At 34.1% G+C, this 55,570-nt stretch overlaps 2 protein-coding genes across 2 annotated transcripts; both read right to left on the bottom strand.

Moving 5' to 3' along the window:
• Positions 1–5,188: 5,188 nt before the first annotated feature.
• Positions 5,189–49,168, bottom strand: LOC148947558 (uncharacterized). Its single transcript, XM_089095303.1, has 4 exons — positions 49,045–49,168; positions 24,299–24,477; positions 21,412–21,708; positions 5,189–13,801 (listed from the first exon to the last, which is right to left on the bottom strand). The coding sequence occupies exons 2-4, from the start codon at positions 24,470–24,472 to the stop codon at positions 11,570–11,572; spliced, it is 2,703 nt and encodes a 900-aa protein (XP_088951429.1). The 5' UTR covers positions 24,473–24,477; positions 49,045–49,168; the 3' UTR covers positions 5,189–11,569.
• On the bottom strand, positions 46,201–46,569 carry LOC148947559 (uncharacterized). The gene has a single exon (XM_089095934.1). It carries the CDS (start codon positions 46,567–46,569, stop codon positions 46,201–46,203), a length of 369 nt encoding a protein of 122 aa, XP_088952060.1.
• Positions 49,169–55,570: the final 6,402 nt, after the last annotated feature.

Raw genomic sequence — 55,570 nt, 5'->3', positions numbered from 1 at the left:
TTATTTCATCAAAGACATGCCAGCACTTGTAAACGATCCTTTCGAAATTCTGCAAAAAACATCGAAGCTCAAGGTAAAATTTGAATAAAATATTTTTAGGATATCAAGTATCCTTACTGAAAAACTACTGCATTAAAAATAAAAATAAAAAATTTATCATACGACCTAAATTATTTCGTCAGATACGCCAGCACTTATAGATGATCCTTTTGAAATTCTACTAACAGCATCGATGCTCAAGGTAAAAGTTTGAATCAAAATTTTTTAGGAGATCAAGTATCCTTACTGAAAAACTACTGCATTAAAAAAAAAAATTAAATTTATCATACGACCTAAATTATTTCATCAGATACACCAGCTCTTTTAAATTATCCTTTTGAAATTCTGCTAAAAACATCGATGCTCAAGGTAAAAATTGAATTTTTAAATGATTACTGCATTAAAAAAAAAAATATATATCTATAAAATTTTTAATCAAACATTTTTAGGACATCCGAGTGTCCTTATTGAATAACTACTTCATTAAAAAAAAAAAAATTAAAAATTAAATTTATCATACGACCTAAATTATTTCATCAGACACACCAGCACTTATAAACCATCCTTTTGAAATTCTGCTAAAAACATCGATGCTCAAGGTAAAAATTTGAATCAAACATTTTTAGAATATCGAGTGTCCTTATTGAATAACTACTGCATTAAAAAAAGAAAATTAAAAATTAAATTTATCATACGACCTAAATTATTTCATCAGACACACCAGCATTTATAAACCATCCTTTTGAAATTGTGCTAAAAACATCGATGCTCCAGGTAAAAATTTGAATAAAACATTTTTAGAATATCGAGTGTCCTTATTGAATAACTATTGCATTTAAAAAAGAAAATTAAAAATTAAATTTATCATACGACCTAAATTATTTCATCAGACACGCCAGCACATATAAACCATCCTTTTGAAATTGTGCTAAAAAAATCGATGCTCAAGGTAAAAATTTGAATCAAACATTTTTAGAATATCGAGTGTCCTAATTGAATAACTACTGCATTTAAAAAAGAAAATTAAAAATTAAATTTATCATACGACCTAAATTATTTCATCAGACACACCAGGACATATAAACCATCCTTTTGAAATTGTGCTAAAAACAACGATGCTCAAGGTAAAAATTTGAATCAAACATTTTTAGAATATCGAGTGTCCTTATTGAATAACTACTGCATTTAAAAAAGAAAATTAAAAATTAAATTTATAATACGACCTAAATTATTTCATCAGACACGCCGGCACATATAAACCATCCTTTTGAAATTGTGCTAAAAACATCGATGCTCAAGGTAAAAATTTGAATCAAACATTTTTAGAATATCGAGTGTCCTTATTGAATAACTACTGCATTTAAAAAAGAAAATTAAAAATTAAATTTATCATACGACCTAAATTATTTCATCAGACACACCAGCACTTATAAACCATCCTTTTGAAATTCTATTAAAAACATCGATGCTCAAGGTAAAAATTTGAATCAAACATTTTTAGAATATCGAGTGTCCTTATTGAATAACTACTGCATTTAAAAAAGAAAAATAAAAATTAAATTTATCATACGACCTAAATTATTTCATCAGACACACCAGCAATTATAAACCATCCTTTTGAAATTCTGCTAAAAACATCGATGCTCAAGGTAAAAATTTGAATCAAACATTTTTAGAATATCGAGTGTCCTTATTGAATAACTACTGCATTTAAAAAAGAAAATTGAAAATTAAATTTATCATACGACCTAAATTATTTCATCAGACACACCAGCATTTATAAACCATCCTTTTGAAATTCTGCTAAAAACATCGATGCTCAAGGTAAAAATTTGAATCAAACATTTTTAGAATATCGAGTGTCCTTATTGAATAACTACTGCATTAAAAAAAGAAAATTAAAAATTAAATTTATCATACGACCTAAATTATTTCATCAGACACACCAGCATTTATAAACCATCCTTTTGAAATTGTGCTAAAAACATCGATGCTCCAGGTAAAAATTTGAATAAAACATTTTTAGAATATCGAGTGTCCTTATTGAATAACTATTGCATTTAAAAAAGAAAATTAAAAATTAAATTTATCATACGACCTAAATTATTTCATCAGACACGCCAGCACATATAAACCATCCTTTTGAAATTGTGCTAAAAACATCGATGCTCAAGGTAAAAATTTGAATCAAACATTTTTAGAATATCGAGTGTCCTAATTGAATAACTACTGCATTTAAAAAAGAAAATTAAAAATTAAATTTATCATACGACCTAAATTATTTCATCAGACACACCAGCACATATAAACCATCCTTTTGAAATTGTGCTAAAAACAACGATGCTCAAGGTAAAAATTTGAATCAAACATTTTTAGAATATCGAGTGTCCTTATTGAATAACTACTGCATTTAAAAAAGAAAATTAAAAATTAAATTTATCATACGACCTAAATTATTTCATCAGACACGCCGGCACATATAAACCATCCTTTTGAAATTGTGCTAAAAACATCGATGCTCAAGGTAAAAATTTGAATCAAACATTTTTAGAATATCGAGTGTCCTTATTGAATAACTACTGCATTTAAAAAAGAAAATTAAAAATTAAATTTATCATACGACCTAAATTATTTCATCAGACACACCAGCACTTATAAACCATCCTTTTGAAATTCTATTAAAAACATCGATGCTCAAGGTAAAAATTTGAATCAAACATTTTTAGAATATCTAGTGTCCTTATTGAATAACTACTGCATTTAAAAAAGAAAATTAAAAATTAAATTTATCATACGACCTAAATTATTTCATCAGACACACCAGCATTTATAAACCATCCTTTTGAAATTCTGCTAAAAACATCGATGCTCAAGGTAAAAATTTGAATCAAACATTTTTAGAATATCGAGTGTCCTTTTTGAATAACTACTGCATTTAAAAAAGAAAATTAAAAATTAAATTTATCATACGACCTAAATTATTTCATCAGACACACCAGCATTTATAAACCATCCTTTTGAAATTCTGCTAAAAACATCGATGCTCAAGGTAAAAATTTGAATCAAACATTTTTAGAATATCGAGTGTCCTTAATGAATAACTACTGCATTTAAAAAAGAAAATTAAAAATTAAATTTATCATACGACCTAAATTATTTCATCAGACACACCAGCACTTATAAACCATCCTTTTGAAATTCTGCTAAAAACATCGATGCTCAAGGTAAAAATTTGAATCAAACATTTTTAGAATATCGAGTGTCCTTATTGAATAACTACTGCATTTAAAAAAGAAAATTAAAAATTAAATTTATCATACGACCTAAATTATTTCATCAGACACGCCGGCACATATAAACCATCCTTTTGAAATTGTGCTAAAAACATCGATGCTCAAGGTAAAAATTTGAATCAAACATTTTTAGAATATCGAGTGTCCTTTTTGAATAACTACTGCATTTAAAAAAGAAAATTAAAAATTAAATTTATCATACGACCTAAATTATTTCATCAGACACACCAGCATTTATAAACCATCCTTTTGAAATTCTGCTAAAAACATCGATGCTCAAGGTAAAAATTTGAATCAAACATTTTTAGAATATCGAGTGTCCTTATTGAATAACTACTGCATTTAAAAAAGAAAATTAAAAATTAAATTTATCATACGACCTTAAATTATTTCATCAGACACGCCAGCACATATAAACCATCCTTTTGAAATTGTGCTAAAAACATCGATGCTCAAGGTAAAAATTTGAATCAAACATTTTTAGAATATCGAGTGTCCTTATTGAATAACTACTGCATTTAAAAAAGAAAATAAAAAATTAAATTTATCATACGACCTAAATTATTTCATCAGACACACCAGCATTTATAAAGCATCCTTTTGAAATTCTGCTAAAAACATCGATGCTCAAGGTAAAAATTTGAATCAAACATTTTAAGAATATCGAGTGTCCTTATTGAATAACTACTGCATTTAAAAAAGAAAATTAAAAATTAAATTTATCATACGACCTAAATTATATCATCAGACACGCCAGCACATATAAACCATCCTTTTGAAATTCTGCTAAAAACATCGATGCTCAAGGTAAAAATTTTAATCAAACATTTTTAGAATATCGAGTGTCCTTAATGAATAACTACTGCATTTAAAAAAGAAAATTAAAAATTAAATTTATCATACGACCTAAATTATTTCATCAGACACACCAGCATTTATAAACCATACTTTTGAAATTCTGCTTAAAACATCGATGCTCAACGTAAAAATTTGAATCAAACATTTTTAGAATATCGAGTGTCCTTATTGAATAACTACTGCATTTAAAAAAGAAAATTAAAAATTAAATTTATCATACGACCTAAATTATTTCATCAGACACACCAGCATTTATAAACCATCCTTTTGAAATTCTGCCAAAAACATCGATGCTCTAGGTAAAAATTTGAATCAAACATTTTTAGAATATCGAGTGTCCTTATTGAATAACTACTGCATTTAAAAAAGAAATTTAAAAATTAAATTTATCATACGACCTAAATTATTTCATCAGACACACCATCACTTATAAACCATCCTTTTGAAATTCTGCTAAAAACATCGATGCTCAAGGTAAAAATTTGAATCAAACATTTTTAGAATATCGAGTGTCCTTATTGAATAACTACTGCATTTAAAAAAGAAAATTAAAAATTAAATTTATCATACGACCTAAATTATTTCATCAGACACGCCAGCACTTATAAACCATCCTTTTGAAATTGTGCTAAAAACATCGATGCTCAAGGTAAAAATTTGAATCAAACATTTTTAGAATATCGAGTGTCCTTATTGAATAACTACTGCATTTAAAAAAGAAAATTAAAAATTAAATTTATCATACGACCTAAATTATTTCATCAGACACGCCAGCACTTATAAACGATCCTTTTGAAATTCTACAAAAAATATCGATGCTCAAGGTAAAAATTTGAATCAAGCATTTTTAAGATTTCCTGTGTCCTTATTGAATAACTACTGCATTAAAAGAAAAACCAAAAAATTAAAAGGCCTGACATACCCTACCTAATTTAAAATGTAACGGGTATTTTGTCAAGTGGCAATCCTTGAAGATGGTCATGAATAGAGTGAACAAACAATTATGAAGATTTTTTTATTCAGAAAGAATGACACATTTATCAATAAAACATAAAAATGACTAATTGAATCTATTTCCACAAGACTGTCTATTATTCACAAGACAACTAATACTACACAAAATAACAGAAAACCTATAGATAAACTATTTTTTTTGCTTCAAGCTAAAAAAAAAACCTCAAAGTAAGAAGAATATAAGAACTAATATCATAGATATAGAGAATAATTTTTGAGCAGAAGCCGATGCCTAAGATGGTGGGGGGGGGGGTTTCTCATGGAGATTAAATCTTACAACATTTCGTGAAGAATAAAAAAAAAAATAAGATCAAACATAGTGTCAGCAGAAATTATCTTGCGTAATAAGGAGCGTAATTCAGGTACATACCTTATTTTGCAAAAAAAATAGCTATTTGTTCTATGATAGCGTGTCTTTCATATAATTCACCGGCTTTTGTGTTTTAATGAATCCCCTAGAAATAAATTTCCGAGTGTTTGCCAGTTTCGAAATATGTTCTCAAAACTTGATTGCCTAAAATCAAATTGTTCACTTTCGATGATAATTTAGTTTTAGTCAATGTAACCCAGTCCATTATTTTCATTTTTAAAGTAAGATTTTAGTGTTAGGGTACTCATTGCTCTACTTTGGTCGGTCACAAGAAAAATATTATCCAAAATAAAGGCCAAAAAATTGTCTTTAAATCGAACAAGAAATACAGTTTAGAAAGAACATAAGCAAGGGCATATCCAGGATTTTGTTGGGGGGGGGGGGGGTTTACAATTTTTTTTTTAAACTGGTCAAACCTTTGTTCAAATGCATTTTTGTTACAATTTTACGTCAGAAAAAATTTAAACGGGGGTTCAGACCCGGTAGCCCCCTCCCTCTTCTGGATACGGCCTTGAACATAAGCAAATCAATCCTGAAGTATTTTCCACCACAAGATAGGTCAATTTATATCAGAACACGAATTTCCTTTTCTTATTTTCTCCACTGTTTGTTTTATACAACTGCCGCTGCTATTAACTCGTGACAGCTCCAGTTGCCATTGGCCAAAGCACATACAACTGCTTCAATTTTTTGTCTATGTAGCCTACTCAAATAACGCATTTATTGAAGAAGAAGGTCTTGCAACAGACAAGTTTTAATCTTAATCCTAGTGTTTCTGGATGCGACTTTACTTGCCTTGTGACTTGGTTAATTTGGTCTCTGATGAGCTCAATTGTGATATACCAGAAAATGATACCAATCTGATATGAGAAACCCAACAACTTTCCGGTAAAAACAAGAAACACCAAGCCAAGTTGTTTTTCCAGTTGTGAAGTAGCTGCTGGATCATTCACACACAAACTCAAATCTAAAGATATTGAGTTCTGGATTGAGTTTTCAAGACAATCTTAGTGAGTTGAGTGGATGACTACTATACTGGGCAGATTGATTTTTACCAAGTTAAATCTGCAGAAGATTAAGTTTTACTGATCTGAATTACTACATTTATTTTTTCATTTTTTTGTGTGTTAAATTTTGCAGCATTAAGCTTCACCCAGTCAAGATTTGGGTGGAATGGATTTTTCTCGAGGTTGATTGCTGGGGTGTATATTACGGGAACCGTTGCAATATCTTAGCTAACACTTGAATTAGCACTTATTTCACGCGTTGATAAGGGTTTTCAGGTTTCGCTAAGAAGAAAATCTTTTTCACCCTAATACGTAATGATAATAATAGAAATAAAAAAAAGAACGCGGGAAGGTTTCAGCCAGTGAAAAAACGAATGACGTGTTTGGCAACGCCGTCTTCAGTAAAATAAGGTACAAAAAAAGAGATTTCGAAAAATCGAGAAAACTGAGATTGAGCAAATTCAATCCATAACCCAAGGAAAAGTTGCAAATAAAATTAAACCATGAACCGTGCCTAAAATATACACCATTTCTTCAATAAGATTATAGCGGCCGGTCTAAAATTCGGACAGAACAATGATGAATAAAAAAAAAAATAATAATACTTCGTGCACTCACACTATATTTTTTTTTTTATAAAAAAGGTAGAGTAATATTATCAAAACGTTTCTTCTTTTGTAGCCTTTCCACTTTCATATTCAACATCTTTAGCGTAAAATTGGTGATGATACAAGTAAAAAATACAACAAATCGTATAGTTCTGTGGTTAAAAAATCTGGAATATTTAAAATTGGAGAAAATGGGATATTTTTTCAAGGGAGAGGAATTTCGGGTGAATTTAGAAAAAGTATATTCTTGTCTGATCGTTCATACATTTTATGGTGCGTTAATCAACGCTAGGTCCTTAATATATCAACGTTGGGTCCAACGTTGGCTCCTGTGGTGTTTTTTTTGGGGGGAAGGAGAGATGTGATTATTTTTTAATTCTGATAATGTTAAAAAAGTAAGATACTGTTTTGTGTTGCCTGATTCCGCTTTTAATAAATTATTATATTTTAAAAAGAACACAGCGTCACCGTCATGTTCATCCCTTATGCACAAAATAATATTTCATTATATATATAAATATAATATATACAATAATATATGCAAATATAATAAATATAAAATTTCAGAATAAATCAGTAGGTCATTCGAAGCTATTTTTTAGTACGTATTAAACATATTACCCCCCCCCAAAAAAAAAAATTCAGTTGAAGAGCATCACCAAATAAATATCCATAAAAATTGTTTCGCTTTTCTATAATTGCGTAACCGTTCATAGCTGAAAATCTAGAACAAGAATATCACTGCACGATTACAAAAGGCCAGGCTATTAGCAACATGCGTCTAATAATTGTTAAATATTAACAAATTATAACAGTTTCTAAGATTAAATTTCGAGTGGCTGCCTTCCTCTATTAAATTACTGGCTATCTCATGCTTAAGGTTAGATTTTCCTAAATGGTTTACCCAATCTGTTCTTTTTTTTAGTCATAATTTGTCTTCCATTCCCTTATTTTTCATTTTTCTCTTCTGATAACAATTGAGAATGTTTGTTTATCTAACAGTAAAAATCAATTCAATATGCGCAGAAGACAAACGCAAAAAATACACGATTTTTCAGACAGAGTGTAAAAAAAGGTAAAGAATATGGCAGTGGACTTTACAGTCCCTACTTGCAGTGCAGATCTCCGTTTCATGGCCCTTAAGCCAGGAAGTACAATGGAGATTGGACCAGCCATCCTGTGCTATAACATACCCTTCCTGTTTACCTTCCCAGATTTCTCCAGGTACTCATTTAGAGCTGGGTGGACTCTGGCTGAGCTGACAGTCACGCCATTCACCCCCGCCCCAAACCAAGTAACCAGCGACACCAGGACTCGAACCCCTGTCATCACGGACAAAGAATTTCAGATCTAGCTTGCTAACCACTCCGCTAGGACGGCTCAGAGGTGCTACAATACCGGGCCAACGCGTGGAGGGAGCGGAGCAAGTAAGGCTATTTTATTTACGTATTTTATGTGCTTAGTAAATAAATAAATGAATGAGTCATTGCTACTATTCCCGACAGTAGAATGTAATTTAGTACACTTTTCAAAGCAAAAAAGCTGCCTGAAAAATCAATACTCTAGAGGCCAGTGTTCAAAAAGCGAATAAAAACTGCGAAAAAAATTTCGACAACTTTCAAATAAAAAAGTGACTCGTCTGAGAAAAAAAAATCTAACTGAAAAAATAAAGAGATATTTACTCCTATAGGGAGGCAGTGGGTAGGATTTGTTAGAGTTGGGGGGGGGGCTAAACAAAAAGGTTTAATATCCTATTCTTTAAAGGATGCTTGTAAACAATCCCCCCCTCCTCGATTTAGAGGAACCGAGCTATTATACGTATAGACACAACCAATTTCAACTAATATTGCAAATCAGAATTAGAATGATACTAGCAAGATTAAAAATTACCCAGATTTGGAATAAAAAGAAAAAAATATAACACAGCTGCATAACAGCAATTCATTTCAAATCTATAAGCTGCAACTCTATTATAATAAAGAAGAAAATGAGAAAATAATACAGTGACGGAGAGGTGAGGAGAGAAGGCATTCGTACACAAACGTTGATTCTACCGACGTCAAATTCAGCTGATCATATACTATAACAGAATTCAGGCTGTTTTCATATTACAGAATCAACTTATTCACCCATGAACATTTCTGTATAGCCAAAAGTAGTATTTCAGGCGGGATTGGGCAACATATCCCCGGGTATTTTGACAGTTTTTCGGACACCTCTCTCCACCTAGATAACAAAAATATGGCTTCCTCGAGGGATCATCTCGAATAATTTTCTGAATTTTCCATTGTAGAAAAATTAAGTAAAATAAATAGTTTTTGATAAAAATTTTGACAAGATACAACTTAGACTTAGTTGGACATTGGTATTTTACCCCTATTTAAAACAATCAGCCAGTTTATTCACTAACATCTACACAAACCCCTATAAAGCATGAAACGATGCATTTCATGTTAGCATTAGACTATGATTTCCGTTGGCAAAATGAACATATACACGCATACACGCAAAATGAACATATATTTTAAGCAAAGGTGAAATAAACATTTTCTACCATATTTTGTCAGCCGGAAACAAGAGAATCTTCCGAATTAATTAGAGTAAAAACACAATTTGACAGAGGTTGGCACGGGGCTTCTGCCCCTGCTTTGGCTAATATTGAAAAAACCGTTACATCGACCAAATGCTAATCCTCCTGTATACATTAAGCTATTAGATCAATTTATTATTTTTGAAAATATTTTCTTTGAATCAAATATGAATGAAAAATCATGGTTAAATTCTTCTTTTTTACAGCATATATGAATTCCCGGGCACCCGTTTTCAGTAATCTCTAAACTAGCATTTCCCAAAGAAATTAGAGATCCTGCTCCAAACAATTAACAACATTTTTATCCGACACTTACGGCTAAAGAAGCACACTTTTAATCGAACTTTCTTAACCCCCCTATAAAACGGTTCTTTTACACGTAGGAAACCCCCCCCCCCCTCTTATCCACAAATTCTTTTCAACTTTTAAGTAACAATTTCCTTTCTTCTTTTCCAAGGAAACGCCACAAAGAACTGTATTCTATGGCGATCCCGCGCGAAAACTCAAATTAAGTAATTGCTGCACAGAAAAAGTAGATCTCTTGGAAGTTTACTAAAATATTTTTTGCCACCTTTTCTCATTCCTAAAGCAATGAAAAGGACTAAATAAGCTTATTTGGATTGAACATGAGATATACATTCCCAAAGCCCTGCTACAGTATTGTCATCTCAAAATTTTATCATGTGCTCACCAGGCTCTACCACCCCCCTCTCCTCGTCCGTGGCACACATAAACCCCACGATCACCGATAATATCCAAAGATTTTCATATTTTTACTTATTCATTTGCCGGTTTAAGAAGTTCAACCCCTCCCCCAAAATTAAGTCCAAACACATTCTTACGAACGTGGTTTGGATTAGTGCTAAGAAAGGCTCACAATTTGCTTTGAACATGTCAGATTACTTATCTTCATTATAAAATTTTATTAATTAGCTTTGTAACTGGGTAGCATTGAGCTACCGAATTGGGTGAAACAGGGCAGTAATAAGGAGCTTCTTAATTGGGTAGCAGTGCAACGGACATGCTGCACGACAGACAATTTTATTGGTGACATTGTATTTGATTTCAGACTTTTTGAAAGTAGTAGTGCATTGTCGCTGTCATACTGTGAAAGCCGTATAGCCAGCCATTGACCAAAGAACAAAAAACTCTTCAAAACTTATAAACTAAATAGAGATATTAACATTCAAGGTACCATTAAAAATAACTAAAAAAGAAAGAAAAAATATAATACTTCTAAAAAAAAAAGACCAAAAGGGTCACAGGAAACTGCACACAAAAACTATACACAAATGTGCATAGTGTACTGTACGGTGCAATTTGTGTATTTGCATGTGTACACAAATACACAAAACCTGTTTGTGTTCTACCTTACACATGTCGATAAATACAAAAAGGAGAAAAAACGAAGCCATCTTATAGTGGGCAACGAACTAGACCAAACGCGAGCTAGGTAGCTGAAAGTCATTTCACTCTCACAAAAAAAAATTTTTAAATGAAATATATAGCATGGCCCTAACTGTTTCTTTACACACACAGAACCGAGCAAAATTAAAGTCGATGATGAACTAAACTAAAGATAAATCAGTGTGATGTTTTTTTCTTTGTTTTTAGGGTCACGAAGAGTCCCAAGACACCCAAAGCAGCAGAGATGAAATTTCTCTGGAATACGACAAAGAGACAAAATCATAAAAAATATCAGAAGGTTCTCCTTCCGTCTAGAGCAAATTCAGACAAATAGCATATAGGCCATATGTCCTAAAGGCCAAACTGAATAAATTCAAAATAGCCTATAATTGTTCATGACCATCCAAAACAACTTCAGTATCTGACAAAGGTTCTGGTTTGACAAAAACAGGTTCATCTCTATTCGGTAATTGGTTTGCCTCTTCTTCAATTGGCTCCTCCTCACTTGGAACTACCATGTCATTCTCGTCTGCTGCAGGAGTGTCAACATCATCCAAAGTGAGGCTGTTCATCTCCGTACTCTCCAAAAGCCCAAAACTGTCCTCAAAGTTGAGCGCACCATTATCTATCGGTTCCGATTTTATAGGTGACTCATTCACAGATACACTGCAAAAAGAGCTGCTCCTTGAGGAGCATTTTAATGTGTGCTTAGCAACCGTTTTCGTTATACATACCATGCCACAGATTTTACATCTGCAGGAACCGGAATCAACTATTTCAAAACGAGAGGCAAAACATATTTTTCGATGTATTTGCACAGCAGTCTTATCAGGGAAGAATTTACGACAGACACCACATATGGTTCTTTTCGTTTTTCCAAAACTTTTATTAAACTTTCGAGGGGGTGGTTTTCGCAACTTAAACCGTGGGGTAGACTGGGGAGCTTCAAAAATACCGTCACGTTTCAATGCCTCCTTATGGACGAGACATGACAAAGTATGGTTTCCGATTTCAGCTGATGCTACAATTTGTTCGCAAGAAAGACATTTATACGATTCAGATCCAGTATCTTCGAAGTATTTGTTAAGGCACGCGATGTAATGCTCAGAACGAGCCTCATCTGTTGAAAATCCCTTTCGACAAACTCCACATTTTTTTTCCTCAAAGAAATTCTTAGTTTCATTCTCGGGAAGACTATCATCAACAGACTCAATCGAAGGAGACTCACTCATCTGATCACTATATCCTTCATACAGAAAAGCTTTTGACTGCTTGCAAACGACGACATGGCCATAAAGATTCCTTGAATACATGATTACGCTGCCACACCTATTACATTGGAAGTGGCCAGCATCCGTCTTTAAGAAGAATTTCGGGAAGCATGTTTCTCTATGCTCTGCCAGTTCACTCTTTGTAAATGGATATTTGCATATTCCACATTTAACTCTGGAATCAGAGCTGAGGATCTTCAATCTTCTAGAGACGGACATAGGACTTGGGCTTGGAACGTGAATATCTACAGAAGAGTCACCATGCACAACTCCTGTTTTTTGAACAAAGCTATTTGAATCCAGACCAGGATGATGTTGCTCAAAGTGCCTCGACAAAAACGGAGTTGCTTTATTACACAAAGTACATAACGGCCAAAGTATACAACGAGTAACATGGTTTAAAATATTAACTGTCTTAATTGCCACCTGGTTATTACAAAGAGTGCATCTAGACAGATCTTCATCAATCACTTCAAAAAAGAGTATAGCAGAGCAACCGTTATCCACTTCTGGATTCAAGTGCTCAACAAACTGCTTACGATCCTGATACTCTATTTTGCATCCAGCACATACAATAGAAATCTTCTTACGTTCTCCATCACTTCTTTTCTTCTTAGCAAGAGGGGCCGTTCGTCCTGACCTCAAAGAGCAAATCCTATAATGAGGCGTCAAACCTTTCTTTGAAACAGCCGTATGACATGCAAGGCATTCATATTTACCCTCTGAGTCTTCCTTGAAAAACTTGAGAGGTGAACAACGAGACCTATGCCTTTTCAATTCACCCTGATTCAAAAACTTTTCATTACAAAACGCACAACGTAGCCTAAAGTGATTATTAAAACAAGCTCTCTTATGGGCGAAATACTCAATGCTTCCTTTAAAGTAACGCTTACAGAGGCTACAAATTCGTCCACTTTTAGGCATAGCTTGCCTAGCATCATCCGCACGGATACGGTGATTCCCAGCCATGTGTCTCAGAAGAACCTGACGTGTATAAAATTTCCTATTGCACACGTAGCACGTATGAGTAAGCATATAAGCAGGAATATGAAAAGCACGATAATGTTCATTTAGTGAATTGGCGTTAATAAATTTCTTCTGACACCCTGGACACGTGTCATCGTTGAAGAAATGATGTTTCTTTATCTGATGAGTCAAATGGTCCATGAAGGTTTCCAATTTTTCAGAACACTCCCGGCATTGGATTGGGTAAGTAAAACAGTTGGATTCTTGATGCAACTTCAGATTAAAAGGAACCTCCAAAGACTTATCACACACTTGGCATGGTACGGCTTGATTTTCAGTAATTTTAGTGCCAGATACCACATCAAGCATATTCAATTCCTAAAAAATAGAAGTATTTTAATGTAAAAAATAACAACACTAGTAGAAGTCATTAACAGTAACTGAAGCTAAAGTCATACAGCGATATGTACTTGGTGAGCTTAAAAGAGGTGTAGCGTTCTCAAAACCAAACTATGTTGATTTGGTTCGTATTTATTTTATTTACACTGGATATATTAAATACTGGATAAATTTTATTATATATACAATAACATATTTCATCCTTATTGGATGTAAATTTTATATGGACTTAAGAAAAATTATTTGACTATTAAAGATATAACAATTTTATTTGGATAATTATTCTTAATTTCAAAAAGCAAATGCACTAACAGAGCTCGAAGCATTGCTGTGCAATAGTTAAGAGGGGTGGAAGTCCTCCTAGAATTAAATGACTTTAACGATTTGAAGGCTAGCTGGCTGTTAAGCTCGTTTCCCTTACGCAAGTTTTGGAAGTTCCAACACGCGGAAAGAAAGTTCTGGACTCTATATTTACCAATATTGAGGACTTCCATAATTTCCCCAACACCCTCCTCGCCATTGGTATGAGTGACCACCTTACGGTAATGTGGAAGCTCAGCAGAAAACCCCCTGACAGGTACCAGGCAACAGTTAAGTACCGCCCACATTCTCAGGAACAACTATAGATATACCACGAGAGGTTCGCTAAAAAAAAAAAAAACTGGTCGACAGTCCTTACTCTGAAAAACGGAACCAAAATGACGCAAGAGGTCACTGCTCAGCTTTCCAATGAATATAAACTAACTTTTCCTGAAAGACAACACTTATTTGGCGAAAATATAAGCCATGGATCACAAAAGAGATTAAGGATCTCTTTAAATCTAGAAATGAGCCATATAAATCGGGGCATCACGATGGGGCTTAATAAATGTGCAATACCATATGTCTGAAAATAAAGAAACCTAAAAAAAAAAAAAAAAATGGTGCTGATGTCGTTAACAAGCTTTGGAATTACAACCCCTCTAGATTCCTTCAAAAGGTCCAGGAGATTACGGGACTCGATAATAGCTGACCGTCTATGACATTAATGGTAAACATCTAAACGCTGACCACATTAACACACATTTTTCAAATATATGTCGCACGCACTCACCTCTAGGTATTGGACCCACAGGAAGAGTAATTAACCTCTAGAAATTCCTAATGAGTTGATAGCTAATTGCTTTGGGGAGCTTGGTCCTATTTTGATCCTACTTCCAATCAATGTCTAATAGATGATATATTCCCTGACTGCTTCAAGACAGCTTATATAAACCCCATTCCTAAAGTAAAAACAAACCTCTCTCCCAATGATTTGCACCCGATTTCAAAAACCCAATGCCTCTACAAAGTGCTTGAGGGCTTTATTTTCGAGTACCTATATGAAGATATCGAAACTGATTTAGACCCTCTGCAATTTGGTTTCAGGTCTGAATATAATACATGCTTAATGCATAATACATTTTGTATGGCTTATTGACGAATCTGATGTTACAGCTCGAAAAAGAAGAGATATACACAGAAATCCTACTCAGCGACGTAGTGAAGGCGTTTTTTCAGCCTCCCACACCTTATAGCTACTAACCGAGCACATAAATGGGTGTTCGGCAGTTTCTTGTGAGAATGGTTGCAATTTTCCAAGCAATTTTGCTTGTTTATTTTCTTTAAGTAAGTAAAAACCCAGCTGGAACTTTGTTGGTATCTATATCACAGTTAATGTGTCGAAATAAAATCTATTGTTTATGGAGCAGTTGTGAAAATTGCAATAAATGTGACTTGGAGCAACTGGCTTGTGTTTTTTAAACATATCCCTTTTTTTAAATTGTTTTTTTGTTGATGTTGTCCTATTAGTTTTTAGTTTCCACATGGATTTTTATATTCATTGATTTTTAAAAGCATTTAAACTAGACAAAAAGGACAGATATACCTGCATGAGGAGGGAAAGGAGGTCCCTCCTGCACGAGGAGGGAAAAGTTTGCAGGAAAGATTAGCATTAGCTAATTTTTCAGTTCATGCTGAATTTCCATATAGAAAATGTGTATTTTTGTGTGATATTAGCTGCGTTCGTTTTCGTCGTTCTATGGAAATCCAATCCTCGGTTTTACAATTATGCCGTTCGTTTTCGCCGTTCTATGAAATGTTTCGCTTATAAGCCGTTCTTTGAAATGCTGTTCTTCGTTCTTAGTACCGTCGTTCTTAGAACGACGAACTGAGTCTCATACTCCGTTCAACAACTTTAGTTTTACTTTTGGGCGCCAAGTTTTAAAATAAAAAAAACATGACAGAAAACAAGTTTCATCTAAAAAATGGTAGTGATTTGTTTTTCGTATATGTGGCACAGTTTTGAGATCTTGAGAAAGTTCTGGAAGCATTTTTGGGATAAATTGCTTTCCAAACTTTCAAAAACTCCTTAGGGGTCACTTGGAAAAATCATGGGAGGAATTTCTAGATATCTTAGATTACAACTAATACTAAGAAACTCCAGCTAACCCCAGGTTTCAATACTTTTAGGAATATTTTCAATTGTTCAAACGTCTTAAGCTAAAAATTTAGAAAGGACATTTGGCTGATTAAGTGTTAGGCTAAGTGCCACAACTATGAGTATTGTCCATATTATGGAGTAAAAAATATTTTCTTAACATGTGTCCCTATGTGGAGTCCACTATCTAGGATTGCACCCCCATTTCAACTAATCTAATGTCTATGCCCATTCATAAGCATTCAAAAGCAAGAGTGCCCATTTGCACTCTATACAACGGTGCAACAGTCACTTTCCTCTAGTAACTCTATTGCTTGTTTTGCTACATTCACAAGTATATTTTCCATTTTTGTTGTGCTGGTTGATTGAAATTTTATCTGTGACTTTGAAATCTATCTGGCTGAGGAAAGCCCTTATAAGCCGTTTTTTCAGTTAAAACGAAGTTCTTAGAACGGCGAAATAAAACGCAATTTAAGAGTAAAACCGAGAAAATCTTTTTAGTACTAAGAACGACGAACGGTGAAAACGAACGCAGCTATTGTGTATAATGTATAGCTTTTAAAGTCATTAATTACTTATTGTAGTAATTAAGTAATAAGCAATAAATGATTATTTGCAATCAAAACCAACGTATTTCACTGACGCAGAATGAAGAATCAGAATTCCAAGGAGTACAGAGCGGAGCTCCTCAAGAGATAAAATTAGAACCTCTGATCTTTTTGATTGTTTTCAACCTGTACTAGCGCATATAAAAAGTCGCTGCAAGTTTACTGCTGACCTGTCAAGTAGATCATTCCGCACCTCAGCGAGCCTAGCAGAGGAAATCGCCACTTCACCAACATTTTCCCAGCTGAAGCATGCTTGAAGATCTAATGTTTTCGGTTAGTAGAGCACAGCCAGAATTTATGGATTAGCTTCCTCAAAACCACAATTCCGTTCTGAGAAGGCCTCGAACTTACAACTAAAGATGGAAAAAATCTTAGGAGTAATTTTCGAAAGCAACCTAAAATGGGATTCCCATAAACAGTTTATTCTCCAAAAAGCTTCCCCTTGTATAAATCTGTATGTATGTCTGATCATAAACCAAATATGCTTCTCCTGCTTGGCACCCAGCTCTACCTTCTATCCACGCCGAAAAGCTTGAAAATATTCAGAAGCGATTGGGCCAATTAACGCTTGACGCAAATTACACATCCTTTGGGGCCAGCCTGCAGACACTGAGGCTTCAGAAGTGTCTGAAAGGCGCCACCACCTTACAACGCGTTTAGGAAAAAATACCTAAACTTTGATGTCCGTCGCAAAACATTACCGGATTTTCAAGAATCAGTCGACCAAAAACACGCAAAGGAGTCATCATTTCGTCTTAGCAATCCCTTTGTACTCCACTCCGAAAGAAATCGAAACGGCATCATCCGTCTTTTGTTCTGTACTTTGCGAAGCACTGTAATGAAGAAATTCACAAAAATGCTGTATATTGAGCTTCTACACAGGAGTCACACAAATATCAGTCATAGTATCAATCCAGCCAAAACCGAATTTTTCATTTTAAACCGTCTCCGTCACCTTAAGCTTCAACCCTTCCACGTTCTTTATTAGCAAAAATTAAGGGAAAAAGATTTTTTCTGGATCGAAACTCTAGTATCTCGCTATTACCTACAGAGGTGATTTGAAAAAAGGGCTTCTCTAGGTTGATCAATTTTCAGTCCTCGTTTGAGTTACGCAAGATTGATAGCCATTAAGTTGGATTTTAGCAAACATATCTAAACTCGTTTGTTCTCAGCAGTTGCACCCCCTTCCACCCCCCGAAAAAACCCTGGCTACGGTCTTGCTACTGGAACTTCCATTGTATCTACGAAGCAGATTAGTTTAGATCAACGTGAAATACCACGCCGATGACCCTGTTTTTGTTGGTACCTGAACTAGAAAACACTGAATTAGAAAGCACCAAATCGTGTCCTTCGGGATGCCGTTGAAATTCCTCTTCAAGATTCGAATGATAATAATTGAAAATTGTTGTTGCATGTTTTTCTGCAGGATCTTTAAAAAATTTTTGAGTTTAATTTTTATTTCAGTGCTCCATTTTTTTCTTGTTTCGTAAGCACGTTTTCATTTGATAATTATTATTCTCCTTTTTTTTTCTTTGTGAGAAACAAAAACCGGGTTTTGAATGTGTCAGGAGGCAAGGTTTTGTTTCGAGATACTTTCAACGAACGTTAAAAAACAATAAATTAAGTTAGCAGAGCACAATGGCTTTGTTTTGGCGTCAACCAGTCAACGAACTAGAGTTGACATGTTTTCCCCTGATCTTTGCTGTTTTCTCCTAATTTTTATAGGGCTCTCCTTTCTGAGAAAGGAGAGGCTCTCCTTTCTCAGAAGCAAATTGTTCGATCACGTGATTAACGACTAGAAGGTTATTTGCACTAATTACTTCTTTAAGAGGTATCCAGGAGGATGTTACAACAAGACACAACACAATTAGAAGAGATTTGTTTCTAAACAAATATGTAGATTCACCGTGAAAAATATTATACTATGACCATTCGCCGGTGCCAAAATAGAACTTTCCCACTTAAAGCTTTTTTTTAAGCAGAGAAACGGTTAGCTGTATTTTGATTTTTTTCCACACATTTTTAGTCCCCTTCAAAAAGCAGTGGGATAGTGACACCCTTGCCAACAATTAAAAATCATCAACAATCTATCCTAAGCCCCCCTCCATACCCTCCTGAAATCCATGATCTATCGTGGCTTTTAGACTGTCAATATATCAGAATACATTTTTTTGGAAGAAAATTTGTAAATTTTCGGCGGTAATGTAAAACAGCAGCAGTGGATATTCGCAAGATCATGAGCATATTAAGAAACTACCCCCACTCCCCTTCTTCTTATATTTTCCGGAATTTATAAACGGATATTCAACTTGACCTCAAACTATTGTTAAGCGATAGACGTAATCATTTCAAACTATAAATGTTATTTTCCTCACATTTTCCATAGTCTTTTTAGTACTTAAAAAAAGCTTCTTATTGTTTGAATTAAACGAATATAGTGTTTCAGGAGTCGTTCTTAAAAAAAAATGGGACGGAATTCAAACTTTAGCGTAAAGAGCGAGCTGTTGAGAAAGAGCAATCCCCTCACATACCTAATAATTTCAGTTGATTTTAAGTTTTAATGTCACTCCTTACTTTCAGTTGAAAAAAACTTGTTTTTTATTTAATTTCTGATCGTTTTCGTATAATGCCAAGTTATTGGACTCCACCTCCGATGAGAAGTACCTCCTTCCCGTGAATATATTTTCAATACCGTTCAATCTTGGTGGAAAAGTACCCCAGACAAATAATCTTCACAACTTCTTGCGCAAAATTTAGTCGACAAAGAGAAAGCAGGACATGAGACGAATTTCGTATAGGAATTCTGGCAAATTCTCCCACTGTAAAATTTCCCTGAAAAATTCACTCCCTGAAGACTTCCCTCTCCATGGAAAATTCTACCAGCAAAAAATTCTTCCCCCCCCCATCCGAAAAAAGTATGCATACTCCCTAATAACAAATACTTTACGTAAACAATGGGCAAATTTTGTAACTTAAAGACCATTACCAAGGGCTGTGGGAGGTCATGATATCTCCAAAGGCATAGTTATTCGGCCTTTCAACCATGCTGAACAAAAAGGCTATCTCAAAATTTTGATCGGATGATTTTGAGAAAAAAGAGCATGGGAGGGGGTCTAGTTGCACTCCGATTTTTTGTGTCTTTTAAAAAGGACACTAGAACTTTTAATTTCCGTTCGAATGAACCCTCTCCCGATATTCTAGAACCACTGGGTCGACACGATCGCCACTGGGGAAAAAAATAAATAAATAAACACGCGCCCTTGATTTTTCTTCTGGCAATAAGTACAAAACTCCACATTTTTGCAGATAGGAGCATGAAACGTCTACAGTAGGATTTTCTGATACGCTGAATCTGATGGTGTGATTTTCATTAAGATTTAATGACTTCTAGGGGGTGTGTCTCCCTTTTTTCGAAAATAAGGCAAATTTTCTCAGGCTCGTAATCTTTAATGGGCAAGAGTAAACTTAACGAAACTTATATATTTGAAATCAGCATAAAATCAGATTCTTTTTGTATATCTAATGGTATCAAAATTCCGTTTTTTAAGAGTTTCGGTTACTATTCTCTTTTGTCATAGCCTATACCAACAGTTATTTAATATGTTACATTTCTTTCCAAAGCAATGTTGAACCAAATATACAGATAAAAGATCGGACCTCATAAAAAGAAGAAATTTATGATAATTCATATTCAATTATTATAATTACAAAATTATGAGAATTATTATTTTATAATTTTACAATAACATACTATTATTATAACATTATAAAAATTATAAAAAATAATCCTTAATAATTAATATTAATTAATAATTTAAATAACAAAATCATGTCTCCATTACTGAGTGAATAAAATCTTCGGAAAATTTTATTTAGTCAAAAAGATGATTACTTTGTCTATAAGCTCTCGGTGATGGCTTGATGTAAATGTCGTCAAAAATAATGATGTCTATACACTGATCTCTATCTTGACATATCTGAGAACAGTGTTTTATCCATTTATCGATATGTCTAATATATACCTCATTTTAACTGGTTTTCACCAAAAGAAAGAATATGAATTGTGACTGATGTGAAAGAATATAACTTGGAAGAATAAAAAGTGAAAGTAGCATAAAGAGTAGCAATATGAAGTATAAAATAGTGGAGAAGAGCAAAAAATAGAGTGAAAGAATAAGGATATGAAGTGTAAAATAGTTGAGAAGAACAAAATATGCAGTGAAAAAATAGGGTGAAAGTATGTGTGTGTGAAGAGTGTGAAAGAATAAGAATATGAAGTATGAAATAGTTGGGAAGAACAGAAAATAGTATGAAAGAGTAAGAATACAATGAAATGGTAGAGAAGGAAAAAAATAGTGTAAAAGAGTACGGATATGATGAAATGGTAGGGAAGGACAAAAAACAGTGTGAAAGAGAAAGAATACGAAGCGTGAAATAGTGGAGAACAAAAAAAGAGTGAAAGTATGGTGTGAAAGAATAAGAAAATGAAGCGTAAAATAGTGGAGATGAACAAAAAATAATACCTCTTCGACAACACCTTCCTTGTATCGAATCCTCAGCTTCTTGACTTTTCTATCATCCCTTGATTTTTTGGAGTTCAGCTCTCCTTCGAGATCCAGCTCTATTTTTTTTTCTGCTGGTAACTGTGATCCACGAAGACAAACCCCAAGCCTTTTCAATGCATCACCCACCTTCAAGCTTTGATCTTTTGTGGTTTCCACTTCCCCTTCATAAATAAATTTCATGATCAGCTGTAGCTCTGTGAAGGAGGTATCAGCAAGGACAATTGTGGTATCAATTGGTGCCACATTTAAAAGCTCCTAAAATGGAAATTTGAAATGAACCTCTCGTAGGATTTAAATTCAATTCGCTTTTTTTTCACGAAGAAATGCAACAATAAAATACAAAGGGTTGTATAAGTTTACGCTTGTTAGAGGGATATAAGACCAAATTAGAAAAAACTTTTAATAATAAAAATAAAAAAAAATTGTTGGGGTAAACCCTGTAAAAAAAAAAAAAACTTCTTTGTTAACCTCAGAAGATATAAACACAATGACATACGAGTAACTACATTCCGTTATTATCTACTTATTTCTGTATGGATGTATTTGTACATTATTTTAAGTGGATGAAAAATATGTTTTGTCCCGGGATTTTAGGTTCCCGGGATAATAACATTCCGTTATTATCTACTTATTTCTGTATGGATGTATTTGTACATTATTTTAAGTGGATGAAAAATATGTTTTGTCCCGGGATTTTAGGTGGCCTTTGGGGTCAAAAAAAGAACAAAGAGGATTCGCTTTCAACCAGGGTTTGCATACTAAAAAAAGAAAAAGAAAATAGTGATGGCGAACTGGAGCCAACCGAGCTAAAAGTAAACGAGACTGAAAAAAGGAGTCCAACAAAGAAAATCAGCCCTATTTTTGAAAAAAAGAGCAAAACAACCACACAAGGGTGAGTGATGATACTGAAAAATATGGCATCAAATTTAGCATATCCGAGAACACTGATAACAGAGATTTCGAGCTCCTATCGACAAAAATGTGAAATTTACGTTTTTTTCCGAAACAAGAGATCGCGGATGTGTATGTTTTTTTTTCCAGGGGTGATTGTATCGAACCAGTGATCCCAGCCAATCGAACAGACTCATTCCAATGGAAATCGAGGAAAAATTCTGCAGATATTGTTTCTATTTTATATTATCGAAAACTTTACATATAGCTCTTTAGTTTCAGAGGCAGTAATGCTGGTGACATATTCGTTCCTAAAAATGCACGGAGCTTATGCAGACATTTACGTATTTAAAAGATTCATTTACCTAAGTTCACGTGATTCCAAATATATAAAATTTATCACGGCTAAAATCACCCGTAAAAAAACTACGAGCCTGAGAAAATATTCCTGATTTTCAAAAAAGGGTGGAAACACCCCCAACAGAGAGAGCGATCTTGATGAAAATTAATCCACAGAATTCAGCACATCATAGGGCTCTATTGTTAATTTTTCAAGCCCCATTAAGAAAATTTTACTTTTTTTTCAAAAAGGAAGAACACGTATACATGTTTATGTGTTTGTTTTTACACGGATTATTGTATTGAACCAATAGTCCAATAAAATCGGGATACAACTCCTACGAAATGAAATTAAAAGTTCTAGTGCCTTTTAACCAAATAGACTGTGCCATAGTAGAGGCTTTTCCTCCCAGTTTCTTACACAAAACTACAATTTTGATCCAAAGACGACAAAGCTGCTACTGATTGAAAATTCTGAGCTAGCCAATCGATTTCAAATTATTGAAAATCTATGCATTGAGCTTCCTAGTTGCAAAGATAGTAATGCCGCATAGTGGCGCATTAGTCCATAACGAGTCATGCAGTTCATTTAATGTTAATATAGACACTTCTTTTAAAGCTTCACTTAACCAAGTTGACTCACTTGACGTTCGATAAAACTATGCAGAGCGATGTATAATTTCGCATCAGCTATTATAGAGGAGGACCAATGGGTCATAGCGTAGGTTGGCGGGGGGGGGGGGGTGGCTAATTAATCAAAAAGCGCATTTTTATACTGAAATTTTCTAACTTCCCAAGAGCATTCAGGTGAACATAGATTTGGGTCGGGAGGGGGGGGGTATACATTAATCTATAATCTTCGTTTATTTTGATTGAGCCTGAATATAGATGATACGGGGTGATAGCTCCCTTATAATTGCAGAAAAAAGTATTCTTTCCAAGATAAAAGATGACACTCATATGCTTACCGGCACACGAAGTGGAGAGGTGGAGTTGCATCTTGATTGTTGTTAGGGATTTTCCCGGGATGGAGCAGGCAAGTTTTACCAGAAACTTTTTTTTCTTGACATTTAATTGGAAATACTGAGTTTTGTGTTCATTCTTTATATATTAAACAGTTATGCAGACTTATTTACTACTGTAAGTAAGGTGCGACTTATGCTTATAATAGCCAGAAATTTAAAAAGTTTTGAAATACATGCAAGCAAATTTATCACTTCAAATATCTTTAGTAGTGAAGTTTTTGGGAAGAAACTTTGAGGTACAGAGATAAACTTTGACTTCTGGAGGTATATTGAAAATCAAATTATGACCTATCTACTGAATTTCGAGTTATATAGGTAATTTTATATAATTATATAGTTAGAGTTATATAGTTATATGGAAAATTTAATTTTCAAAATACTGTATGGTAGTCCTTACACCCTTTCTAAAATCTCAAAAATGTTAAGATTTTACAGAGGTAACATAAAACCGCAAAAATATTTTGAGTTGTATATTTTTTTTTTACTTAGATAGGTTTTTCCAAGGAGATTAAAAATAATTTGAGATATTCAGGATTTCGAGTTATCGAGAGTCAATTACTACTAACTGTGAAGTAAAAAAGTGGGAGTACCTTCAAGTAAGGGCTAACTGCCCCAAGGACCATTCTGTGAGCAGGAACCTTCCTTCCACAAGCAGCTATCCATGTATCAGCATATTTATCATTGTAATGAAACTGCTTCAACAAATTGCCAATGGTAGTGCTATGGTGTGTACATGACAGATTGAACATTTTGTATGCTTTCATAGGAGCTGAAAAATAAAATTATTAGACCAGATAGACTTTTTTTTAAGTTGCCTCCTTCATAAGAACAATTGCTGAATTGGCATTTTTCATAAAAAAGGGAGATAAAAATAAATCGAATATAAAGGTGATATATCAAACTAAGTCATATAATAAAAAAAAACTAATAACGAATATAATTAATAAAAAATACACAGGTATAAAAGCTAACTAAAAAGGTAGAATCTAAAACCTATAAATATAAGGAGCTAATACAAATACAATGCCCATTAAGGCATTACAAGGGTGGTTTTAAGAGAAGGACAGACGATGCACATGCCCTGGGTGGGGAAATTTCAGGGGCATAAAATGTCAAATAAATAATCTAACAGTTACAATCATTTCATAGTTTCCGAAATTACTCTATTCTATTTATTAAAATAGGGTAGAGGGCACAGTTGGCAGTAAGTACAAGCAAATTTAATCCAAAACTTTTATTTTTCCCATATCCTCATTACTATTCCTTGAAAGTAAAAGCAAGCAGACCAAATTTAATTAATTTTAATGCTTTTTGGTGGTAGTTTGTGTTCAAATTATGTTAATAAATGAAAATTTTGTTAAAATGTGGCCTTAAACTTTTTTGAAGACAGATGGGGGGGGGGGCAATAATCAAGATTTTTCCCCGGGCGCAAGAGAGGCCAGAGCCACCATGAGGCATTACTTAACAAACCATTCCATGTTTGAAGTTAATTTGTATTAAATTTGAAGTAAATACAAATTAAATTGCAATTCCTACCTGGAACACACTATGTAAATGGATAAGCCAGCCAGAAAGCACAACGGGGGGATGGGTGCAAGCCATCCTGTGCTTTCACACACCCTCCCTGCTTACCTTCCTCAGATTTCTCCAGGCACAAATCTAGAGCTGGGTCGACTCTGACTGAGCTAACAGAGTCACGCCACTGACCCCCGTCCTAAACCAAACAATTGGATACACTAGGATTCAAATCCTCGCCCTTTGGACAAGGGATTCCAAATCCAGCGCACCAATCACTCGACTAGGACGACATTAGGTTTAGGTATGTATCTATATGAGGTAAGCTATTCAGCCTAATTTCAGAGATATCCCATGAACCTTCAGCGAAATACTAGCTTATTTTTGGATTATCCTCCCACAGTTTACAGTGGGAGGATAATCCTCCCACAGTGAGTACATACACTTTCCAAAATTCAATCAAATCCTGTATTATGTATCTAACTGTAATTGAAGTTGTATTATGTATTTTTTTATTGCTTTATGGTTGTCAAAAAGTGAAAAATGAGTGAAAAGTGCAGTTGGAAGCCGAAAGGAGCCTGTTTAAAATTTAAAATGTTTTTTTTTTTCAGAAGAAGAAGAATATTATAAATTTTTACTTTATTTTAATTTTTTTTTTTTTTTTAGTAACATTGAATTAGTTTGGGAGTTAAAATTAAAAAGCCATTGGAATTAGCTAGGATTAAACGGGGTACTTTTTATTATACAACTTTTTATTAAATGTCTCATTATGCACAACCTTTTCCCTTTTTTTTAGAATTTAAATAATGTTTTGATATTTTATTGTTTTCTTTTTTCTTACATGTTTTATTACATTATTTTCTTACATATTTTATACTCCTTGATTTTGTGGGAAACAAATAAATAAAATTAATACTCAACTATACAGGTAGCTCCAGGACCATCAAGCTAATCAAAAACCTTATTAATACAATATGTTATGCAACTTTAGCTCTCCCAAAAGATGATGAAATGCCTGATGAAATATTCTAAAGTCCACGTATTTAACTTAACATAGGATCAAAGAGGAAGGTTGTCCTTCAACAGAATTGATCCACCCCACCAAACAAAATTGAAGAATCAGAGTAAGAAACTATTTGATAGTGTAGGATAACCTATTGCCCACATTACTTTTTAGCCGGTTTCTTAGCTACTGACTTTCTAGATGCCACTTTTTTGGCGGGAGCTTTCTTGAGAGAAAGAAACGGACATTGTTGTCGTCTTTGTAAAATGTACTCCACACATATTGTGTAAGCTTATATGTAGCAAGAAAGATAGAATTTATTCTCAGTTTAAAAATTGTATGTTAATATAAATGACCTTACAAAATCAAAAACATAAAAAAAAAAAAAATGATTGTCACCCATACACTTAAATCAAAACAAGTTCGACAATTTAATCTAATATGTTATGCAACTTTAGCTCTCCCAAAAGACGATGAAATACCAGCTGTTAGCCCACAGACAGTAGAAGGCATTATACTGACTGATACAACATCTACTTAGAAGAGAACATATTCCCCAATCCAGACATAATTGGAACATCCCTCAACCAAGAAAGAAGCAACAGAAAATATGTCTGACAACAGACAACTGAACAATGGAAGAAAACACATGATTGGAAAGAAGCAGCTTGCACTGCCAGAAAAAGATAATACAGCAGCAGAAAATTACCAAAAACTACCTAAGTGAAAAGATATCTTATTCTGTATGCTCCAGGGATAGGAATAGAATAGTCATATGCATCCAAAATTGAGAAAAAAAACGGTTTAATTTAAATAAAGCAGTGGAAAAAAACAGAAGATAAAAAAAAACAGCAACACAACTTTAAAGAATACAAAAAAAATCAAAATATTTTGACTCCATGTCTGGGAGCCTTTTTCAACAGACAATAAAAATAATTGAAGGAAAAGAAACATTTTTTTTAAAATTAGCTCAGCTAAAAAAAAAAGGATAGCCAAACAAAAAAAAAATTAAAAAATGGTTTCTTTTTTTATTTTTCTTTCTGTTCAAAAATGCTCTCTGACATAGAGTTGAAATATTTGGATTTTTTTTATTATTTAAAGTTTTGTTGTTGTTTTATTAGCCCTTTAGAAATCATGAAAGCTAAAAGACTAGATATGTACTACCGGACCAAATAAAAAAGTTTCCAGTCTAATGTTCTCAATCACCACTCAAAACAACAGACTCTCACAAACAGTCTGGACTGCTGAAAGAACACAAAGGCCCATTCTGCAGTTATTTGTACACCAAAAAACATGTATAAAAAAAAACTCAGCATACTTGAGATGTAGTGACAGCCAAATGTCAAGAGAATGCCCTAATATAGATAATGAAGAAATGGAAACTAGCAGAGCAAACATTTTTGCATAAATTGTGAAGGAAACCATTTTTTTCAGTAGGATTCATTTTTGGAAACTAGTAGGAAACATTTATGCATAAACTGTGAAGGAATTCCAACATTTCTTAGTATCTTCATTCTAATTACTCTTATATAATACTTGAAAGACAGATTATTGTCAAGAAGAATACCCAGGAACCAGACATACCAATCACTAGGTCTACTGAGAGAACCTGTGGAAAAATGATCTTTTGGTAGATGAACGCAAGTCTAACAAATTCACAGCAAAATATGTGTTCTGTTAGAATTTTAATTAATTCGTTAATTAAGGTTTTGAATTGGATTGGGAATTGAATGAGGTTGGAACACCAGTTTCCAGCATATTAAAGACTTCCCTATATTTTTGTATATCCTAATTATATGATCTTTTTAGCCAATCTTTGAAACTTTAGCATTACTAAAAATGTCCAGTTACAGTTCCAAAATGTATATGAGGTGGACTATAACAATAATAATAAAAATAATAATAATTTATTTACTACCCACTATAAAAAAGAAGTGGAGTACATCAAGAACAAAAAAAAAACAAAAAAGCAAACTCGCACACTTAACAATTGTTTCCATAAAACGAAGTAAATTATGGTGCACAGTAAGACCTTCAGATAACGACAGCTTTCCCGCAAGCACAGTCACTTTTTCCCGTAGATCAGGGAGGCCGAATCATGATATTAGATGCCAGTTCCGGAACCACGGAGGGAGGCACAAAAGGTACCGAGAAAATTTAAAATATTAAGTCCGGATAGATTTCAGATCTTTAGGCTTCAGAATTGGAAGAAAACCAGACAAAAAAAGAATAAAATGATCGCAAAATGAAGAATATAATTTCCCAAGCGCTTTTCTATTCTACCTCCCTCTATTTGCAACAATTTTTGAATATCCTATCTGATTTTTTTTTTTTTTTTTTGGATTAGAAAATGTCAGAGCCCGAAGTGTTTTGAGACTCATTAAGCCACCGAAGTGAAGACCAAGCCACCGAAAAGAAGAGACAAAGGGAATAGAGAAAAAACTACAGTTAAGAGGGAGACTCGCACTCGAATTAAATGAAGTATATTCGCATTTATCAACATTCAACATAAGCACAATCCGTCTGAACTGGTCTAAGATCCAGCTGACAGAATGTGAGAGCCCAGCCCCAGAACGACTGACAAGGAGAACATCGTCCGCATAAGCAAGATACGAGACATCAATTCCATCAGAAATGAAAATCGAAGGCAAAGATGTAAGGATAGGAGCAATACATAACTTAAAAATAGTTGGAGAAAGCACACCACCTTGACGGACCCCACGCCGAAGAAACATCTTGGAATCAGAAACTACTCCATTACATTTTACCCGAATAAAAGAGTTAGAATACCAGTACCGTAACAAGACAACAATAGAAAGGTTAATATTATTGGACAAAAGTGAATAGAGTGCATGGGAGTGGACTATACTATCGAAAGCTTTTGAATGATCAAGAGCAGAGATATAAAGAGGAGATTTATTATTAACAGATTACAACAAGAGGGAAGCTAGAAAACGATGGGCGTGCTGACATCCCAGCCTTTTTTGAAAGCCTAATTGGTTTTCACCAAAATTAACATTTTCTGAAATGAAAAGGAGAAGAATATATTCAAAAATTTTGCTAAGATTGCATGAAATAGTAATTGGTCGATAAGAACTACATTCTGGCAAAGTTTTTCCACGCTTCAAAACCGAGGTGACAGTGCCACAGAGAAAACTGTCGGGAACCTTAGAAGTAGACAAACATATCTGAAACAGTAGCTGAATGTGAGCTATCAAACTTGGGCAAACTACTTTTAGATGATAAGAAGAAATTCCGTCTTGATCAACAGAGCTAGATTGCATGTTCTTAATAGCTTGACCAATATCACCAGTAGACTATGGTAATACATTATTCTGAGAAATACAATTAGGCAAACACAACACAAGAAGATTACTAAAAAGCTTTTGCTTCAGATCAAAGACACCCAAGTATGAACTGCTATAGGACTTCCAGAAAACTCACTACTAAGCTTATCAGAGTTCAGAACATGAGACCACTCCTTCTTCTTCTATTTAACAGCAGTCGGGCTTATCAGTTGATACTATTTAGCCCTTTTCCTTTTGCTTCACTCTGTGGGCTACAGAGCTACTGGCTTGGTAGTCTCTTATTTATTAGATATTCTCAGATATCTTTCAGTCGATCTTTTGACTCAAGGAGTTCAAATATAAGATGATAGATATCGATTTCTGTGCTCTGTGTGCAGGTATAGTCGGATAGGCTCTTGGCTGATAGTAAGATTTTGTGGTGTTTGAAGCACTTTAACAGTTTACAATGCAAAGTATGCAATGCAGACGTCAGCATATTACATTCAAATAGGCAGTGGTCAATTGTTTCATTATTCATAATAAAATACCTGCAAAGAGGGGACAGGGGAACTGAACCACTTGAATTAGGAAAACTGATACGAGAATGCAGGAAAGTTTAGTCCAGTTGTTCCAGAACGAATTCTATGATAAATTTTAGAAAAATACTTATTGGGAAAGGGGGAAAGAGTAGGATTTTTCTTATTAAACATAATTGGCTGGTCAATATTTATAGCATTTTTTTATATTTCATCAACCTGATGATTACCACTTATACCAGAGTGGCTAGGAATATACTGAAGATAAGTTCTTATGCCACTTGAAGCAAGATTATCTATAATACTAAGACAATGATAACTGTCAATATCCACCTTATACTGTGGAGCTAAAGACAGCAACTCAAGGCTTGATAAAGAGTCAGAATAAACTATAATATTATTTGAATTAGCAATCAAGGGTTTATTTTTCATAAGGTGTTCTAATGCCATGATTATGGCATTTAACTCTGCAGACATTATAGATGCATTATTATACAATCTCTCACCCATTGCAATTTTCAGGTCAGGAAGGAAGGCACCACTTGCTACCTTTTCATTCATTTTGGACCCATCAACCAAGATTTGGAAATAGTTATTATAAGTAATTGTATTAACTTCAGCAAATTTTTTCTGGACATTAGTGCTGGGGGTTAGATCTTTAGTCCACTTTGAGAAATCAGTATTTATTATGGGGATTGACCAATTCAATGGAGGGGATTTGGGGGAAAATAGGTGCAATAGACTTTGCAAGTACAAGGAACTTCTTCTGGATATTGGCATACTCATCTGCAATGCCTTCATACATGTCGGGATTTTTCAAGCAATTCTGCGGGGTGTGTCAGCTATTTGCTTCAATTTTTGTAAGATATTTCATCAAGAGAAAGCTACGTCTCTCCCTTTTTGTTTTTAATCCACTCTCCATAAGCAGAAACTTGGTGCTTGTGGGTTTCCTAAGACCAAATATGAGACGTATTATATCGTTTTGTATTGTTTCAATTTTTTGCATCTGGGTCTTTGCACATGCACCATAGACGATGAGCCCATAGTCAATATGGGGTCTTATATGTGATTTGTAGAATTGGAGTAAGGTTTTCTCCTTACAGCCCCAGGGTGTGGAAAGAAGTCTTTTTAGTATAATTGTTTTTCTATAGCATTTTTTATTGTGTTTGAAATGTGGAGGTGGAAATTGAGTTTTTGGTTAAGCATGAGACCAAGGTAATGAATATGATTATCTCCTGGAATAGTTGTTCCATTTAGAGTTAGTCTTGCATTAACATGATTTCGCTTTCGGTGAAATTGGATTATTTTCAACTTGGTAGGTGCAATGGGTAAATCTGAATATTGAGAAAAATTTTCAAATTGGAATAGTGACTTTTGCAGCTTTGACTGTGCAATCTCAAAGGTGTTGCCGGATGACCATAGTACCAGATCATCAGCATATTGTAGATTCGTGTGGGGGAGGTTCATGTCCCAGCGATAGAGGACAAAAAGGAGGAAGCTCAGGACTGCACCCTGAGGAAGGCCTTTGGTTATTGTCTTTTGTGGTGAAGAGGCTGAACTTACACAAACAATGAAACTTCGCAATTCTATGAAAGATTTTATAAAAGATACTAGCTTGGGGGGGTAGTCCAAGGTTTGCAAGTTTAATCGAAAGGATTTGGTGGTTCACATTGTCATATGCCCCTTCAAAATCTAGGAAAACTGCAACTAGGACATTATTTTTTTAGAATGATTCATTTATTGCATTTGTTAACAATATGAAAGCATCTGTTGAGGAATGGTGTTTCCTGAAGCCAGTTTGAGTGTGATGGATCATATTATTTTTTTCAACAAACCAGAGGAGTCGGTAATAGATCATTTTCTCCATTATTTTCCCCATCACACGAGTAATCATTATGGACCTATAAGACTCAGGGTTATTTTTGGGTTTATTTTTCCTTAGGATTCGTAGGAGGGACGAACATTTCCAGATATTGATTATAACAATTTAGAAGTTCCTGTTTGTATGAAGGGGTGAGATTCTTTATCCATGTAGGGTGTATATTGTCATAGCTGCCGCTAGTCTTGGTCCTACTATCATGTATTGCATTATTCATTTCCTGGATTGAAAATGGACTGGTTATATACTTAGATCCTGGGCGAGGTTGGTATCTTGGGTTCATAGGAATTAGGGGTATTTTGCTACAATTATTTGATGTTAGCTTATTAACAAAAAGAGTGGCAAATAGCTTAGCTATTTCATTAGCATTGTCATAATGGGTATTATTATGTATAAGCTCATTCAGGAGTGGGTTGGGGGAAGTCTTTTTCCCACAGATGCGGCTTATTACTTTATGTATAATTGGCTCATGTGTTTCTCTGGAGATTATTTGCAAAATTATTCCAGTAGTTATATTTAGCATTTATTATGGTCCTTTTTAGATTAGATTCTGCTTGTAATTTTTTTAAATATGTAGTAGGTGATGTTTTTTTTAAGAATGTTATCCTAGCTGCCTTTTTTGTTCTCCATTTCTTTTGGCACTCATTTGTCCACCATGCTTTGGGAATATGTTCTGGGAAGGTTTTCCTGGGTGTTGTCCTTGGGATAGCATGATTAGCTGTATTTATTAGTAAAGATGCCAAAACTTCAGCATGTGTGTCAGCTGTTGCGTTTGAAATGCATGAATTTTGGGTGAAACTTGTAATTTCACCATTTAGCTAATTTTGGAACATAGGCCAATTTGCTTTAGTGTTGATATGTTTGGAGGTATGTGATAGGGTTTCAGCAGGTTCGTTTAGGGAGCAAACTATGGCAAAGTTGTCAGCATATAGACTATCAATTTTATTTATATAAATTTTGTTCAACATATTTAATGACACAATTTGTAGGTCAATTGTAGAGAAACTGCCACTTTTGGGGTTGAAATATGTATTCAGCTTTGGAGGGGTAGCAACAGCTAATTCATTACTATTTGAAATCATACGTTCGATGAACTTACCAGCTTTATTTGCTGGTTTATTCCCCCACAAAGGGCTGTGGGCATTAAAGTCTCCACAAATAATGATATTTTTCAATATATTAGAAGTATTTACATACCTGAAGAAATCCATGACATCTGTAGTTTGGCCATTAGGGTTATAAAAGCTTAATATGTAAGTTTTTGTATTATTCAGCCAAACACTGATACCAATTGCATCAACATCATTTACAAAATCTGGAAAGTAGATGCAACAGAATTTATATTATTTTTAACTATTAAGGCTACTCCACCTCCTTTTCTCTCTGATGATCTATCCTTTCTCAGGATAGTGTATCCCAGAGACTTAATTTGTTGATTTTGGGTTAAATGAATTTCCTGGAGCAATATTGATGGAATTATTATTCATAAAAGATATTAATTCATTTAACTTATTTTCTGTAAGTGATCTTACGATCCACTGGAGTATTGATATGTGTTGTGTTGTTGATTTACTTTTCATGTGACTGTGTATCAATGTTCAGCTTTGTTAATAGTAAAGCAAGATCTTTTTTTGCTTGAATGAGCATATGATTAGGGATGTCGATTTGCCAATTTAGCAATGATTTTTGTTTTCTGTTGTTGTAGTATATTCTTGGCCTGAACTGCATTGCTGTTTAGAATGAATAAGCATATATTTGGGGTTTGCATGTTTGGTTGTGCATCCAGTTTGTCAGCTAAGGGACTAATTCCTGGTAGTTTTTCTGGTTTGTTTCTCGTTGGGAGGGGGTGCCAGGCCGACCTCATCTCACTAGGCAAGGAGGCTTGTTGGCTTGGTGATTCTTTCTGATAGAGATGTGAGCTAGGGGACTTAAAGGATGGTGTTTTGTAAGGAGTACTTGATGCATTGGGAGTGTTTGACTTGGGAGTTTTATTTGATTTTAATATAGGTCTTATTTGGTGTGATTGGGCAGCATTTGCTTCCATAGCTGCAAAAGGGTATGGAATGGCGTTCTCTGTTGCTATTTGGAGTGTTAGTGCTCTTTTCCTATATGCAGGGCATTGTGATTTATTGGTGGATTCATGTGGGCCTTTACAATTGATTAATGTAGGCTGAGTGTTGTTGCAAGTTGTCAACTCTTTAGGATGGGATCCTTTACAATTACTACAGGCTAGGAGAATTTCATTGCATTTAATTGTTGTGTGTCCCAGTTTCAGACACTTCTGACACTGGATAGGCTTTGGCTTGTATTCCTTGTGCGGTTTGATTTGCCAAAATAGGAATAACTTTTCTGGGATATTAACTTTTTCCTTCAGTGTAAATAAGAAAAATCTGCATGTTTTTAATCCATTAGAGTTGGGTTTACCCAGTTAAGTGACATCTTCTACAGGGATTGCGTTACCAGCCCTATCTGAGAGCCCTTCTTGTAACTCCTGAATTGGTATTTCTAGGGGACCATTATATAAATACTATTTTTGTTGGGGATTGTTTTGGGTTCCATTTAGATGAATTAATTTGGGTATTCAGAAGAGATTTTAGATTAAGTATTATATCTGCTGATTTCTGATCTTGGACAGCTATTAACCAAGATCTATCACGGTGAATGTTACGAGAAAACATTGATTATAACATTTTGGACTTTCCAACTTTTTTTGAATTAATATGCCTTATTTTAAAGGAACCATTTGGAGTAATTTTGAAATATATTCCCCATCATCATAGCGCAGAAATTTTGAAAAAAGAGAGGGAAATAAGTCTTAGCGGGTACGTTTTTTTCCTTTGCTTGGATCTCATAAAAAGAACCACTTGAAATCCATTATCATCTATGGTGACATTAGCTCCAACACGGATCATTGTCCTATTCTCAAAATTTGAGCTTTCATGTGAGCTTTGTGATAGAGAGCTTGACCAGCCAAGATGGGGCAAAAATGGATCAATTTCATTAGTATTTAGGGTGGGATCCGGAGGGAGTTTTTTTAAGGGGGAGTTCTTTGCATTGCCTTTTGGAATAAGCTTTAAGCTAAACAGGAAAAAAGATAGTAATATGATACAAGACCGTCTGCGCTCTACTGTGGGGAAAACTTCACCATCCACAAAAGAAAACACCACAGTTTGGCCCTGAGGAGGATTTTGAGCACGATTGGTTCAGTACAACTGTTGATAAATCGAGACAATAATTCACAAGAAACTTATTTTTAAATTTCTTAAAATGTTCTCGACGCAGGAAAATCAAAACCAGATACCATAGACTGCCGTAAACGTTTTTATAAGCATGCTTGGTATTTTGCTTCAGATCGAAGACAACTCCTTGATTTGGCCGACGGCAAGACACCCATATTCGTAGCCAAAACTTAGCTTTATTCTTTACAACTTTTAATTCTGGGTCAAAACCCCATTCTGGTTTTCTAGTTTTAACTTTAATCTTTTCTAGAGGAACAGCAGTGGCCTCTGCTTGTTTTAAGCACCAAATTATTTTATCAAAATATTCATTTAGAGACTGCTTATCATTTGAGAAACAGTCAGTAACTTGAAGCAAATGGTAAGGCACTATTTAAAGAACTCAATAATGCGGACAACGTGGTAATATCAAGTGCAAAATTAGCGCTACTCCAGTTATTCCTATAAAACCACTTAGAACTTTGTGTAAATGGTCTAAATGTCTAAACTTTGTACAATGGAAAATGACTAGTAAAGCAGATAACGAAATCAGGAGATGGTCAATATCACGATCGTCTTCATGAACAAGAACAGTTGATACATTAAGCAGAAGCAGAAAAAGCATCAAGGACTATATCAGATTGAACTGACTGACTTATAATATCTTTGTTGAAGTCACCAACCACTATGTAATCACAACCAGTTGATACAACAGACGCAAGAATAGCCTTAAGATTTGCCGAGGCTTTCATATACGCATTTAAAGCGGAAATAGTTTTTTTTGTTACACAGGAGAAACACATTTATCAGCACAGTATTACCAAACGGAACCGCAAGGATGAATTTATCCCTGTGAAAACACACTGGAGAGCAAATTCAGGTTATTCTTAACAATGCACGCGAATCCTCTAGAACGTCTACCAAAAGTGACCTCAGCATTAGTTGTAAAAACGGAAGGATTACGACTTCTTTTTAACACATTAATACTAGTAGAAGTCAGGAGGTGTTCTTGAAGGCATACTATGTCAAACTGGTCACACAATTCATCAATCATATGCTCCTTTAAACGTGTACCATTTATATTAAGCAAAACAATCAAAACAGGCACAATCATTTCTTCTTGGCAATGATATCTCTCAGCACTTTGCATCTAAGACTAAAGGAGGCATGATTTTCACCACAATTGGCACATCTTGCATCAAGCTGGCAGAAAGAATGTCAGTTATTAGACTTCAAATTGAAAATAATGCCAGATTTCTGTTTATAGTTTATCAGGATTAACTAAAATCCTGAAACATGATTTCTGTTCTTTCCTTATATGATTCTCTTTATTTACAGCTTAATGTTTAACACTGCAAAAGGGCTAGTTTAGGCAGATGTGCACAGTATACAGCTTATATGATCACACTGCACACAATAATTATATTAAATTATCGTTTTGTGTTTCAGTTGGTGGAAACAAGGATAAACTGCATTGACAGGACTGAGGCAAAAGCCCAAGGTTTATCCTTGAAAACAGGACTTTTAATAGACTTCTCCACAAATCCTGAACTTGGCTACTGATTTCCAGAAGAATCACAAATTGTGGTGGAATTGAACTTGGAAATAGGCTTATCTTTAATTCCCACACTGACTACTCAGTTTTGCAGAAGACAGTAGCAGTTTTGTGGATTGTAGAGTTTTTTTGCCAGCCTTTTGGGAGAAAAATAAAATGCAAATCAACATTCATTGAAACTTTCCAATGCCTACAAGAGAACAAACCCAAGAGTCATATGAATAGCCAATGTTAAAAATGGACTGCATTGATAAATTGATTATTTCTTTGGCCCTATGAGTGTTTACCCCCCTCAAAAAAAAAAAAAAAAATGAAATCAGGAGTTGTATACTTCAAATCAGAGACTGGTAGTCCAGTTTCTGAAACAAGTAAAAGGACTGTAGGTTCAAATTAAAACCATGAGTCTCATGAAATTTTGCAGTTTAGATAAGAGACTGGCAATCAACATAATTTTGGTAAAAAAAAAAACAGGCCTGTTTTTCTTACTTTTTTCTGTCAGTTTGTTAAATTTTTATTTATATTTTAACGTATGCACAGTAAAGTGAATTTTATTATTAAAACTCAATATTTATGTTTTGCCTGATTATACCATAGGCTAGAAATAGCCTAGCCAGAAGTTCAACAGCAACAAGTGAATAAAAAATCAACTTCTCCAAGATAAGGTAAGACTATGTTTAGCCTAGTTACAATTTCTCTGTATCACAACTGTGTAAATCCATAGGCTAGTCTATGCTAGTTCAAATCATGTTTTCCACAGAGGTTGCAAAATGTGAAAGTAAGGAACAGGCCCACTTGGGTTTGATAATGATAGTGAAGAGAAATTGAAAAAGGTACTAGTTGAAGATAGAGGGCTGGATTCATTTATTGAGAAGAGCAAGGAAATGGCAAGGGAAGGGGATATAGCAGTTCTGTTGAATTTTTGATGGAAATTTTGTACAAGATAGAAAGTAAGGCTGTGCCTAGGAGAAAAAATGGTAGGAGTACTGGTTTGATAAATTTTTTTGACAAGGAATGTGAGGATAAGAAGAAAGAGGTTTTAGGAGCTTTCAGATTGCTTAAGGCTAGTAGTACAGTTGATCTTGAACAAAGCATCAGGTTTTTAGGGACAAGCATTAATCAATTAAGTTAATTTTGCTATTATTATTATGATGAGATGTTTTGTTTTGTGTATGTCACATTATTTGCACACCCAACCTTACAAGCTCTGCTCTCTGTTGGGGGTTAATGTTTTTGTGTATTTTTATGTAGTTTAAATAAAGTTTAAGCAAAGGGGATATAAAAGGCTACTTAAGTGAAAGAAGAGATAATTAGAAGAGGAAGAGAGCCAAAAAATACAGGAAAAGTTTAGCGTGAATGACGCAACAGAGTTCTGGAAGTTAGTTAGAAAATCAACGAAAATAAAAGGTCAACTGTTTCAATCCCTCACACCAATACCTGGTCAGAATAGTTAGAACAAAAACATGAAGAGATATACACCAAAGGGGACAAAGCGAGATCTGGTGAGGAGATGGATAGTTTAGAAGAGACAACCAATATTGAGTTGGATTCAGAGGATGCTAGACTACTGGATCCAGTTGGACAGGAAGAGATACAGCATGCCCTGAAAAGCATCAGAGAGAATTCAGCACTTGGCACTGACAGAGTACCAACTAAGCTGTTAAAATGGTCAAGAGCATGGATATTGCCAGCACTTGCATCAATATTCTCTGCAATTCTAATTACACCTCTGTGGCCACAAAACTGGCCAACATTGCTTATGATTCCATTATTCAAAAAATGGGAAAGAAACCTACACAAGAACTAAAGGGGGATAAGTCTACGAAGTTCTATGAGTAAGCTATTTTGCAGAATGCTGTATAAAAGGATGGATAAATGGTTGCATTGTAACGGAAAATTAATTGAATGTCAGGCAGGGTTTAGGGAAAATTACAGTATAATAGATCAAATTTTTTGCTTACAGGTTTTAGTTAGTAAATATACAAGATATGAGAACAATAGCCTATATATGGCGTTTTTGGACATTAGAGGAGCATTTGATGAAGTTTCAAGGAGTATGTTGAAAGAAGTGTTAGTGAAAATAGGATTGCCAATTAGGTTAATAAAAGTTATAATGAAAATGTATGAGGTGGTTAAAGTAGTAGTGAAGGTAGGTATTTCTTATTTTAGGCCAGTTTTGAGTAAAGTAGGCCTTAAACAGGATTTTCTATGTTTACTAATAATAATGAGGAGTATTTTAGAAATAAAAATGTCCCTATGTTAAATTTAATGTCACTGGAGCTGTTTTGTTTAGTATTGTTAAAGTTATATATATATATATATATATATATATATATATATATATATATATATATATATATATATATATATATATATATATATATATATATATATATATATATATATACATTATCAATATATTTGCAGATAACATAGTATTGCTTGCAAAATCGGCTCTAGATTTGCAAAAGATGTTGGAGGTATTAGATACTTATCTAAGGAGTAAAAAATTAGGTTTAAATATTGATAAATCAGTTATACTAGTTTTTGGAAAAGAAGAAAAAGAAAAGCATAAATTTTATTTTAAAGAGAAGAGATGAATAAAGTTAAACATTTTATTTATTTGGGATGTAATTTTACAAGAAGCTGGAGTGAGCAGGTACAAATGGCGAGTTGGAAGGGTCAGAAAGCTTCCTGGGCATTCCTGAAGAGCCTGATTAGGCTCTTTAGACGAAAGTAGAATTTTTTAGACGAACGTAGGTCCAATATTGAGTTATGGCGGGGAAGTTTGGGGTTTGAAAAAGGGAAAAAATAGAGTGAATATATTTAGGACATTTCAGGAGACTTTTAGAGCTAAGTGGGAAATTTAAATGTTTGGTGTTAAAGGGTGATCTAGGATTGTTTCCATTGAGGGTAAAAAGACAGGTTAGAATGATATGATACTGGGGTAAGGTGATTGGTTTACTGAATAATAGGTTAGTAAATGCAGTGTATCTGGAGGCATTGCAGGACAGAAAGAAAAGTTCATGGGCTTCCCAGGTAAAATCAATTTTAAATAGTTGTGGGTTATCAGGAGTTTGGAATGAAGGGATGGGGATAGGACTTGAAGTGGGAAATGCAGCAAATTAGTAAAGGGTGTGCTGGAGGATCAGGAGATTCAAAAATGGCAGTGTGAAGTTGCAGCCTCTGCATCCCTTGGCGTTTACTGGCAATGAAAGGAGGTCTTGGGATATGATATTTGTTTTAAATTTGGTTTAAATAGTGAAGAAATTAAGTAGTATAGATCAGGGAGGGGTAATTTTCTAGCACTTGGAGAAAGGAGAAAATATTTAGGGAAGATAAGAGTAATGGATGGTCCATACTCATGTCCTCTGTGTGGAGAAAATGGCAAGGATCTACTTCAAATCATGGCCCTTTGTTCTGAATTACAGGATTTAAGGAAGGAATTATTTTCTGGGAATGTGGGGACAAGTGAGTGGTTGGTTGCAATAATGGGATCTAAAGATAATAGGACAATAAGAAAGATTACAAAATATATAAAACTGGGAACGACACAGAGAGAGATTTTTGAAAGGAGGGGGGGGGCTTAGTGCTGAAATTAATGTTGAATGTGTGTAAGCTGTTTTTTGTTTGTTTGTTATTTTTTGTAGCAATGGCCCTTGTGCATGCTTTAGATCATTAAATATTTATCTATCTATCTATATATATCATAACTGTGAGATTTTGTATAATTATGTATGTTAGTTTAATGATATTATGTGCTGTATTATGTTTTTGTTTTGTAATTTAGCATTGTTAATGTTATGTACTATATTTTGTTATAAGCATTATTATCATGTGCTATTATTTTGTGTGATTTTTCATTCTTTTTGCCATGGCCCAAAGCAACTTTTATTGCAATAAATATCTATCTATTTATCTATCTTCGAAAATTTCATATGATGCTGGATTTAGAACACAATGAATTATGCTTCTACATAAAGATAAATGTAAATGTCAAAGGCATTCAAGAATAATGGTTGCCCTAGTGGGGACAACCTTGAGAAGGAAAAACCACACTCAATAGTAACAAAAAATTTAAAAACACATTTTATTTCTGAAATGGTCTAGTCTAATCATTTTATATTGTTTCTATGCTGAATTTTTTTTTATAACCTAAGCTATAAGACTGACTGAAGTTTAGGAATTAATATTTTTTCTTTTGTTCTCACTTTACTGTATTTCTTGCTTCAATGGTCCACCAGTAGACCACAAAGGTTTTGAAAGCAGACTAGCCTATAAAGTTAAATTCGGCATCAGTTGTTGAAGCCAACTTCATACCTGATTTTGCTTAAAATAAAGAATAGAAAATTTTCCATAATGAATCTTCAGACCCTCGCCTTTACAAAATTTTCAGGCTTGTAGGTTGATGGCAGGTTAATAGCTAATTTGTGATAGCCTAATCTAATAGCTTAAAGCTACAATACCCTAAAAGCTAGCAATAGCTAATTTCTTAGGCTATCATAACCTATAATTGCCTATAGGCTGCTCTGTCTAGATTTTATTATCCACTTAAATTATTTTAGGTTTTTTATTGAGCCTAAATATGTCTGGAATGCTATTTTGATTTTAACAAGAAGTAAATTGTAAAGAGAAAAACATAAGCCATTGTTGTGTTGAAGATAGGTATAATGAACAATTTATGGTTATAGAGTTTGTTTTTCCTCAGTATAGTGATCATAGCACAAAATGTAAATAGGATATTTTTGTAGTACACTCTATTGAAGTATGTTTTTGGCATACCAAATACATAATACTGACACCACTGAATCCAAAAGAAAGAGGATTTAAAGAAAAAAATCTAGGACAAAAATTATATGTGTGTAGTGTTTTAATTAGTTTTTGAACATGATAATTCTATAGTTATAGTGCTAGCCAGAAATCAGTGGTCATACCCTGATTGGGTATGGGTATGTAATCTTTTCTGATAACCTAAGCAAGACTGACTAAAATTTCGACAACATTTTTTTTGGATAATGTAAGCTAGACTGACTAAAAAAAATAATAAAATATCACTGTTAATATTTAAACTTTGAATAGTATCTTTGTATACTTTTAAAATAATAAAATATCACTGTAAATATTTAAACTTTGAATAGTAACTTTGAAAGGTAATAAAGTTGACCTATCTGTATTGGCAAGGCATCTTTACTGCAAGTATAAAATGTTACTGTTTGCAGGAATATGCATATTCTATAATGCTTTGTTTATGTTTAAATATTTAGCTTCAGAGTTACCACCATGTTTTTCAGGAATGTTTAGTCTTGCATCTATTAGTCATGATCATTTGACACTATCTTCACAGTTGGTGCAAAGACCAGCAAAGGTCACGTCTAGGTTTTCAATCCACCATGTTGTTCTGTTAATTTGGGAGAGTTTGCCAGAGGATTTGAGGAATGTTGGGGGTTTGTAGGAATTTCGTAAATTATTAAAGAATCGTTGTTTTGATGTGTATATTTTGGATGGATTATTCTGGGCCAGTTAAGTAAAGTTTTTGAGGAGGGTTTAGTTGCAGCTGAATATGATTATAAATATTATAATTTTGGTGGGGGCTGTTTGGAGGCTTTTGGGTTTGGTAAGTTGAGCTCTAATTATGATTTTTTTTTTTTTTTTTTTTTTTTGTTTTATTTATTTATTAGGAAGGTTTTCTCCTGCACAAGCTTGATTCAGGGAATTGATTATTTATAATTTATTTTTTAAATAAACCCAGTGTTACTTATCATAAGCAGCCAGGAGATTTTTCAAACTGGAATATTTCACTGTTGTAACAGGGCTTCATCACTTTTTTTATGTTTAATACATAAAAGAAGGGGCTTTGATATGATAAGACAAAAACATACAGAAAACAAAATATGAAAAAAAATCCACTTAATGTTTTTAATTCTTTGTTTTAATTTAACTTGGCTAATATCAGGGAAAAATGAAGAAGGTCTGATTGAAATTGAAGATAATCAAATAATATATCCTCTTTTATTAAATCTGGATTTTTTTCCATTGCTGAGATGGGTGGAAAATTTAGCTATTCAAATATACTAATCCTTCTTGACAAACTTCATTTTGAGCCCTTGAAGGGACCATTAAAGTGGCATCTTGTTCCTTAGGATTTACTAGTAGAAAATGGTTACCAAGAATCCTGAAAATTCCTTTAAAACAATCAAATAGTTAATTAATAACAGAAGTACAATTAATTTGCTTATTCAATTAATTTAAAATTAAGTAGAATTGACTAATTCATTATAATTAGCTTCAATTAATGCCCTCCCCATCCCATGAGGGATAAATATAAAGCCCACTATAAAAGTTCAAATTATTTTTTAGCATAGCATGACTCTTTTCTTCAAAACAATTGATTAGCATTAACTGTAAAATAATAAAAAGAAAAAATTTGCACAATTCAAAATTTAGTTTGAATACAAAATAAACTATATCTATCCAGGAGGGGAGGGAGGAGGAAAAGTGAAGCAATTCGCTTTTAGTAATGAAATAGGTCAGCATTTATGACTGTTTTAAGGTATTTTTCAGAATTTCTGGTAAACATTTTAGGATAAGGAAAACGGTATCACTTTAAGAACTTAAAATAAAAGTTGTAAAGGAAGCAATCAGTTCACTTAGAAAGAGCATAAAAAGTTGCATTCAGTAGTGTTAATGATCTACCTAGCTATGATATGAAAAAAACGACTTCCAAGTTCACTCCTCTTTTTTCTAAAATGATTTCTATCCTAACCTGTATTGTAAATTGATGCTGCAGACTTTGTGTTTAGCATAGGGATGTACCCATATGTATGGGGAGATTAGGATTCAATTAAAGTGTGAACACCTGAAATTCATGCATACCCTGGGTCTTTCTAGAAAGTTTCCAGGTAAAGGTCAAGAATAGCAACTCTTTAAAAGAAAACATGGTAGAACAAAAAGAGACATTATTAGATTACTAAATTGTATGGTTCTCTAGGTGCTTTTGATAATACATCCCTAGTCCCCTCTAATGGTATTGTATAGCCTTAGGCTATATAGGAAAACTAAAATAATAATTAATGAAAACTGATTTGATTTCATATAAAAATAAAAAAAAAAAAACAAGAAAATATGATTCATTGATACTTGCTGCATAACCTACTATAAAGCAAAAAATCCACCCTTTCTTTTCTTCTTTTTGTATAGCCTATATGAGACCACTAAGGATGGGGTCTGAGGATGCTGAGGATGAATTATCAAAAACGTGAACAAAACTACTAAGATGTCTCTTTCTGAAGAGCTGCTATTGTTGACCTTGAAAACTTTCTGGGTAACAGTCTAGTAGAGAAGCTCTCCAGAATGAAATGCTATAATAACAAGAGAATAGTGCTATTTAGCTCCCTAATTGATGTTCATCCAAATACAATAGCTTATTCAAAACTCTGACAATGTATCCTATCCCTCCTCTCATAGTCCAAGATATAGCCTTAAGCTATGCATAAAAATAAAACACTAGACTAACAAAATTCTTACCTTGTCACATTTAGCATGTTTCTATTAATCAGATATCATGAAATGGGGTTACTTTGTACACTTTGGGGTTACTTTCATACACTTTAGTCTGTAAATCAGTATGGTATGCAGGATTGATAATAGAGTGAAGTCTTTGGAGCTCAGTGGCATTACCTCTGGAAAAGGTTTCCACCATAGTTATATAATCCACAGGTATTGATTATCCATAATCCAATTAGAAAACAAAAAATAAATTTAAAAATTATATTTTTTGCCATTCTTAGCCTACCTCATTCTTGTTAAATTAAAGAATGCATCTTCTGAGTTCAGTTTTTCTAAAATTAGAGGGCATAACATGGAAAAATTGATTTCATTTTTTTTTTTTTATCCAACTGTATTGTAAAAAACCAATGACTGTGGATTATATGACTTTCACAAAATGGATTTATAATCAAATAGCAGGTTTTAAGCCAATGTTCTCTTTTCTGTACCCAAAAATCTGGGAAAAATATATCATCTTTAAGGGACCATAAAGGACTTAAAATTGAATTTCCAAGTAAAGCAATTATTATATTAAAAAGAGGACAAAAAACATCAAGCAGTATGTTTACCTTATTCATAGGTCAGTAATGGAAAGATCTTGAGCTTTACCCTGATGTTGAGATGGCAACTGTTTTAATAATTCACACAAAAATATAAAAAATGGAGAGGGTTGTGACTGTGTTTATGGTCCAGTGACATACCTTCCAACTAGAAAAGTGATTGGATAGATGCAACTTAAGCCCACTTGGTAAAAGTGACCACAAATAGGTATAATCAAGGGGATCATTCTTCTGTGGTTTAGAGTAGACACAACCACACAGCATCAATGGCATGAAGTGATATGTTCACCTAATTCATAGGTCAGCAATGGAAAGATCTTTACCTTATCAACAACAGAGCTAAAACTATCCGGCATTGTAATCATTAAGGTAATTAAAGCAATAAACTTTATTCATCACCCCTCCCTTCTAATGGTCAAATATATACCCCAAATTGTGGGCTATATTAACTTACTTTGCACTTTGGAGTGAAATTAAGGTCCATGCTGGATCTGTTCTGCTCCATGTCAATGAGGTTATGGGCCCAGTGATAATGCATTAATTGGCAGCTGAGAGGGATGGACTGTCCCACTTATATTTCCATGGCTTGTTGTTCCATAATCTGTCAAGTTGAGTAGCAGGAGGCAGTAGTGGGTACAGACATGATTTTGTCTTGAATGTAGTTCCAGTTGTTGGAGATATGCTCAGTAAAATTTTTTTGGCACATTCTGGTCTTCACTCTTTCCTTTGCAAGCTTCTGTGAGTGTCTTCTAGTGTTGTATTGAACTGTATGTTTTATGAGGAGAGTGTTGTTTGGTTGACTATTATATTTGTAGGTCAGCATCATATTACATCTGTGATGTCTGAAGAGTAGCATTGGTAGTTTTAGGTGCTCCAGTCTCTTTATCATACAGCATAATATGTAGACCTATGATACATTTGGTGGTACATCTTTGAACTCCTTCAATTATTCTGGTGTCATACTTGTAGGAGGGGGAGGTCAGACATGTTCCAAAATCCAAGAACAGCCTAACAATAGTCTTTTAAAGTCTCAGAAGACTATACAGGAGTGGCTGGTGATATTGCATTTCAGCAGTTCTAGACTTGACACTGCTTTTGACACTGCTTGTTTGCCAATGCCCATGGAACTTCAGTTGCTCATCAAGAAGTACTCCAAGTATTGTTCTTCATGACCAGCTGGTAGCTGAACATCAGACTGTGATTTCTTGTCATGTATGGTATACTGGTAGTGAGGATTGTTATTGCTGAAATGGATGACACAATGGATGATTCTTTGGAGGTCTGATTGCAAGCTTTGTTGAATAGCTGGTCCAAAAAGCCTGGAGTCATCAGCATAAAGTGTGATGTTATTTGTGGCCTCCTTTGTCTATCATTTATGTAAATGAGGAAGAGGGTGGGGCCTAGTACAGTACCTGAGGAACTCCACTGACAACATCACATAGTTTGGAGAAGACTTTGTCACCATTATTGGAGAAAAGTTGAACCTGCTGCTTTTGGATGGTCAGGAAATTCATCACCCATTTTTCTGCATCAGTGTGGATGCCAACTGCCAATAGTTTGGTCCAAAGGCATCTGTGGAGCACCTTGTCAAATGCTTTGCTGAGGTCAAGCAAAACAAGGTCAACAGGTATTCCCTTCTCCAGAAGGTCAGTGATGACATTGTCAGTTTCAAGCAGGTTGGTCTCAACTGACTTTCTTGGAAGGAAGCCATGCTGGTCTAGTGACAGTATACTGTTAGACAGAAGATGTGTCAAAATTTCAACATTCATGATATGCTCCAGGGTTTTTGCTACAGCTGAGGTTAAGCTGTTCAGCTGATTATTCTCTGTATTTGTCTTGTCACCTTTCTTGAATATTGGTGTAATGTGATAGCTCTTCCAATCCTAAGGCATAGTCTTTGAGTTGAGGGACTTTGGAAAAATATGACATAGTGGAGTTGAGATCTCATTAGCCAGTTCTTTTAGGAGCCTTGGGCAGATGTTATCTGGTCCTGTCAACTTGTTAACATCAAGCACTTCAAGTTGCTTCATTACAGATCCCAGAGAGATCATGATAGGTGGCATAGGGTTTGGTACACTGTATGCTGGACTGTTGGGGAGAGGACTGTCAGGTTCATTGGTAAACACTGATGCAAATTGCTTGTTGAGTAAAGCAGGGCTCCCATGGCATCAATAAAGTTAATAAAGCTGTCCATAAAGTTAATAAACCATTTTCCTCTTATAACTTTATTGACTTTATGGTTGTCAGAAAGAAGTTAAACTTTATTTAACTTTTTCAAAAAAGTCCAGAAAGTTTAGCCAATAGGAGAAGACTTGTAAAGCCTAGGGTAAAAGACCTCTTTTTGGGAAAGACCACTTTTCTTTGGCATTCCGGAAAAATAACAATGGGTTTTTGGACCACCCCTTTTTACTGCAGCATTATGCAATGTGAGGGCAGTAACAAGAACCCCACCTTCTTGGTCAAATTTTCACCAATGATTTGTCAGCATAAATTGAAAATGCAGTCTCTGTTTTGAAAAGCAATTGAAAAGAAAAATTGTAATTAATATTTGTGATTTATTGAATAAATATCAAGCAATAAAAGTTACATTTCTAGAATCAGAGGAAAATCAGCTTTCTGTTAATATATGAATAAAACTGAAACACTAAAAGAATGTATACATCAAAATAGGATAATTGGTATTTCCAAAAAGAGGTCCCTTTAGGTAAGTCAGTAAACTAATAAGTTCAAGTGCTTGATCTTAAGTAATTTTAATAATAACCACATTGATACATAGCTTAGATTTTTAGCTATTCATTAATATATCTAATCCTTCTTAATTTGGTAAATTTTTACCAAATCATATTATTGAGTTATGAATAAAGTGAATACACCATTCAATGCCTTTTTTATGCTGATTACAAATATAATAATCATTTCAATCAGAAATGAATTTCAGCCCCCCCCCTAACCAAACGCCCACCCCCATATTTTCAAATATATAGCCTATCCTGAATTGACATATATAGGGGGGGGGGGGGCTAAAATTCATTTCTGATATAAATGATTTTTATATTCATAATCAGCATAAAAAAAGGCATCAAATGGTATAGGCCTATTCACTTCATTTGAAACTCAATAATGTGATTTGGTACAAATTTACCCTTAATTCCTCTTTGGTAACAAGATAAGATGGTTTTAGTTTTACATAATTTTGCTCAATTGGATACTGTTTTATTTTTACCCTGGTCTACACTGTTACCATATTCTGAGAGTAAAAAGCAAAATGTTCTTATTGTGGAGTTAGGATCAAGGAAGGACCCAATATAGATTCGAAGGCCTACCAGATTGTTTAGAATAGCCGGTAAAATTCTACTTTAGCTACTTTTGGCTATCTTGGAAAGGAGTTTGGTTAGGAAAATGAAACTTTCAGGGATAGATCTACAGGCTAAAGTATGTCCCGGGAAGGTATTTTGAAGTACCTACCTCCACTCCTTCTCTCTCTAGAGGGTCCTGACCTTTGATGACCTTTAAAATATGTGTGTTATAAAAGTAAAACCTTGTAAAATAGATCCTCTGCTTAAAATGCAGTCCAACAATATTGTTTTTAGCCTCACAACTTTGCTCAATCCTGATTTATAGAGTTTTAAAGATATGCAAATACATTTCCTAAATTTTGAAAATTAACATTGATATGGCTTAAAATACTACTCAAATAACAGAAATTGCATTTTCAGAACTAAAGCCAGAGAAAAGAATCTTATAACTGAAAATTAAGGTAAAATGTTGTTTTGTCAAAATTTCAATAGGTATAGACCTATCATGTAGGCAAATTTCAGGATCCTCTAGAGGGAGAAGGAGAGGAGATAATTACTTCAAAATACCTTCCCAGGACATATTTTAGCCTGTAGACCCATCCCTGAAAGTTTCATTTTCCTAACCTCACCCCTTTCCAGGATAGGTAAAAGTAACTAAAGTAGAATTTTACCGAATAGCCTACTGGTGTAAGGGGCTATTAAGACATCTTCTTGGACTCTAGGCCTACTTTTGGGTGTAGATCCATTCTTGAAAGTTTCATTCACCTATGCCTAACTGAAAATGTTTCCCAGGAAGCAAACAACGTTACTTATAAACTCTAAGAATTGCCTACAAAGGGGTGATAGGTCTAATTGAATATGTTTTTATGTTGTAGCCTAAGAAAGACTTAGGGCTTACAAGACTAGCCTTTGGATAGCTTTGTTTAAAAACCTGTATAATAGGCTTACATTAGGCTTCAGATCAAAATCTTTTCAAAATGGTGTATTTGGTACCATTTTTAAGTAATGCTAGTCCCAAATCAGCAATTCAAAAAACAGGCGACCATCTTTAAAATATAGGTCGAACTTCAAGGGGTATTTCTTCCTTCAGTGTTATGCAGAAGTGACATCTAATAAATAAGAGATAGGGGAACATATTAGACTCTGTTTGAAAATTGAAATTACAAAGTGGATAATAACCACACGTGCATAATCAAAGCACAAACCATTGGTGGTATTGAGACAGTTGTCTGGATTGACACCACAAAAGGTAAAGATCCTGTCAACGAAACAAATATTTCTAAAAAACATCAAGCATACAAACGTAAGAATGTATTGTATGAAGACACTAAGTCCGATTTTTGACTTATGAAGCCTTCTCAAACAAACTGACAAGCGAGCCTTATACAAGAAACTGATTTATGAGTATGTGAAGGAGATAGCCCAGCCCGACCCACGAGGATGTCCGGGACCTATGTCAAGTAAGTAAAGTCTCAACATTATCTGCTCAGATTATCGCTCTTTGCTTTCTTGAGTGCTAGGATTTTACAGCTGACTGCCAAATTGAATATTGAAGAAATAACTTTGACCCCATTTTTTTTTAGCAAGTAAATGTGCTAAGATCTTACATCTTTTGACAGAAAACGGTTTCAACAAAAATCTGAGGAGCCTGATCTTACTTTTTAGGCCGCTTTTGTTTGCAAACATCATTCTTCATTCTACTCTGATCAGTGTTCTATGAGCTTTGATGAGACAGGAGACAACGCCCCCCCCCCAAGATTTTTTCTGGCGCCCTATTTCTCTGTTTCTTTTTAACTCTTTTTTTATAGGAAAAAATTGTCAATTCGGTCAATTATTGGCGCCTTGGTCACATCCCCCCCCCCCAATATTTTGCTCATTGGCGCCCTTGTCACATTTGGCCGCCCCTTAGATTTTACTCTAGATCCTCCCCTTCTTGGGTAAAAGCTATAGCAGTAAAATGAGATACAATTTCTGATAAAAAGTGTATTTTTCGGTAGAACAGTCATTATTAACAACGTGGTTGAGTCATAGAGTCAACGGCTCTACAGTTTTGGAGAGCCACAGATCATGGAATCGAAAGAGAATGTTAAAAAGAATAAAGGGATAATTTATAATTAAATATGGAACCCACTGCGGCATTCACGTCATACTATGAGTCTTGATCCGTATACTGTAGAACCGTTTTTCAAGATGCTAACGTGGGATGGGCGTATAATTTCAAAGACACTGATACATGATATTCATTTGAATATGCACAGTGTCGTTAAATAAAAGTTCAAATTGGGATAAAATCATTTTAATAGACAGTGATAACTTTCACAAACAGTAATAAATTTCACAAAATACTAGATATTTCGGTCACAAATGCAGAGACCGTCATCTGTATTAAAACTAAACTAAAACAATTAAAAAAATAGTTTATATACGAAATAATTAAAAACTAAAGATTGTTTAATAATCTAATTCTTTTCAAAGCAAAAGCGGAAGCTAGTCTTTTTGACCTTCTTGGATGCGGTTCATTACCGTTGAATGAACTAAAACTGTGTCATTTAATATACCTCACTACTTAATAGTGAATAAGGCTAGGAATAAATGAAGATGAAAAGGTAATGTTGGGTAACGAAAAGATTGATCAGGTTGACAGCTTCACTTACCATGATAGTATTATTAGTAAAGACGGTGAGAGCAGTGAAGATGTTTAAAGTAGAATAGCCAAGGCTCAGGGTGTTTCTTCACAGTTAAAAAAAAGTTTGAAAGAATAGGAGGTTAAGTCTGCAAACTAAGATTAGGTAATTGGAAGCTACAGTGATAAAATAGTCAAATATGGTTGTGAAGCATGGGTACTCCGAAAAGCGGATGAAGATTTGCTAGATATTTTCCAGGGAAATTGCCTACGGATTATTCTGGGTACCGGCTGCATGTCTGTATTTCAAACAGTAGGCTGTAAGAAAAATGTAGTTCAATTCCACTTTCTAGGGCTATAATGGGAAAAAGGTTGAGATTGTTAGGGTAGGTTCTGCGGATGATGGATGACAGATTGCCGAAGATTGTCCTTTTCGGCCAACCGTCTAGAGCTAAACGGAAAGCAGGTCGTCAGCTGTTGGGATGGGAATATGTTATAAAGAAAGATTTAAAGGAAATAGGAACTTCTTGGGATGGTGTAAAGAGGGAGGCTTTGAATAGATTGTGATGGAGATGGAGTGTGCGTTGCTGTGTTGGCCTCGAGGTTTTGGGGATATGGTGAATTGTTAGTAGTAGTAGTAGAAGATTATACATCCTATTGCGGCTTATAATGCAAAAATGTCCTCTTTTTTTCTCCATTGCTAGCAGGGCATTGGAAAATTATAAGAGCTGTTCAACGGCCCATTTGAAAGGAAATTGTTATATCTTTGGTCGTTTGTAATTAATTAACACAACATTTAAATAAAATACAATTTTCTAAAAAAAATTCAACTTCTTATGCAAGCTAATTTATAGGGTTTGGGTTAGACCCTGGCGCCACGCCGATGAGGGAAGACCGGCGGCGGCGGGGCCAAACATCACGCCGCCGCCGCGCCGCCGGTAAAATGTCGGCGGCGCGATCAATGTTGACCGCAAACATTAATGTTTTCATCAGTCTTTCTCAAATCACAGCTTAAATTTACAACAGATTCGAGCCTATTCATGATTTCAAAAGTTCACGAGTCGCTGGCTGGAAACTGGTCTTCTTCGTTATTCATCAACAGAAGTAGAAATCTGGTAGAAACGAAATGGCTGTGGCGTTTCAGAATCCTTGCATAATACGAGTAGTTGAGTAGTATCTATTAGCTATGTATTCTTTACATAAATAATTATCAAAATTAGTAGTTTTTTTGATCAAGCATTACTGCATACAAAACTTCAAATACTGTATCACACAATTCGTCAGTTATCTGGGTAAAAACTTCTAATATAACTTTGAACTTAGAACCTTAATTTATTCATAATGCCTTTTGCCTTTATCTGTTTTGTCACCTTTAAAACAGTTGAAATTGATGACTTCGGTATTGATTGTTTTTTTTTTTTTTTGCTCTTTCGGATTCCTAAAAAGCCTTCTTGTATTAAAAACTGGTTTTTAATAACAATTTAAAAAAAATGCATTTTAAATTTTGTTTTGGCTTATTTGTAGAATATACGTCATGTTGACTAAGGCTGAATTGCTGTTTTTTTTATTGCTTATGGCGGATCTTTTGGATATTATTCATTTTTCTTTTGAGAATTCATTTCAAGTTATAAACTTTTAAATACCTAATATCAGCCAAATTATAAACTGCATCTAAAAGGAATAAATTTATCAAATTGAAAAATACATGATGAACACTTCACATGAGAACATTTCAATAACTATAGAACAAAAAACACTTAATGGTCTATTCGGTATGAAGAAAAATGAAGTGCCAGCTATTTTCTTCGGTAAAAAAATAAAAGCTCATCCGTTTTAAATGTAATTAAATAAAATAATATGCAGACTGAAGTAGCTCCAGGAAGATGTTGAGATTTTCTTCCTAGTTCGTCACTTTTAATCCAAGCAAAAATGTTAGGACACATAGTATCAGTTATTGAGTTTAAGCTTTGATTTCCAAATGCTCACAAAAATTACCAAATTTAAGAAAGTCGTAACAATAAGTCACCTTTGGTCATAATACCCAGGCTCAAAGCTTCTGCTATGGTCATATCCATGGAAATCTCAAAAGAGTTTCTTTTTAAAATAGCTTTCAAGCGTAGTTAGGGGTATTTAACCTTTTTTAATTTTCTTCAAAGCTTTGAAAAAAGTGTTATAATATTCCAAATGTTACATGTTATATTTGTGCATATTTTTGGTAATAATTTTTGGGGTGATCGAATTTTTAAACCACTGTAGATACGTAAGAACGTTGAAAAATCTAGTACCCTGAGGTCATAAGACTGTCAAAGACTCCTCCTTGAACCTCCAATATTGAAAGCTTTTATTATGACCTGGCCTTTTAATGTAACTTGGGCACTGGACCAAGGGTGCCATTGTCACTCGAGCGCAACGTTAGGTGGGGATGTCGATATCTCTTTGGTCACATCAATTCGTTTTTGTGTGAATCTGCCTGCTACTTATGAATGAATTTTTTCAAAGTAAACCCGTTTACGCAATAAGAAAACAACGGGTTGGACGCATATGTCCCTTTCCCTTTCGACGATAAAAATATACAAGTGCTGTATCAAGTATAACTCACGAAAATCTTGTTAATTTTGTCAAGTTTTCAACTTTTTGGCATCCCTGCTTTCAATAAAAAAAAAAAAAAACAAGGTACTATCACTTAAATATAATAACTCCCTATGCCCCCCCCCTCTGGATACCATCTAGATAGGATACCGTCTCTGCTTCAAATACAAAAAATAATGAACTTATTGGCAGCCCTGCTTTCAAAAAAAATCGAGGTATTATCATTTAAATATGATAGCTCACTACCCCCCCCCCCCCTTCTGGATACCACCTTGATAGGATGCCGTCTCTGCTTTAATTAAAAAAAAAAAAAATGGCATCCCTGTTTTCAACAAAAAAATGTCGAGATATTATCATTTAAATGTAATACCTCCCTACCCCCCCCCCTCTGGATACCACCTTGATAGGATACCGTCTCAGCTTTACATTAGAAAAATAATTTACTTAATTATTAACTAGGTCACTATGTGGTTCAAACAACCACGCAAAATAACGTTAAACAGCTTAGTGTTTCTTGAAAAAAAATAATTAAGGGTATGAGTAAAGGAGTACAAAGACAACAACAAAAATGTTGAAATTATTCCGATATACCTCAAGCTATTGGAAAACTGAGTCATAGATTTGCCGTGGCATTCAATAAGATCCAAAGAATCTAATTAAAAGGGAGCACACACAAAATCCAAATTAGGCCAGTAGCCTATGAGAAATCGCAAAATATCCGGGACGATGAACACGTCAAAATGGAGGGGGCCGGGGTCTATCAAAATATTTCAATGGTTTCCCAGGGACTTTGATCTCATTTTATTCTGTATCTACTTTAAATGAAAAAAAAAAAATTATTTTTTTGGCATCCCTGCTTTCAATAAAAAAAAAAAAAATGAGGTATTATCTTTTAAAAAAGATAGCCCCCTATCCCCCCCCCTATAGGCAATAGTTTACAATTTATTTATGAATCATATTTTTGGGGTAACTTCCGTTTCAATCTTTAATTTCCCAAGCTTGTACATAGCTTAGTCTATAGCTAAATTTTGTCTCAATAGAAGGTTTTTATTTTTTTTCGGGGGCGGGGGGGGGGATGTTTCAGAAAGAAGATTGCATTTTTATCAGGCGTTCAACAATTGAGTATTACAAATTAAGAAAATCTTATCTGAAAACAGCAAAAGAAAAAAAAATTCTGCAAACTTACAATTCAGCTGTAGAAACAATCTGTCGGCTGTCAATTTCAAAATCCAACTGAAGGATGAATCTTTTCAATATTTAATTCCCCAACCTTGCACATAGCTTAGTCTATAACTAAATTTTGTCTCAATAGAAGGTTTTTTTTTAGGGGGGGAGTAAAAATGTTTCAGAAAGAAGATAGTGTTTTCTATCAGGCGTTCAATAATTGAGTATATGAATAACCGAGTAAATGCGTTCTATAGTTCTATAATTCAGTAACCGAGTCAACCTCAAAACGAGCAGAAATTAACATAAATTGGGCTCAAAACCCCTATGCCTTCCCAAGGCCAGAACATAATTTGCATTTTACTGAAAAAAATATAAATGTTTTTACTTTTATAACCTTAATAAATCAAATAATCTTAACATTTTGATTGCTAAATATCAGTATATGTATACTAAACTGACTATGAACATTCTTTTGTATTATTTTCAGTAAGGTGCAAATTATGTTCTGGCATTAATAAGGCATAGGGGTTTTGACCCCAACTTATCTTAGTTTCTGCTTGTTTTGAGTCTGACTCCGTTATTTATTGTAATATCTATTCGTTTTGGGTTTCATTTATTTATTGATGCTGAGTTGTGATAGTTTCACGCTTGGTAGATTATTTGATTTTATTTTTGCTCATTTTTTGTTTATTCTTTACTTTTCTTTGAAAAACCTATTTTGTCGAAAAAGTTTTTTTTAATTAATTTCTATTCGTTTTAGATTGACATGGTCTTTTCAGTGAAAAAGAAAATAATACTTTAAATCTTTTCGTTTTTTAAGAATTTATAGTTTGGCCTGTTACTTGTATGCTGGAGAAAAATTTTCAGCGATTTTTAACAACGTAAACCCTCTTAAAAATCTGAACACAAATAGTAGTATTCAATTTAGTTAAATACCTCCTCTAGGTGACCTGAAATGGAAAACTTGATACCATTCGCCAAAAAATCTGTTTACTTTCTTTGATAGCTTGGATACACTTAAACTTTTTTTGATTTGGTTAAATTTTAAGAGCAGAAGCAGCCCCGAAAGTTTGAACATAATACCCTCAGTCGTTC

Source organism: Artemia sp. Qi Xiang Cuo, chromosome 10 (assembly GCF_049724085.1).
Source record: "Artemia sp. Qi Xiang Cuo chromosome 10, ASM4972408v1, whole genome shotgun sequence".
Classification (NCBI taxonomy): Eukaryota; Metazoa; Arthropoda; class Branchiopoda; order Anostraca; family Artemiidae; genus Artemia; species Artemia sp. Qi Xiang Cuo.
This window is presented reverse-complemented; position numbering and strand designations above follow the sequence as displayed.

What these genes read in the sequence shown, in the direction of transcription:
- LOC148947558 (XM_089095303.1), bottom strand. Translation starts at nt 24,472, where the DNA reads ATGAAAGCATACAAAATGTTCAATCTGTCATGTACACACCATAGCACT. An exon ending in CAGTTAGCCCTTACTTGAAG is followed by an intron (nt 21,709 to 24,298) that starts GTACTCCCACTT and finishes TTTCCATTTTAG; the next exon opens with GAGCTTTTAAATGTGGCACC. An exon ending in AGGAAGGTGTTGTCGAAGAG is followed by an intron (nt 13,802 to 21,411) that starts GTATTATTTTTT and finishes TCTATTTTTTAG; the next exon opens with GAATTGAATATGCTTGATGT.
- LOC148947559 (XM_089095934.1), bottom strand. Translation starts at nt 46,569, where the DNA reads ATGAATGTTGAAATTTTGACACATCTTCTGTCTAACAGTATACTGTCA.